Source organism: Saimiri boliviensis, chromosome 14 (assembly GCF_048565385.1).
Source record: "Saimiri boliviensis isolate mSaiBol1 chromosome 14, mSaiBol1.pri, whole genome shotgun sequence".
Taxonomy (NCBI): Eukaryota; Metazoa; Chordata; class Mammalia; order Primates; family Cebidae; genus Saimiri; species Saimiri boliviensis.
This window is the reverse complement of record NC_133462.1, coordinates 32,249,487-32,311,447: the sequence shown is the minus strand read 5'-3', so window position 1 is coordinate 32,311,447 and position 61,961 is coordinate 32,249,487. Positions and strand designations below refer to the sequence as shown.

The window sequence follows — 61,961 nt, the reverse complement described above, 5'->3', positions numbered from 1 at the left end:
TGTGGTCACAGCTACTCAGTTACTCAGAGGCTAAGGCGGGAGGATTGCTTGAGCCCAAAAGATGGAGGTTACCATGAGTCGAGACTGTGCCACTGCATTCCAGCCTGGTGACGGAGTGAGACTCTGTCTCAAAAAACAAACAAACAAACAAAAAGGCTGGGTGCAGCAGCTCACTCCTGTAATCCCAGCACTTTGGGAAGCTGAGGTGGGCAAGTCATTTGAGGTCAGGAGTTTGAGACCATCCTGGCCAACATGGTGAAACCCCATCTGTATTAAAAATACTAAAAAATGCCAACCATGGTGGCACGCCTCAGCTTCTGAACTAGCTGGGATTACAGGCACGTGCCACCATGCCCAGCCAATTTTTTGGTATTTTTAGTGGAGATGGGGGTTTCACCATGTTGGCCAGATTGGTGTCTTAATTTGGGTTCACTGGAACTAGACCCTGATGCAAGGATTTGAGTGCAAATCCTCTATTTGTTGGGTGACTGTAAGACAAGAATTCAACTGCCTGATGTTTCTTTGGGAGATGATCCCTGGAAACCCAAGTAGGACAGTGAAGAAGTGGGATGGGGAAGGGGATGCAGCAGCAGTCAAAGGGACCTTTATTAAAGAAGTTTCCACTGTGGGCAGCCCGGGTTCAGCCCTGCCTCGTGCCTCAGGGAGACAGAATAGAACGTGCGCCTTCCAGAGCATGGGAGTCATCCCGCCCAGAGCGAGGGAGCTGGGGTATTTATCCACCCAATACCCACCAGTCCTTACTGATAGCTGCCTCCAGGGGCATGATTTCTCCAGAATGTCCTGCCTGCACCACACAGGTCAGATCTGGAGAGAGAGGCAGGGGCTCTGATGGCGGTTCCAGCCCTCAGCAGGAGCACAGCCTGGTGCAGATAGCTAAAGCGACTCAGTGAGTGGCGTTCTCCCCTCTCCTTCCAGCACACCCACCCATATGTACACACAGTCACACACACACACAATTTACACACACTCGTGCGCACACTACAGCAAATGCACACAGTACAGCAAATGCACACACTGTTACCCAAATGCACCCGGTCACCAACGCGGTCACACATGTACACTCCAACGTGCGCGGACACAAAATTGAAAGAATAGAAAAACGGACGCCTTAGCGCCTGTTGTCTCCGAATTGTCCAGCAGAGGGAGCGTCCTTCACACCCAGGAGGAAGGAGGTCCCACAGCCGCCAGCGACAGAATCGGACTTGAGTGTTTCGATAATTACACTTGGCCGGGCGCGGTGGCTCACGTCTCTAATCCCAGCACTTTGGCAGGCTGAGGTAGGCGGATCACGAGGTCAGGAGTTCAAGACCAGTCTGGCCAACATGGTGAAACCCCCGTCTCCACTAAAAATTGGCTGGGCATGGTGGCGCGTGCCTGTAATCCCAGCTACTCCGGAGGCTGAGGCAAGAGAATTGCTTGAACTGGGACCGAGAGGCGGAGGTAGCAGTGAGCCGAGATCGCGCCGCCACTGCACTCCAGCCTGGGCTACAGAGTGAGACTTCGTCTCAAAAAAAAGAAAAAAAAAAAAAAGAGAATTACACTTGCAGGTGTAGCAGGGCTCCGGGGACCCAATGATCCTATTCCCCCCCTCCTCCTCCTCATTCATTCACTCGCGTTGCTGGACTATTCACATGGCAACGGAAAGCCGAGGTGCAGAGGTGCAGAGAGGGACAATCACGTGCCCAAGGGCCGCCCCTGCTAAGGGACAGAGCCCAGATTGAACCCACATATGTCAGACCGCAATGCTAACTTTGTTTGCTAGCGGATGGTGGGGTTACACTGAGAAGGGTCCAGGAGATGTTTGGCGAATAATGCGCTCTTGGAGACCCTCGATTGGGAGGGAGGTGTAGGAGAGGCAGCACCTGCAAGATCCAGGTGGCTCACGTAGTGTCTGGGACTGTTTGTTTCCCATTCAGCCCCGAAGTATCTCGAACAGGGGATTCCGGCCGACGACCCCAGCACAGGCCACCGAGGGGCGCCCCAGGACACACGCAGCTGCTCCTGCCTCTAATACAGCCGGCCCAGCTTTAGCTCATCTCCTCCACGCCCCTTACTCTAGCCCAACACCTGTCGACGCCCCCTTCTATGCAAAGTGGTTAGGGACCCAGACCAGGACTGGGAGCCTGAGGGCTCCGGCAGAAAAGGACTCAGGGCACCCGCTGAGGCCCCACCGAAAAATACCCTGAAGGATCTTGGGTGAGCCACTTCATTCGGGAGCTCAGTTTCTGCCTCTGTTAAATGGAATAATAAAAAGTGACCATTCAAGAAAGAGATGTTCAGAAAAAATAAATAAATAAATAAATAAAATGGAAAAAAAAAAGTGACCTCACAAGTCAGTGTGAGGATTAAATGGGACTATATGGGAAGAACACATAGAAAGCACTCAATAAAAAATAATTAATTTAAAAAATTTTTTAGGCAGTCTCACTGTTTCACCCAGGCTGGAGTGCAGTGACATGATCTCAGCTCACTGCAACCTCCACCTCCTGGGTTCAAGAGATCCTCCTGCCTCAGCTTCCCAAGTAGCTTGGACCAAAGACGCACGCCACCACATCTAGCTAGTTTTTTGTATGTTAAGTAGAGATGGAGTTTCACCATGTTGGCCAGGCTGGTCAGGAACTCCTGGCCTCAAGTGATTCGCCCACCTCAGCCTCCCAAAGTGCTGGGATTATAGGCGTGAGCCACCACGCCCGGCCTCATAATTGTTAGGGTAACTTTGGATATCACCCCCAGGGTTCAGTCCTTAAACCCTTATTCCATACACACACACACACACACACACACACACACACACACACACACACGAGATCTCACCCAATCTTAGGGTTTTGCTTTTTTTCTTTTCTTTTTGTTTTTCTTTTTCTTTTTTTAGGTTCTCCAGGACATGGTTTTTAATCAGCAGAACTGTTTGTCTTTCAAACTGGATAATTACTTGTTTTATTGAGCTAGGTATCCTGTGTCTTGCAGAATGTTTAGCAGAGTCCCAGCTCTCTGCCCTCTACACTCCGACAGTAACCACCACTTGTGACAACCAAGAATGTTTCCAAACCTCAACAAATGTCCTCTGGTAGGAAAAATCACCTCCATTTGAAATCACTTCACTAGTTTTTGGAAAAATATTTAAAAGATTTATACTAAGGCTTCCCAGATGTACATGCCCAACCCAAAACTCTCTCTTGAACTGGCAAACTATCTATCCAACTAACATGTCCATTTCCTCTGAACTGAAACTGACATCCTGACATTTCCCACAAAACCACTTACTCCACTCAGCATTCCCCATGTCAGCTGATGGCAGTTCCATTTTTCCAGATGTCCAAGCCCAAGCCTAGAGTCCCCACCTTCTTTCAAACCTCAATTTTGATCCACCACCAAACCTAACAGCACTGCCTTCATGAAAAATCACGCCTCCTTGGAATGTAATTGCTCTTGATCACCCCTAAAGACTCCAGCTTGGTTGAAGCCACCATCATCTCTCACCTGGATGAATGCAGTCACCCCCCAACTGATCTCCCTTGCCTCATCTTTGCAGACAAAGTCCTATGGTAGGCCTGGTGTGGTGACTCACACTGTAATCCCAGCACTTTGGGAGGCTGAGGCAGGAGGATCACTTGAGACCAGGAATTCAAGACCAGCCTGGGCAACATGGTAAGACCCTGTCTCTACAATGAATACAAAAATTAGCCGGTATAGTGGCACATGCCTGTGGTCCCAGCTACTCAGGAGGCTGAGGCAGAAGGATCGCTTGAGCCCAAAGAGGTCAAGGCTGCAGTGAGCTATGGTTGCACCCCTGCACACCAGCCTAGGCCACAATGCAAGACCCTGTCGCAAAAGAAAAAAGATCGTATAACAAATCTTTTCCCTCCTCTGCTAAGAACTCCCCATTTCTGTCACAATAAAAGTCCCAGAAAAAGGCCCTGTATGAATTTATTTATTTATTTACTTTATTTATTGTGTCTCCTCCCTAGCGGTCAACTCTAGGAACCTAGGGCTCAAACAGTGCCTGTCTCAAGCAAGAAATATTTGTTGAATTAATTTTTTTTTCTGAGATGGAATCTCACTTTGTCACCAAGGCTGGAGTGCAGTGGTGTGATCTTGGCTCACTGCAACCTCCACCTCCCAGATTCAAGCAATTCTCCTGCCTCAGCCTCCTGAGTAGCTGGGATTACAGGCACCTGCCACCACACCTGGCTAATTTTTGTATTTTTAATAGAGACAGGATTTCACCATGTTGGGCAGGCTGGTCTCAAACTCCTAACCTCAGGTGATCCACCCATCTTGGCTTCCCAAAGTGCTGGGATTACAGGCATGAGCCACCGCACCCAGCCTGTGGAATTAATATTATTATCGTCTCTAGTAACCTAGATGGAAATAGTCTACAGGCAAATGCTACCCAAAAGGAAGATGATACCACTATTATACCACCACTATATATAATGATGGTATATATAGTGTGCATATATACATAGAATAATAGCGGTATCATTTTCCCTTTGGGTAGCATTTTATGTACATAAAATTCCTGACATTGCCATTGCCCATATTATTTTTTTGAGATAGAGTCTTGCTCTGTTGCCCAGGCCGGAGTGTACTGGTGTGATCATAGCTCACTGTAACCTCAAACTCCTCACCTCAAGGGATCCTCCTGCCTCAGCCTCCTAAGCAGCTGGAACTACAGATGTGCACCACCATGCCTGGCTAATTTTTTAATTCTGTAGAAATGAAATCTCACTATGTTGCCCTGACTGGTATCTAACTCCTGGTATCAAACGATCCTCTAGCCTCAGCCTCCCAAAGTGCTGGGATTACAGGTATAAGCCACCACACCTGGCCCCCACCTTTTATATTCCCATATCGGGAACTACTCCACCATCCAGTTCCCTCAGCCAAATACCTGAACATCACCCTTACTGCCTCCCTCTTCTCAGCCCCCACTGCTTGATAGTCACCCCAATCCTGGCCCTTCATGTTGCCTGGACCTCAGCTTCCCTCTTTCCCAGAGTCCCAACCCGCAGTAGTCCCCCACATATCACCTCCCTGCCAGCCTTAGATCTGTCCATGTCCTGTTCTGATCCTGCTCACAAACTCTCCATGGCTCCCTATTACCCTCAGCATAAAGCCTGTGCATTTGGTCCCTTTCTTCATTCTGCCCCCACTTCCCAGATCCAACCACCTGGCCCCTGGTGAGTTTCTCAAACACATTCCGCTCTCCCTCAACTCAGGGCATTTTTAGATGTCCCTTCTGCCTGGAATACTCTTCCCTCCTCTTGTCACCCACTCAACTTCCACTTCAGCATCAGAGAAGTTCTCCCTGACCCACTCCCCATTCCTCTGCTATATTCATCCAGCACCCAGGTCCTCTCCTTTGGAGCACCTGTCCCAGGTTGTAAATAAACATTTACGTGTGGAATTATCTGTTCAACATCTGTCCCCCACCCCCTGAGAACGCTGTGGGAAATAGAAAAGTTCCTTTTTAAAGTTTCCTTTCTTGTTAAAGAATAAGTGTGCTAATAACTTTGTTAAGCCCTATTCTGTGTAGCTGTTAGACATGCCATGCTGACAGGCACGTAGTACATTCTATGTCCTTGTATTTTAACCAAAATATCTGTGCTGGACGTTCTCACAGGCATGTCCCAGCTCTCCATTGCTTTTACCTGTTTAGAAAAGTTTTAAGTTATTAGCCAATTGGGTTTCAGTTTAGATTGTGGGATCTGGCTCCAGCCAACGGAGATCAGACACATCAGTAAGGATGATGCCAAATGCGTAAGAAATAAATTTGTGTGTTTTCCTTTGTTCATTGTACTCTCAAGGCACGATGGCTAGCGGGGGTACCCTTCCTGCAGTCCAGGAAGTAAAAGTTGCATTGCATCCTTTGTCTCAGTGCCAATTTTTATTTGTGGCACCGAGCATCTATTTCCAACAAAGCAGAAATCGGGGCCTGCCTGTAGTTCTGAAGCAGTGCCGGCAAACAATTAATATGTGATCTGTTGATGAAACAAATGAACACACACACTGTCCCAAAAAATCTGAGTTTATGTCCTAGGACAAATGGCTTTTCAGCCTCCTATCCCGCAGCTTTGCTCAGTTGCAGAGTCCCTCATTCCCATGCTAGGGGCTCCACAGGTAAGGGTCTGTCTGAGCTTGAGGGTGGAGGGTGGAGGAAGTCTGCATCCTTTGCTTTTATTTGACAAAAACTGAACACTCAGCAAAGGGTCTTTGAGCAAGGGAGGAAGGAAGGGGCTTGCAAGGGTCTGAGTTTACAAAACAACAAAAGCAAGCAGCCCTGAGCCCAAGATGCAGCCTCATGCCTGAGCCGTTTGCCCATATGAGCTGAGAGTCTCGGGTAAGTGATGTCCGGGTTCAAAGCTCTGACCTCAGGCTCCAGCTTTCAAGTCCTCAACTTAGAAAACAGCCAGGGGTTCAGCCAGCAGAGGGTGGACCCTGAGTCAGAGTTGGGTCTTAGGTCCTTCGAAGGCTCAGTGGGCAAGGCTTGGAGACCTGGATCTGCTGGGGCGTGGCCTGAGGACTACAAGCCCTGGATCCTGGGGGAGGATCCCGAAGGGCGGGGCCTGATCCTGAAGGGCGGGGCCTGCGCCCGAGGAGGCAGGGCTGAGCCTGGTCCCTCAAACAGGACCTATGAGAGAAGTCAGGGGGCGGGACCTAAGTCTCAGGGGGCGGGATTAGACCCCGTAAGGGGCGGAGTCTTGCCTTGAGGGGCATGGTCAGCACCACCCGGCTGCTCAACAGCTGTGCCTGGTCATCCAGGAGTCGAATCTGGACTTCAAGGAGAGTGGCCTATGCCCTCGGAATCTTTGGGGCGTGGCCAGGTCCTTCGGGGGCGGGGCCTGGACCCCAGGGATCCGCTCAGGCCCGCGGAGGCAGCGGCTCCACCTTGAGCCAGATGCCATTCTCCGTACGCAGGATGAGCTCCGGCTTCCGCCGCACCTTGCGTGTTCGGTCCACGCTCAGGCGGAAACGTAGCAGTGTTAGTGCCACGACCACACGCATCTCCGCCATGGCGAAGCTCTGTCCAATGCAGTTCCTGGAGGAAGAGGGGACAGGGCTCAGGCCCAGCTTCTGTGTGAGCACAGGTCCCTGGGCGTTGCATGCCTCCTCTCGAAAATGAAGAAAGCATCCTGGGCTGGGTGAGGGTTAAAGTGAGACCCCACGAATCGCGCAATGAATGGGACCTTGGGTTTGAATCCTGGTGCAGCCTCTTACTAGCTGTGTGTCCCGGATGCATGGCGCCCCCTCTGAGTCTCAGTTCCTTCATATGTAAAAACGGGGACGAAGGTGTCATAGAGCCAATGGGAGCGTGGGAGCCCAGAACTCAGGGCCTGGCACACCGTCGGTGCTCAATACCCAGGATGCTATTGCAGAGTCTGATTTGAGGACATCCTGGAGCATTGGGGAGAGGGTGTTGGGTTTTCAGAAAGGACACCTGGGTGCCATCTGGTCTCTGCTCTTGAGAGGCTCATTCCTGATCTTTCCCTGCCTCTGTTCCTCCACAGCTGGCTTGGACTGAGGGAAACAGAGGGGTTACCTGGGTCCTGCAGAGAAGGGCACATAGGCCAGTGGAGAGCGCTGCTGTGGGTTGTCCGGGTCAAAGCGGTAAGGGTTGTACACCTAGGCAGGAACAGCCTGGAGATGAGTCTGAGGGCTGCCCCAGCCTGGCCCCCTTCCCCGAGCCTCTGGGGGTCAGTACAGATGGATGGAGAGCACCTCAAGGCCACCTCTTCCATTCCACCTTGCACTCACCGCAATGCAGCCACACCTGCCTGCTTCTGTTGTTCACACACACCAGTGAGATTCCACCTCAGGGCCTTTACACCTGCTGTTTCCTCTGCCTAGAACATGCTTCTCCCTGCTCCTTCATCCCCTAGGGTCTCAGCTCAAACTTCTCGGCAAGGCCTTTCATAACTACTTGAGCTAAAGTACCCCCTCCACCAGCTTTTATTTGTTTGTTTGTTTGTTTGTCTGTGTTTGTGTGTTAGAGACAGGGTCTCAGGCTGGAGTGCAGAGGTATGATCATAGCTCATTGCAGGCTGGGTGCGGTGGCTCACTCTTGTAATCCCAGCACTTTGGGAGGCCAAGGCAGATGGATCACATGAGGTCAGGAGTTTGAGACCAGCCTGGCCAATATGGTGAAACCCTGTCTCTACTAAAAGTATCAAAACATTAGCTGGGCGTGTTGGTGGGCACCTGTAATCCCAGCTACTTGGGAGACTGAGGCAAGAGAATCGCTTGAATCTGGGGAGGTAGAGGTTGCAGTGAGCCAAGCTGGCACCACTGCACTCCAGCATGGGTGACAGAGCAAGACTCCATCTCAGAAAAAGAAAAAAATAGCTCATTGCAGCCTTGAACTGTTGAGCTCAAGTGATCCTCCTGTCTCAGCCTCTCGAGTGGCTGACACTACAGGTGTGCATCACCATGGCTGGCTAACTTTTTTATTTTGTAGAAATGGGGTCTCACTGTGTTGCCCAGGTTGGGCTGGGCTGGAACTTCTGGCCTCAAATAAGCCTTCCATCTTCGTCTCCCAAAGCACTGGGATTACAGGCACAAGCCACCATCCTGGGCCAACTTTTTCCTTTTTGGTAGAGATGGGGCTCTCGCTATGTTGCCCAGGCTGGTCTCAAACTCCTGGGCCCAAGTGATCCTTCTGCCTCGGCCTCCCAAAGTGCTGGGATTATAAGTGTGACCCACTGCACTTGTAAACTGGAACCAGTCCGTTTTTTTTCCTTTTGTGCATGTATCAATACCCCAAATCTTACTTATTTGTTTATTGTCTTCCCCCAAACTTCACTGTGAGCTCTGTGAGGGCAAAGACAGTATCATCCTCTATTGTCAGAGCCCAGCACACCTTCTGGCACACAGTAGGTGCTCAATAAATATTTTTTCCCTAATGAATTAACAAGTGGGTGAAGAGATGGCTAAATGGCAGGGGGGAGGGGAACGTGCACTCAGACCCTGCAACCGGCTCTGTTGTCTGGCTCCCTGGGACACAGGGTAGGGGAGTACCGGAGGGCAGGGAGGGTTGGGGCAGGCACTCACTCACCTTGGAATCAGGCCACACTGTGGGGTTGTGGTGGGTCCCATAGATGCTGACCAAGCAGATGATTCCTGTGGGGAAAGATGGGATCAGTGAGCCAAAGGGGAGGAGGGTCTCCTCCAAAAACATCACCCTCCTTGGGTCTCCCTGGATCCATGATGTGTCCAGGAACCATCTGCCACCACCTTCTGTCCATTCTTCTCTAGAAAATTCTGCTGTTCCATCCACTCTTCCTGCCTTTCCCTAAGAGGACTCTATCATCTTCTTTCTTGCTGCCACGCTGGCCACATAGGGATCTTTCTCAGTCACAGATCTGACATTGCTCCTCTTCAGCTCAAACACCTACCTTGGCTCCCTGCTGCCCCCAGGATTCAGTTCAAGTGCCATCACCTGGCAGTCCAGGCCTTTCACGATCTGCATCCTGAGGCTCTACTCCATAAACATGCTCACTCTTTCACTTCCACACTCCAAGCCTCACCTCCTACATTCCCTCCTCCAGGCAGCCCTCCCTGCATTCATCTCCATATTTGAGCTATTCCAGCCCTTATCTCTCCCTTTAACCCAGTCCTGATTCCACATCCCTAGGGATGTCTGTGCCCTGCTGTATCTCTCCAAGAATGGGCAATACTGAAAACCTGAGCCAGGATCTCCAGAATCAACCAAGACAGGGCTTGGTCTCCAGGGAGTAACTGACAACTGAATGAAACTGACGCTCCCCAACTGCACCCTCACAGACCCATCCCTGCAACACTGCTTCCTTCTTTGCCACCTGGACTCACACAGCTCTATTCCCTGCACACACCACTGGGTTTCCCCAGCATCCCAGAAGCAACAGGCACACAGAAAGCTGCCCCATCTGCAGGGATGGTGCACCCGGGGCAGGCATGGCCAGGCCCCCATGGACAACAGAGCAGCTACATCACTGGAGGCAATGCACCAGCAGCAGGGGAAACACAGCGGGCACCTTTGGGTATGATGCGCCCATCTGGGAGCTTGATGTCCTCCGTGCAGCGGCGAGAGACAAGAGTGACAGGTGGGTACTGGCGCAGGCTCTCCTTAATGCACATAGTTGTGAAGGGCAGCTGAGTTAGATCATCCCTGGGGAGAATGGAGATATTATTAGAGGCCGAGCCACCATGACACTACCTCCCCACCCCCCAACACACACACACACACACACACACACACACACACACACACATGCACACACAAACATACTCAGAGGCAGCTGGGCAGGACACCAGTCCAGGATTTTAGACTTGCTCCAACTTCTGCCATTTGCAATTGTTTCATGCACAGGTGGGTATTACTAAGACTTAGGATGCAAAGTATCTGAGCACCCATCACTCAGAACAGCACTAGCACTGGGCCCTCTACTGGGCTCGACATTAACCCTTTAATTAATGAATTATTTGGAGGTCAAGGGTGACCTAGACGAGGTGCCAGGACAGCCAGGGTGACTCAGGGAAATAGTAATATGCCAGTTTATATCATCCATTTCTGTACTTAAACAACTAATGCAGGATGGGTACGGTGGCTCTCACCTATGATCCCAGCACTTGGGGAGGCCAAGGTGGATGGATCGCTGGAGGTTAGGAGTTTGAGACCAGCCTGGCCAACATGGCGAAACCCCATATTTACTTAAAAACACAAAAATTAGTTGGGCATGGTAGTGGGCACCTATAGCCTCAGCTACTCAGGAGGCCAAGGCAAGAGAACTGCTTGAACCCGGGAGACAGAGGTGGCAGCAAGATGAGATCACACCATTAACTCCAGCCTGGGCTACAGATCAAGACTCTTATCTTAAAAAAAAGAAAAAGGGCGGGGCGAGGTGGCTCACACCTATAATCCTAGCACTTTGGGGGCCAAGACGGGTGGATCATGAGGTCAAGAGATTGAGGCCATCCTGGCTAACACAGTGAAACCCTATCTGTACTAAAAATAAAAAAAAAAATTAGTTAGACGTGGTGGCATGGCCTGTTGTTCCAGCTACTTAGGAGGCTGAGGCAGGAGAATTGCTTGAACCCAGGAGGCAGAAGTTGCAGTGAGCCGAGATCACACCACTGCACTCTAGCCTGGGCAACACAGCAAGACTCTGTCTCAAAAAAAAAAAAACAAAACAAAAAAAAAACAAAAAAAACTGGTTCAGGCCAGGCATGGTGGCTCACACATCCCAGAACTTTGGGAGGCTGAAGCAGGTGGATGGCTTGAGCCCAGGAGGTCATGACCAGCCTGGGCAAGAAAGAGAGACCCCCATCTCTACCAAACGTTAAAAAAATTAGCTGGGCATGATGGCACACACCTGTGGCCCCAGCTACTCAGGAGCCCAGGAGGCTGAGGCTATAGTGAGCTATGGTCATGCCACTGTACTCCTGCCTGGGCCACAGAGTGAGATCCTATCACCCCCCCCCCAAAAAAAAATTGTATTATCTCCTTATAATATTATTTACTTAATATATTTTCCTTTGGACTTTAGGGCCCAAAATTGGGCTAATGATAACTCTTGGTTCATGTTCTAGATTCATTTATTTAAATCAACAGGTTTCCTTTCTTTTTTGACAGTCTTGCTCTTTCACCCAGGCTGGAGTGCAGTGGTGTGATCTTGGCTCACTGCAACCTTCACCTCCCAGGTTCAAGTAATTCTCATGCCTCAGCCTCTCAAGCAGCTAGAATTACAGGTGCATGCCAATACATCAGCTAACTTTTGTGTCTGTAGTAGAGACGGGATTTCACCATGTTTCCCAGGTTGGTCTCGAACTTCTGGCCTCAAGTGATCCACCCACCTCAGCTTCTTAAAGTTCTGGGATTACAGGTGTGAGCCACCATGCCCGGCCCAGGTTCTCTTTCAAAGAAACTTTATGGCTGGGCACAGTGGCTGACACCTATAATCCCAGCACTTTGGGAGGCCAAAGAACAAGGATCGCTTGAGCTCAGGGCTTTGAGACCAGCCTGGGCAACATAGCCAGTCCCCATCTGTACGAAAAATTTTTAAAATTTGCCAGTTGTGGTGGCACACACCTATAGTCCCACCTACTCAGGAGGCTGAAGCAGGAGGATTGCTTGAGCCCAGGAGTTTGAGGCTGCAGTGAGCTGTGACTGTGCCACTGCACTCCAGCCTGTTTCTTCAGATAAAAGAAACTCCATGTTTCTATAAAGGGCTAACAGCATCCCTGGCATAAAAATATTCACCCATACAAACACCACTGTGAAAACAGGAGTGTTTTATTAAACTGTGGCTATACAAGAACTCCTGCCCAACTCTCCAAACCTGAGACATCTCTTCCATCCATTTGTTTAAAAGGAAGATTAGCAAAGCGTTCAGGATACAGTAGCACCTCACTAAGCATGTCTTCCTGAGGTCATAATGCAAAAGGTTGAAATAGAACCAAAAGGAACCTCCTCACTGTGTGAGCTGATGCTGTTTAACACTGTTTTCTTTTTTTTCTTTTATTTATTTGTTTATTTATTTATTTATTTATTTATTTATTGAGACAGGGTCTCACTCTGTCACCCAGGCTGGAGTGCAGTGGCATAATCTTGACTCACCACAGCCTCCGCCTCCTGGGTTCAAGTGATCCTCCCACCTCAGCCTCTCAAGTAGCTGAGACTACAGGCACACGCCACCTGGCCCGGCTAATTTTTGTATTTTTTGTAGAGACAGGGTTTTGCCATGTTGCCCAGGCTGGCCCCAAACACTTGAGTTTAAGGAATGTGCCCACCTCAGCCTCCCAAAGTGCTGGGATTACAGGCGTGAGCCACCACGCCCAGCCCAATGCTGGGTTTTCTTTTCATCACCCAGAATCAGCTCTAAATAGCATGCATTTGATAGAGTGAATCATAGTTTCTGATTCTCCACTTCCTCCCTGAATTAGAATTATATACCTGTACCCTTTGTCATGTGATTCTGCAGTGCCTTATGCTCAGCTAAGCGGAGTATACTTCATACTGGGCTTGGTCACGTGACTTAATTTAGCCAATGCAATGCTCTAATGCAAGCAGAGCTTTTATTTTTTATTTATTTTTCTTTTTTGAGACGGAGTTTCACTCATGTTGCCCAGGCTGGAGTGCCGTGGCGCAATCTCGGCTCACCGCAACCTCCACCTCCTGGGTTCAAGTGATTCTCCTGCCTCAGCCTCCCAAGCAGCTGCGATTACAGGCATACGCCACCATGCCCAGCTAATTTCATATTTTGAGTAAAGACAGGGTTTCTCTATGTTGGTCAGGCTGATCTCGAACTCCCGACCTCAGGTAATCTGCCCGCCTTGGCCTCCCAAAGTGCTGGGATTACAGGCGTGAGCCATCACGCCCGGCTTTTTTATTTTTATTTTTTATTTTTTTAAATCTTTATTTATTTATTTAGAGACAGAGTTTCACTCTTGTAGCCCAGGCTGGAGTGCAGTGGCGCAATCTCAGCTCACTGCAACCTCCACCTCCCAGGTTCAAGTCTCCTGCCTCAGCCTCCTGAGAAGGGGGGATTACAGGTTCCTGCCACCATTCCTAGCTAATTTTTGTGTTTTTAGTAGAGATGAGATTTCACCATGTTGGCCAGACTGGTCTCAAACTCCTGACCTCAGATGATCTGCCCACCTCAGCCTCCCAAAGTGCTGGGATTTTAGGCGTGAGCCACCCCAGCCAGCCCAAACCGAGCTTTTAAATTTTGTGGCTTTTTGTGCTTCTGAAATCTGCCTTGAGAAGAACATGACCCAGGGTAGTAGCCTCTGGTCCAAGGAGACCAGAGAGGAAGTATATGAAGCATATCTGAACCCAGCTCTTAGTTTGAAAGCAACTTCCACTCTACCCAGCCAAGTCCAGCAGCAACTAATGAGCAGAAAAGAGCAAGAAATGTGTGCAGGCAAAAGCAAGAAATAAATGCTTGCTATAAACCACTAAGTTTGGGGGCTGTTTGTTATGCAGCATTATTGCAACAATTGCTGACCAAGACACTTTGAGAACTTCTGCATTATGAGGCAGGCATAGGCACTATCACCACCCCCATTTTATCGTTGAAGAAATTGCTATTCAAGAAGCTAAAGCTTCTCTGAGTTCACACAATCAATAAGTGGGAGAGCAGAGGTTTACACTTAAGGCTCTGGCCTCAACCTGCCCCCTTCATTCCCCTGACCCCACACTTACCACTCCAGCTCCTCCAGCTCCCGGCCTTTCATGACTTCCTGAATCTCTTCCCGGCATTTCTCCTGGTATTCTGGATACTTTGCCAAATTGAACAGCACCCAGGAGAGCCCACTGGATGTTGTGTCGTGACCTGCAGGCAGATAAGGGTATCTGAATGGAGGCTGCCTGAAAAAAGCAGAGATGGTATCTACAGACAATGATGCCCATTCCTGCCTGCCTCCAGTCTCACCCCACATCCTCACCCTCAAACATGAAGGTGTCTGCCTCAGCTCGGATATCCTCGTCCGACAGTTCCTTTCCATCTTCATCCTGGAATGGGCAGTAGAGGATGCTCAGACCACTTCATCCCACTCTCTGCCTCCTAGGGGCTCCTCAAAACTCAGATATCTCCCCCACATATTATTTTTCAAGATAGAGTCTCACTCCATCACCCATGCTGGAGTGCAATGGCTCAGTTTCAGCTCACTGCGGCCTCCGCCTCTCAGGTTCAAGCAATTCTCATGCCTCAGCCTCCCAAATGGCTGGAATTACAGGTGCACACTGCCATGCCCAGCTAATTTTTGTATTTTTAGTAGAGATGGGGCTTCACCATGTTGGTCAGTCTGGTCTCAAACTCCTGGCCTCAAGTGATCCAGCTGCCTCAACCTCCCAGAATGCTGGGATTCAGGCATGAGTTACGATGCCTGGTAGGATCGCTTGAGCCTAGGAGTTCAAGACTAGCCTGGACAATATAATAAGACCCCATTTCTACAAAAAAATAATTAGCCAGTCTTGGTGATGCAAGCCTGTAGTCCCAGCTGCTGGTGAACCTGAGGCAGGAGGATTGAGCCCAGGAGGTCAAGGCTACAGTGAATCATGACTGCATCACTGTACTCCAGCCTGGGTGACAGAGCAAGACCCTGGGTGAGAGCTGTTGCTGAGGCTATGAAGAAATAGGAATGCTTTTACACTGTTGGTGGGAATGTAAATTAGTTCAACCATTGTGGAAGACAGTATAGCAATTCCCCAAAAACCTAGAACCAGAAATACCATTTGACCCAGCAATCCCATTACTGAGTATATACCTGAAGAAATATGTCATTCTATTATAAAGATACATCCACGCATATGTTCATTACAGCACTACTCACAATAACAAAGACATGGAATCAACTCAAATGCCCATCAATGAAAAGACCAGATAAAGAAAATGTGGTACATATACACCATGGAATATTATGCAGCCATAAAAAGGAGTAAGATTATGTCCTTTGCAGGGACCTAAATGGAGCTGGAAGCCATCATCCTTAGCAATCTAAGGCAGGAACAGAAAACCAAACACCAGATGTTTCCACTTATAAGTGGGAGCTGAACAATGAAAACAGATGGACGCAGGAGCAAAACAACACATATTTGGGGCCTGTCAGGGCGGGGGACGGAGAGCATCAGGATGAACAGCAAATGCATGCTGGGCTTAATACGTAGGTGATGGGTTGACAGGTGCAGCAAACCACCATGGCACATGTTTGCCTGTGTAACAAAACAAACCTGCACGTCCTACGCATGTATCCTGGAACTTAAAATTAAATTAAATTAAAAAATATATATTTTTTGCTGCCAGGCTGGAGTGCAGTGGTGCGATCTTGGCTCACTACAACCTCCGCTTCCTGGGTTCACACGATTCTCCTGCCTCAGCCTCTAGAGTAGCTAGGATTATAGGTGCATGCCACCATGCCTGGCTAATTTTTTTTTTTCTATTTTTAGTAGAGATGGTGTTTCAGCATGTTGGCTAGGCTGGTCTCAAACTCCTGAACTCAGGTGATCCACCTGCCTCAGCCTCCCAAAGTGCTGGGATTATGGGCGTGAGCTATAGCACCCAGCCTATCCTGGAACTTTAATTTAATTTAAATTAAATTTTTTAAAAACAATAAAAAAGAAAAGAAAGATGGAAAGTCAGCAGTGAGGAGAAGGGAGTTCATATTTCTGGGGCAGCCTCTAACACCAAGCATCCCACTGGATGCCTGACAACAACCTTGTGATCAGGTTTTGTGATCACCATGGTATAAATGGGGAAACTGAGGCTAAGCTCAAACATCCTCTAAGGAACAGAGCCAGAACTGGAATCCGGGACTATTTGAATCTAGAACCCAAAAGGTCCACAGACACATCAATGAGTGACCACACACCTCTGCAAGCGTCCCATCTCTTCAAGGTCATGTGTTTCATCTTTGCGATTGTTATGAGCTGAATAGTGCCCTGCCCCCCACCCCTAGAATTCATAAGTCCTAACTTCTGATACCTCAGGCTATGACCATGTTTGGAGAGAGTCTTTGTAAAAGTAATCAAGGCAAAATGAACTCATTAGGGTGGGGCCCTAATCCAACGTGACTGGTGTCCTTATACAAATTGATGAAGACAGAGACAGACACAGAGGGAAGATGATCCACAGACACAGGGAGAAGACAGCTTTCTGCAAGCCAGAGAGCAAGGCCTGGAACAGATTCATACTTCATGGCCCTTAGAAGAAACCAGCCCTGCAGATACCTTGATCTTGGACTTCTAGCTTCCAGAACTGTGAGAGAATAAATTGCTGACGTTTAGGCCATTTAGTTTGCAGTACTTTGTAATAGCAGCCCAAGAAAACTCACCCAGTGAGTCTTACTTGTTCTGACCCCATCTCAGACCCATGTGAATTTTGTTTTGGTTTGCGTGTGTGTTGTTTTGTTTTGTTTTGAAGTAGAGTCTCACTCTGTTGCCCAAGCTGGAATGCAGTGGAACCATCATAACTCACTGCAGCCTCCAACTCCTGGACTCAAACCACACTCCTGCTTCAGCCTCCCAAGTAGCTGGGACTACAGGCATGCAGCGCCACACCCAACTTATTTACTTTTTGTAGAGACAGGGTCTCCCTGTGTTGCCCAGGCTGACCTCCAACTTCAGGCCTCAAGTGATCCTCTTGCCTTGGCCTCTCAAAGTGCTAGGATTACACATGTGGGCCACCATGCCATATAGAGTTTTCACATTTATCATTGTACATGCAATTCCCGGGGAGGCCATCCTAGGCAGGACTCCACCCTCCAGGTCCCAGCCTCACCCTGGCCAGGAGCAGCACATCAATGAAATCCAAAGTCTTCCCCTGCTTGGCCTTAAGCCAGACCTCGGCCCCCTGCTGATGCAGTGCCCGCCGCCTTTCCTGGATGACTTCAGTGGTGAAGTGGTGAACCATGTCACAGGCCTGCCGGAACCTCCGGCCATCCGCTGTTCGGTAGTAAATGAAGTCAAGGTAGTGGTGCAAGCGATACTGGCGCCGGACGGCCAGAGCACTCAACTCGATGATAGCAGAGATATAGTCACTCATCTTCCTGCCAGGGAGAAGGGGAGCCATGAGCGCAGCTCCTTCCTTTAGCACAGCATCGCCAGACCCATGGCTTGGCTAAAATAAGCCTCCTCTCCCCAGTGAGTAGACAACAAAGAGAAGCCCTGTATTAACTCTATTTTTCATTTTATTTATTTTTTTAAGATAAGGTCTTCCTCTGTCACCTAGGCTGGAGCACAGTGGCACAATCATAGCTCACTGCAGCCTCGAACTCATGAGCTTGAGTGATCCTCCAGCCTCAGCCTTCCAAAGTGCTTGGTTGTAGGCCTGAGCCACCACACCTGGTCCCAGGTATATTTTTAAACAGGCCCAAAGAGGGATAAGGACTTTACATAGGCATAGTAATTGTAGCATCCCTAAAACTAAATGGCTACACTCCTCAGCATGGGAGAAAATATTTGAAAATTATATATCTGATAAGGGATTGATACCTAAAATAAATAAAGAATTCTTAAAACTTATTTTTAAATGGCCAATGGATCTGAATAGGCATTTCTCAAAAGAAGACAGAAATGACCAACAAGCACGTGAAAAGATACTTAACAGAGTTGGCCACCAGAGACATGCAAATCAAAACCACAGCGAGATACTACTTCCCCCGACTAAGCAGACTAGAATCAAAACTTATAAATATAACAAGTGTTGGGCTTCACTCCAGCCTGGGCAACAGAGCAAGACCCTATCTCTAAAAAGCAAACAAACAACAACAAAAAGCAAGTGTTAGTGAGACTATGGAGAAATTGGAACTCTCACACATCACTGGTTGGGAGAGCAAAATGGTACAAACACTTTGTACTATGTTGAAACCCACTGAAATAAAGTTTAGCAGTTCCTCAAAAGGTTTAAAATGGAATTACCATATGACCCAGCAATTCTGCTCCTAGGTATATAGTCAAGATAATTAAAAATATATTTTCACACAAAACCTTGTGCATCAATGTTAATAGCAGATTATTCATAATAGTCAAAAAGAGGAAACAGTGTCCATCAATGGATGACTGGATAAACAAAATGTGGTATTATATGGTAAATGGAATATTATTCACCAATGAAAAGAAATAATTGATACATGCTACAATATGGATGAGCCTTTAAAACATTATGCTGGGTGAAACAAGCCAGGCACAAAAGTCTGTATGATTCCATCTGTGTGAAATATCTATAACCGGCAAATCTATAGAGACAGAAAGTAGATTAGTGATTACCTAGACCTGAAGGAGAAAGGGAAGGGGAAGGATTGCTAAAGTGTATAAAGTTTCTTGGGATGGGGGAGGGTTGATGAAAATATTGTAAAATCTACTGTAGTAATTGTTGCACAACTCTGAATATACTAAAAGCAATTCAAGTGTATTTTTTAAATGAGTAAATTGTGTAGTATGAGAATTGTATCTCAATAAAGCTATTATTTTTTTAAAAAACTAAAGGGTGAAGCCAGCTTGCAGGGAGCTGTACTTATTCCTGAAGTGCATTTGTTTTCATGCACCTATTGCAGCCTGTCATTTTCTTGTTTATTTGCTTGTTCATGGTTACTGCCTGTCTTCCCACTAAAACGGGAGTTCTAGAAAAGCAACATCTTGTCTTTCTTGTTGACTATGGTGTTCCCAGCACCTAGTTCAGGGCTGGCACATAGTAGGTACTCAGTGAATATTTCTTGGATGAATTAATTATTTAATTTTTAAGGCCATCTTGATTTAATTACTATCTTTGCCTTATCCAACTGGAACATGCCTTTATAATGTCTAAAGTAACAAAGACACTAGTTTGTTATTGAGGACCAACTATGTGTTGCAAGCTTTGCATTAATTATCTCCCTCATCCCTTATGTCCCCACTTAGACTATAAACTTCACAGAACTGTGACTGTTTGTTGTTCACCACCCTGTCCTCAACAGCAATAGCACGGTGCCAAAGCACATAGTAGGTACACAATGAATATTTGATGGATGAATGAATAAACCAGGGCATTGGTTATTTGATTCATTTACTCAACAAATATTCTCTGAGTATCGACTATGTGCCAGGGCAGTGCTGCATCATTTTATCCTTAAAGCATCTCTCAGAGAGTAAGAGATGGTCATCTTTGTTTTACAAACAAGGAAACTGAGCCTCAGCATGTGGGAGGGACACTGTCCAAAGACCACACACTCTTCATAGTGGAATGAAAAAATACTAACATTTACTAAGCACCTACTATGTACCAAGTCATTGACCCACATTATCTCATTTAATTCTCACACAATGACTTTGGGGAAGGAAGTATTATGTCCATTTTTTTTTTTTTTTTTTTTTTTTTTTGAGACGGAGTTTCGCTCTTGTTACCCAGGCTGGAGTGTAATGGCGCAATCTCGGCTCACCACAACCTCCGCCTCCTGGGTTCAGGCAATTCTCCTGCCTCAGCCTCCTGAGTAGCTGGGATCACAGGCACACGCCGCCATGCCCAGCTAATTTTTTGTATTTTTAGTAGAGACGGGGTTTCACCATGTTGATGAGGATGGTCTTGATCTCTTGACCTTGTGATCCACCCGCCTCGGCCTCCCAAAGTGCTGGGATTACAGGCGTGAGACACCGCGCCCGGCCATTTTTTTGATTAAAAAAAAAAAATAGTGAAGCTCAGAGAGCTGGTTACTTTCCTGGAACCACATGGCCCATCAGTAGCAGGGCTCCCATGGGCCAGAGTGGTCTAACACCTGGGAGTTCCCTTTCTCCTGCCATCTAGAGCAGTTGGCTCCATCTTACCAAGAAGAATCACACTCACTCTTGGCAGTTGCTGTTGTAGCTAAAGACACATTTCTGAAGACTGTCCAGGGTCATGAGGCTGACATGCTCAAACATATCAAGGGAGACCACTGGGCCCTCTGCCAGACGCCGCCATTTAGCCTGCAAGAGAGATATATGGTGAATACGCATGGAAACCACAGATGGGCAGGCAGCCTGACAAGGATCCGCTGCATTTTCACCACCAGCTCATTTTACAGATAAAGTAAGTGAGGCCTCCTGATGTCACATGCCTTGCCCAAGCATGAGTTGGAGCCTGGACCAGCCTCACTCCCAAGACACCCTCTTCCCACAAAGCCTTAGGACTCACATGCATAGTGTCAGTGCACTGGTTGAAGATCTTCATGTAAGGCTTCAAGATGTCAAAGTGGAAGGCTGGTGTCAGCAGGCGGCGGTGCCGGCTCCACTTGTCACCTCTGCTGAGCAGCAGCCCATCCCCTGGGCCCAGAAGACTGAGGTTAGGGGCTTCTCCTGTTACTCTGAAACCCTCCAAGGAACCCCATGCTCTTCCCTCTCTTCTCTGAAGCCCCAGCCTCAGCCTACCCACTTGGGACTCACCTAGCCAAGGTTTTAGGAAGCCATAGAAGAGGTCATCCTTGGGGGCAATGGCAGCTGTGGAGGGCAAAGGGGCAATAATGACTTAAAACAGAGTTTCTGTTTGTTTGTTTTGTTGTCTTTGAGATAGAGTCTGCTCTGTCACCCAGGATGGAGTGCAGTGGTGCGATCTTCACTCACTGCAACCTCCGCCTCCCAGGTTCAAGCGATTCTCCTGCCTCAGTAATCCTGAGTAGTTGGGATTACAGGTGCCCACCATCATACCCAGCTAATTTTTTTGTATTTTCAGTAAAAATGGGGCTTCACCATTTTGGCCAGGCTGGTCTTGAACTCCTAACCTCAAGTGATCCGCCTGCCTTGGCCTCCCAAAGTGCTAGGATTACAAGCATGAGCCACCATGCCAGGCCTCCAAACCGAGTTCTAACCTTGACCTTGCTTATGACTTCCTTAGGCCTCCTCACTGGGCTCTGACCTCCCACAGCATTCCTCCAGTCCATCCTCCACACCTATCTAAGAAAGTGCCTCATAAAACACTGATCTGAACATGAGCCTCTCCTGCTCAAATGCCTCCCAGGCCTCCCCATTGCCCTTGTAAAAAGTTCAGGCTCAGCCTAGCACTGAAACCCTATTCCATCTGGCCCTTCCATGCCTCTCCCAACTCATCCTTCAACATATACCAGATAACCCTATTCTCACACATGCTGTGGATCACCCCTGAACCTTTGGCCAGGCTGAGTTGTCTATCCAGAATGGCCTTCTTTACCTGAGCCTTTCCCTAACCCACCCCCTTTTTTTCTCCAGCTCAGGCCATATGAATCACACCTCCTGTGCTCCCAGCCTCCCACCTCACCCTCTCCAGTGTGTCTCTCATGCTGGCACCAGGAGAATCTCATCTGACTATCAGATCTGACTATGCCCCTTCCTGCTCACCACCCATCACCCTCACATATCAGCCCATTTTCAAGGCCCTGAATGATTTACCATTGTTCAGCTCTCTCTCAAGACACCTCTGTCTTCCACCCACCATTCAACATCACAGAACTAACACAACAGAACTTTTTTTTTTGAGATGGGGTCTTGCTCTGTCACCCACACTGGGGTGTGTGGCACAATCAGAGCTCACTGCTGTCACCAATTCTTGGACTCAAGTGATCTTCCCACCTCAGCCTCCCGAGTAGCTGGGACTACAGGCATACACCACCACACCTGGCTAAGTTTTTAATGTTTTGTATAGACAGGGTCTCGCTATGTTGCCTAGGCTGGTCTTAAACTCCTGAGTTCAAGTGATCCTCCAAGTTCAGCCTCCCAAAGTGCTGAGATTACAGGCTTGAGCCACCATGCACAGCCACACCGCAGAACTTTTCTCAACTCCTCAAAAAAGGTGTGTGCTTTCTCGCTGTAAGACTTTCTACCAGTTGCTGCCTCGGCCCCAAACACTCTTCCCTCATCCTGTGGTCTCAACTTGAATGCTTCTCCCCACCCCTGACCCAGCAGTCACTCTGGATTGTATCCACCCAGTTACAAGCCCGTTAATAGGAGGGTTCATGATGGTCACTGATGTATTGATACAAAATAAATTTTTATTAAAGGAATAAATAAGTCAATTAAAAGATAGATGAATGAAATAATAAATGGGTGGATGGATGAGTAGATGGACAGATGAGTACATGGATGGATGGATGAATAGCAGATGGATAGATGATGGGTGGGAGGGTGGATGAATGGATGGATGGATGGTGGATGGGTGGATGGTGGATAGATGAGTGGATGGATGAATAATGAATGGATAGATGGTAGGTGGGTATATGGATAGATGAATGAATGGATGATGGATGGATGAATGAGTTGATGGGCAGATGGTGGATGGATGAGCAGGTAGATGAATGAATGAGTGGATAAATGGATGAGTGGATTGGTGGATGGATAGATGAATGAATGGATGAATGGATGGATGGATGGGTGAGTTGATGGGTAGATGGTGGATGGTTGAGCGGGTGGATGAATGAATGAGTGGATAAATGGATGAGTGAATGGATGGATGGGTGGATAGATGAATGGATGGATGAATGGATAGATGGATGGATGGATGGATAGATGAATTGATGGGTGGATGGTGGATGGATGAGCAGGTGGATCAATGAATGAATGGATAAATGGATGAGTGAATGGATGGATGGGTGGATAGGTGAATGGATGGATGAACAGATAGATGGATGGATGGATAGATGAGTTGATGGGTGGATGGTGGATGGATGAGCAGGTGGATCAATGAATGAGTGGATAAATGGATGAGCTGATGGGTGAATGGTGGATGGATGAGCAGGTGGATGAATGAATGAGTAGATAAATGGATGTGTGGATGGATGGATGGATACTTCTATGTACTGAACAGATATGGGGCTGAATTGGCAGAGGCCCAGGAAGAAAGTACCTGAAATTCGAGTAATATCACTGTTACCTGAATGTGACTCAGCCACCTACACACACACACTCCCTGGGAATTTGCCAATTGCATGCACAGTCATCTGTCCACTCATCCCCCTATTCAACACACCTCTTCTGCTGCCTTTCTGTGCCCAACCCACACTGGGTGATGCTGGGGACCCACTGATGGCTCAGATCTATGCCCTCCCTAGAAGAGCTCCTGAGTGGGGCAGGAAAGGAGAGCAGAGGCATGCCATGCAATTACCAAGAAGGTAAAAGTGTTCTAGGTGCTAAGGAAGGCTCAGGAAAAGGGCTGTTGGAAGTCAGGGCAGGCTTCCTGGAGGAGGCAGCATTGAAGAGGAAAGTGAGAGTCTAGTCCCTCCTTTCTTCTCTGGGCTCTGGACTCCAAGATAGGCTCCACAGTAGTCTTTCTGACACCCAGATCTGGTCAACAGCTGCCTTGTTCAAATACCTCCCATGGCTCCCTATCACTCCCAGGATAAAGTAAAAGTTCATTCACTTTGCAGTCCAGTTCCTGCTTAACTGACAGTCTCATTTCCTATTCCTCCCAACACATCACCTTCAATCCAGCCACCCTAGGTCACCTGAATTCCCCTGGAATTTTCACATTTCCACATCAATGCACTGGTAGGACCTTCCATCTGGGACTCCTTGTCTGGCAAACTCCTAGGCATCCTTCACGGCCCCACTTCACTGACACCTCCTCCAGGAAGCCTTCTCCAAACTCCCTTCTCAGCTGAACCATTGCTCTCTCATCCTCAGGTTCCTTCTCCACTCCAACCCTGACCTCTCAATGCCAGGAAAGTCTGTGTCCACGTTCCTCATCAGTTTCGCCCTCCAGCGAAAAGAAGATGGTAGGCCAGGTGCCATGATTCACACCTGCAGTCCCAGCACTTTGGGAGGCTGAAGCAGGAGGGTCACTTGAGCCCAGAAGTTCAAGACCAGCCTGGGCAACACAGTGAGACTGTCTCTAAAAAAATGTTTTTTAAAAAGAAAAAAAGACGGGGAGATGGTCATGCCTACCATGGATAAGACGGTGTATGAAATGCCCCCACATGATTCCAGCAAGGAGAAACTCATGCTCAGAAAGATTCATATCACTGTGTTTGAGACCTGGGGTTCTGGGCCAGCCAGGTCTGGGTTCAAATCCCAGCACTGCCACTAACTAGATATGTAAGCCTGGACATATTCACTGCCAAAGATGAAAATAGAACAATCTTTCCTCATGGCATCCCTATAAGACCCAACAAACTCCTGTGTTTCTGGCTCATAGTAGGTGCTCATTAAATACGTGTATATGTAAATGAATAATTGACCAACTGTTGGCTATTTTTATTACTATGATTAAAATGATTATTTATTGGCATCAAGAACTTGTGAGATAAATAGCTGAGTTTCCTGTTCATAGAAAATTAATGCACGCCTGCTGTGGTAAACAGCAAGGTGGTTTCTTAAAAAGTTAAGTACAGAATTATCATATGACTTGTCAATTCTATTCCTAGGTATCTACCAAGAGAGAAACGAAAACATATGTCCATCCCAAATCTTGAACACATATGTCCATAGTAGCATGATTCACAGCAGCCAAAACGTAGGTACAACCCGGTGTCCATCAACAGATGAATGGGTCAACAACAAAAAAAATCCATGCAATGAAAGGAAGTCCTCCCTAATGACCAACTGGACAACACAGCAAGAACTCATCTCTACAAAAATAAACATAAAAATCAGCTGGGCATGGTGGTGCATGCCTGCAGTTCCAGCTGCTCAAGAGACTGAGGCAGGAGGAGGATCGCGTGAGCCCAAGACTTCAAGGCTGCAATGAGTTATGACTATGCCACTGCACTCCAGCCTCTAGCGACAGGGTGAAACCCTGTGTCAAAGAAAGAAAGAAACTGATTCATGCTACAACGTGAATGAACTTCAACAACACAACATTATACTGAGTAAAAAAAAAAAAAGACACAAAAGGTCACACTTTATATGATTCCCTTTCTATGAGGTACTCAGAATAAAAATCCATAGAGACAGAGAGCAGATTCAAGGTTACCAGGGGACGGGAGGAGGAGGGAAATGGGAAATGATTACTCAATGGGTACAGAGTTTTTTTATGGGATGATTAAAAATTTTGAAACTGGAGAATGCTGGTGGTTACCAATATGGTGAATACACTAAATACCACTGATTGTTCACTTGTAAATGGTTGATTGCATGTTACATGAATTTCACCTCCGATTATGTGAAAGCAAGTTATAATTACATGCCCATATATCATGATGTTCTCTATAAAGCATGTTTACCTACCTTCTCTCATTAAAATTTCCTAGTCCAAAGGCCTATAAGATGATGGGGAAACTGAGGCTCCAACAGGAGCTGGGCCCACCTCTGGGTTCAAGGGCTGTGCACCTCCAAGCTCGGAGCAGCAAGCTACTCCCAGGTGTGGCCCCACGAGTTCCTGGTCAGGGGTGGAGTCTGTGACTGGAGCTTGATCTGTGTCATTCCAGGCAGGAACACCCACCCTCTCCATCCTGGAGTTCCCTATCTGGCTTCTCTGGTGGAGGACACAGAACATCCCCTGCCTCACCCGAAGGAGGGGAGGGCAAGAGGCTTAAGCTTCTACTACTTGCCAGCCCCTACTGGGGCGCGACTCCTTCGTCTGTTTGGAGTCTCAGAACCAGGCAGGATGGTGCTCAGGAAACTGACGGTCTGAGGGGGAGGAGGAGGGATGAGGAAGGAGAAAGGAGAAAAAGAGAGGCCAGGCCTCCTAGCTCATGCCTGTAATCCCAGCACTTTGAGAGGCTGAGGTGGGAGGATCGCTTGAGGTCAGGAGTTCAAGACCAGCCTGGCCAATGTGGTGAAACTCTGTCTCTACTAAAAAATCATCATCATCATCATCATACAAAAATTAGCCAGGTGTGGTGGCGCACACCCATAGTCCCAGCCACTCGGCAGGCTATGGCAGGAGAATCACTTGAACCTGAGAGGCAGAGGTTGCAGTGAGCTGAGATCACCCCACTGCACTACAGCCTGGGTGACAGAGCGAGACTCTATCTCAAAAAAAGAAAAGAAAAAGAGGAAGGAGGACAGGGGAAGAGGAGGAGTAAAGAGAGAAATAGAAGGAGGAGGAGGAGAGGGAGGAAAAGGAAGGGAAGGAGGAAAAGAGAAAGAAAAAGGTATGTTTAAAAGGCAGAAGGGAAACCCTTATTAGTACCTAGCCACATTATTTTTTAACTTAAAAAAATTTTTTTAGACACAGAATCTCATTAAAAATTTTTTTAGACACAGAATCTCACTCTGTTGCCCATGCTGAATGCAATGGCATAATCATAGCTCACTGCAGACTCAACCTCTTGGGCTCAAGCAATCCTCCCACCTCAGCCTCCTGAGTACTGGGACTACAGGCACGCACCACCACACCTGGCTAATTTTTTAAATTTTTTGTAGAGACAGGGTCTTGCTCTGTCGCTCAGGCTGGTCTTGAACTCCTAGACTCAAGTGATCCTCCTGCCGTAGCCTCTCAAAGTGCTGAGATTTCAGGAATGAGACACTTCACATGGCCTCTTATCCACATTATATTATTCAGCCTTCACAATGGCACTCATTTTACAGATCAAAAACTGAGATCCAGAGAGGCTACGTAAATGGCTGAGGTCTCACTGTAAGCATGTGCCAAAGCCAGACTCTGAAGCCAACCCACCTCAGTCCTGGCCCAGGGCTTTTCCCACAAGTTGGGACTCATCCCTCGGAAAAGCCACTTGTCCCTTCCAAGGTCTAGGTTTTCCCCTTATTCCATGGGGACCATCATCCCTTCACAAATGTGTTAATCGGGGGACAAAGAGGCATTGAGAAGGAATAGTTGGGGAAGTAGAGGGTGGCAGCTTCTTTCACAGCTCCTGGGTGGCAGTCCTGGAGACAGTGCCCACATGCGTACTTGTAGAGATGAAGCTGGGTCCAGAGATCCTAAAATTCCTGGAACCTGCCCCTCCCACTTTTTGTTTTTTAGAGACAAAGTTGCTCTGTCACCCAGGCTGGAGTGCAGTTCATAGCTGGGTGCAATCACAGCTCACTGCAGCCTCCAACTGCTGGGCTCAAGCAATCTTCCCACCTCAGCCTCCTCAGTAGCTGGAACTACAGGCATGCACCACCACACCCGGCTAATATTTTTTAAATGTTTTTGTACAGATGGGGTCTTGCTAGATTACCCAGGCTGGTCTTAAACTCCTGGGCTCAAGTGACCCTCCCATCTCAGCCACCCAAGTAGCTGGGACTACAGGTGCACATCACGGCCACTGGGTAATTTTTTTTTTTTTGAGAGATAGGGTCTTACTATGTTGCCCAGGCTAGTCTCAAACTCCTGGCCTCAAGCAACCCTCCTGCTTTGGCCTCCCAAAGTGCCGAGATTACAGGTGTGAGCCACCATGCCTGACCTACTGGAGCTCATTCATCAAATGTCCCCTGATGCCTCCGGAGGTGCCCAGATAATATGGCTTGGCTGTGTCCCCACCCAAATCTCATCTTGTAGTTCCCATAATCCCCATGTGTCATGGGAGGGACCCAGTGGGAGGTAATTGAATCGTGGGAGCAGTTACCCCCATGCTGCTGTTCCCATGATAGTGAATGAGTTCTCACGAGATCTGATGAATTTATAAGGGGCTTTCCCGCCTTTTGTTGGCACTTCTCCTTCCTGCTGCCATGTGAAGAAGGATGTGTTTGCTTCCCCTTCAACCATGATTGTAAGTTTCCTGAGGCCTCCCCAGCCCTGTGGAACTCTGAGTCAATTAAACCTCTTTCCTTTGTAAATTACCCAGTCTAGGGCAGACATTTATAGCAGCGTGAGAACAAACAAATACACCAGGTACACAAGGCATCACACTGAGAATCCAGAGCCCTGCTCATGAGGAAGACAGAGCTGGACACAGACATACCAGGCCCAAAGGATTAGGACTGAGAATGGGTCTGTCTGGGAAGTCAGAGAAGGATTCCTGGAGGAGGCAGCCATTGGAGCTGGGTGTTGAAGGCTGAGCAAGAGCTTGCCAAGCACACTTGAGAGTTTCACATCCTGGGATAGGTGTGGACTGCTCAAGGAAGAAGCAGTTCTTCCACATCTCCCTCCCTTCCAGTCAGAGTCAGCCCGAGTGATGACAGCAGGCTGCAGGCTGAGTCACCAAGAGTTATGGCCACAATGAGAGTGTAAGAATCAAATGATGGGAGTGCCATGGCCAAAAATTGGGCAACACTTACTTAACCAACCCATAGGGAACAACTGCCTATCAAAACATGCTTGGCTCTGACTGCCAGATGGATGGACATTTCCTCAAAGTTCCTGGAACTCAGTCATTGTCACATCTTTGCCCATACTGTCCTCACAATCTGGCCTGCCATTCTTGCTTTGGCAAACTCTTATTCATCCCTCAAAGCCCTATTCAAACGACCCTTCCTCTGGATATCCCACCTGCCTAGAATCTCAAGTAGGCTCTGGGAGTTGAGGACTCACCCATTGCTCTGAGGCCCAGCCCACCTACCTGAGGCTCCCAAAAGGGGCTTGATGTAATCAGGATGCACCAGAACCAACAGTGGCAGGACAGGTCCCATCCACACCAAGAGTACATGGTGCATGCTGTCCAGTACCTTCTTCTCATGTTGAAGGCCTGCCTCATTTGGAAGGTACTGCAAGAGATAAGGGAGGAGCAATGAGGAGGTGCCCAGCCCCAGCTTCCCCTGGCACCTTCCTCCTGCCGTCTCCTCTAGTCACAAAACAAGCCCAGTGGTGCTACATGATGATTTCAGGCAGTTGGCTGCACCTCCCTGGGCCTCCATTTTCTCATTGGAAAAATGGGGAAGAACCAACTCTCCCTCTGAGGCCAGTAGAAAGGATTCACAAAATAGCAAAGCAAGAGCCCCAGCATGGGCCTGACACATAGCTGATGTTCAATAACTAAACATAATGGCTGGGCATCAGGTCTCACACCTGTAATCCCAGCACTTTGGGAGGCCGAGGCCAGTGGATTGCCTGAGGTCAGGAGTTCGAGACCAGCCTGGCCAACATGGTGAAACCCCATCTCTACTAAAAATACAAAAATTAGCTGGGCATGGTGGCAGGTGCCTGTAATCCCAGCTACTCAGGAGGCTGAGACAGGAAAATCGCTTGAACACTGGAGGGAGGCGGAGGTTGCAGTGAGCAGAGATTGTGCCATTGCACTCCAGCCTGGGTGACAAGAGCAAGAACCTCTCTCTTAAAAAATAAAAATAAGAGGCCGGGCATGGTGGCTTATGCCTGTAATCCAAGCACTTTGGAGGCCAAGGTGGGCGGGTCACCTGAGGTCGGGAATTCAAGACCAGCCTGACCAACATGGTGAAACCCCGTCTTTAAAAAATAAATAAATAAATAAATAAAAATAAAAATAAGGCTGGGCGAGGTAGCTCACATCTATAATCCCAGCACTTTGGGAAGCCAAGGTGGGCGAATCACAATGTCAGGAGATCAAGACCATCCTGGCTAACACAGTGAAATCCCGTCTCTACTAAAAAATACAAAAAATTAGCCAGGCGTGGTGGCAGGTGCCTTAGTCCCAGCTACTCAGGAGGCTGAGGCAGGAGAATCACTTGAACCCGGGAGGCGGAGGTTGCAGTGAGCCAAAATCATGCCACTGCACTCCAGCCCGGGTGACAGAGTGAGACTCCATCACAAAAAAATAAATAAGTAAAAAATAAAAATAGTAATGATAAACACAAAGATGGTCATGGCTGACATTTATCAAGTACTTGCTATGTGAGTAATAAGATGTTATTATTGTTGTTATCTTCACCACATATAGGTGTCTGTACTGTGTTGGTCCCTACGGTGGAGACTTTTCATGTACTGGCACATTTGCTTGGCACAAGAACCCTAGGAGACCGTTGCTATTATTTTCCTCATTTTATTTTTGCTCAGCAAGGTCGAATGGCTTTTCTGAAGTTACAAGTTAAGTTGGTGACTGTCCTGGCTTAGGCTCCCCCAGAATGAAGTCCTGAAACAAGGGTTCTAGGGCTGGTAGTTTATTTGGGGGATAATCCCCAAAAATGTGGGTAGTGAAATGGGAAAAGAAGACAGCCAGTAAAGGATGAGGTGTCAAGGAAGTTACCCCCAAGGGCAACCAGAGCTTGGTCCCAATGGGGAGCTGGGAGGACAGAGTAGCACATTGCATCTCAGAGTCATCCCACCTGAGGGCGAGGGAGCTGGGGTATTTATGCACCAATACCCATCACTCATTGGCTGAGGGTCACTCCTGGGGGCATTAACTCCCAAGTTCACAGAACCAACAGGACAGGCCCTGGGACTCTAGGCACGCACCACCACACCTGGCTAATTTTAAAATTTTTTGTAAGACTGGGTCTTCCTATGTTGCCCAAGCTGGCCTCAAACTCCCAAGCTCAAGCAGTTCTCCTGCCTTGGCCTCCCAACGTGCTGGGATTGACTGCAACGGTGTGGGCCACTGTGCCCAGCCTTTATTTCATTTGCAGAGTGAGCTCCAGCCACCAGAGAAAGCCCCTAAAATGCAGGAGCTGGCAGCTGGACGTCAGGCCACTGCATCCAAAAATGGGTTAAGAGGAATATGGGCAAGCTCCGGCATCATCTGCAAAGCTAGTGCAGGAACCCAGGCCACCGAGCTGTAAAACAGCACTTCCTCAACCTGCTGTATGAGGCAGGAAAGCTTCAGGCTCAACGTCAGACAAATCCAAGTTCAAACCCTTCAGCGGCTGTGTGACCTTGGGCAAGCCACTTAACCTCTCTGTGCTCTAATCTATAAAAGTGTGAATCCACGAAATAGGACAGAGCCATCCTCATTTCACAGGCTGTGAAAGTTAGAGGAGAGCTCAGATACAAAGCAGGCTAACCCAGTGCCTAGCCAGTAATAAGGCTCAGCAATTGCCAAATGAGTAAACCAACAAATAACTCCTTTCTAGCTGCTGTGTCTCCTTCTCTGTCAGGCTCAGCCCTGATTGTGTCCACACCCAAGACTCAATTGCAGCCTCACCCAGCCCCTGTGGGCCTAGGAGCTGGGCTGGATGTACAGCATCAAGGCTGGGTTTAGAGCTGGCCCTGGCCACCTCCTTCAGGCACTAGAGCCTGGTCACACCCTCTAGGACAACCATCAAATCCAGAGAGGGCTTTCTAGAGTAAGGGCACTGGACATGGGGCATGAAGAATGAGTAGAAGTTTATCTAGCAGAGGAGCCTATCTGGACAGAGGGTGAAGTTTGGGCAAAGGCCTTGGAGGTGAGAGCTTTGTTACAGGAGTGGGAAGTGATTTTATGGAGCTAGGAAGGGATGGTGAAGTAAGTGAGGGGGACAGAGGTTGGAGTCAAAAGAGCCTTCAACGCCAGCCTTTCTCTGAATGGCAATAGGGAGCCATGGAGGGTGTGTGAGCAGGGTCAGGGATGTGGTTGGATGCAAGAATCCCTCTGGAGCCAGGATGGGAGATGCACTGAGATGAAATTGAAGGTAGGAACCCAAGGAGGAGGCTGAACCATAGACCAGCAGTAGAGGATAAGGCCCGAGTAGTTGTAGGGGATGGAAGAAACGAAGGAGAAAAGTCCAAAAGGAAAAGTCCAGCCTATTTCATCCAGAAAGTAGAGGCATCAGAGAGTAGAACTAAAAAAAAGGAGGCTGGGCGCGGTGGCTCACTTGAGATCAGGAGTTTGAGACCAGCCTGGCTAACATGGTGAAACCCCGTCTCTATTAAAAATACAAAAACTAGCCAGGCATTGGAGCATACACTTGCAGGCTTGCAGTCACAGCTACTTGGGAGGCTGAGGCAGGACGATCCCATGAGCCCAGGAGGTAGAGGCTGCAGTGAGCCATGATTGAACCACCAAACTCCAGACTAGGTGACAGAGAAAGACCCTGTCTCTAAAAAAGAAAAAAAAAGAAAGAAAGGAAAGAAAAGTCCAGCCTATCTCATCCAGAAACTACAGAAACTAGAGGCATCAGAGGGTAGAACTAAAAGCAGGGAGGCTGGAGCTCGACAGCCTGGGTTTGAACCCCAGCTCTGCCACTTACAAGCTGTGTGACCTAGGGTCAGCTACTTAACCTCTCTGTGCCTCAGTAATCTTCCAAGCAAAATGGGGATAGTCATGGGACCTACTTCCTAGGATTGTCCAGAGGATGGAAGGAGTTAATATCTGCCTGGAAAAATAAATGGCACATATCTGCAAAATTAAAAAGGACTCGAGAGGCTAAGGCCAAAGAATCACTCGAGCTTAGGAGTTCGAGGCCAGCCTAGGCAACAGACTGAGACCCTGTCTCAAAAAAAAAAAAAAAAAAAAAAAAATCCATGCAGTAAAAGGGTAAGAGTCCTGACCTGGGACCACAGCATTCGAGGGAGAAGAGTGGAACCACATTGGGAATAGGACATGTTCTCCCCCCCACCTCCATCCCTACCCTGGGATTCCAAACTCCAAAGGTAAATGTACCTGTTGCTACAGCGATAGCTATCAAATTATAGAGTTCTTTTTTTTTTTTTTTTTTTTTCTTAGAGAGACAGGATTTCACTAGGTCACCCAGGCTAGAATGCAGTGGCGCAATCATAGCTCACTGCAGCCTCAAACTCTCAGGCTCAAGCGATCCTCCTGCCTCAGCCTCCCAAGTAGCTGGGACTACAGGTGTGTACTACTGCACTCAGCTAATTTTTGTCATTTTTCTTATAGAGATGGGATCTCACTGTGTTCCCCAGGCTAGTCTCGAACTCCTAAGCTCAAGCAATCCTCCTACTTCAGCCTCCAAAGTAGCTGAGACTACAGGTGTGTGCCACCATACCCATCTAATTTTAGGATTTTTTTGTAAAGAGTGGGTCTCACTATGTTTCCCGGCTGGTCTCAAACTCCTGGCCTCAAGCAATCCTCCCACTTCAGCCTCCCAAAATAATTCCTATTTATTTATTTATTTATTTTTATGCTCCAGATGCACTGAATAATTCATCTTTAAAGTTAGCTCTGCCTCCTCCCAGCTGTGTGACCTTGGGGAAACTACTTGCCCTCTCTGAGCCTCAGCCTCATACACCATCATATAAATCTGCTTCTAGCTCCAACCAGATTCTTGGGAGGCTGTGGGAAGCCAGCAGGCCCACCACCCTTACCTATTACCCCACATCTGCCCAGCCCAGCCCAGTCCTGCCCGACCACACCTACCATGCCTAGGTGGCCCAGCAGCCAGTTACGCCGCGGGGGCTGGGGGAAGCAGCGCAGCCGGCGGCAGGTGATGTAGAAGCTCTGGCAGAGCCTCAGGAGCCGCAGCAGCAGGCGGAACAGGAAGAAGAGCAGGAAGAGGAGGAGGGCGGAGACCGCGTATACGCGGAACGCCGTCTTCTCCAGCCCCAGGTGGTGCAGCAGGTGGTCGGTGAGGGGCAGCATCCTGGAGACACACAGGGTGGGTGGTCAGTGCAACATACAAGACGATGACCCATTGGGGTCAGGTACAGTGTGCCTAGGGCACAGCAGATTCCCAGCACACGTGAGTCCCAGACACCAAGGATACCTCTTCACCCCCCAGCCCTGACCTCCAGCCAGCTGGACAGATAGATACACCTGGGGCCCTGCTCGTATGCCCTCAGCCTTGCCTTTGGCAAGGTCACTCTCTTGACTTCTCTACCATAGGGCATTCTCTACTCATGCATAACCGGTCAGGCTGGGAAACCTAGATCCTACTCCCAAAGGAGCAGCTCTCAACCAATGACTGATGCTCATTGGTGGATAAATACCTCAGTTCCCTCACCCCTTGGGTGCAGTGACCCTGAGATATGGCTTCCACTCTCACTCCAGGCTTCCCCAGTGAAATTAAACTCCAGCTGCCCGCATGCCCGCAATAGAAACTCGCCACCTCCTTTCCCCTTTTTTTTTTTTTTTTTTTAGTTAAGATGAGATTCCCATAACGCAAAATTAATCATTTTAAAGGGAATAATTCAGTGGCATTGAGTACATTTACATATCATGCAACTACTACCTCCATCTAATTTCAGGACTTTCTTTCTTACTTTCTTTCTTTTTTTCTTTCTCTCCTTTTTTTTTTTTTTGAAGGTCTCCTTTGTCATGCAGGCTAGAGTGAAGTGGCACAATCATGGCTCACTGCAGCCTCAACCTCCCCAGCTCAAGTAATCCTCTCACCTCAGTCTCCCAAGTAGCTGGAACTACAGGTGCATGCCACCAAACCCAGCTGATTTTTTTTGTTGTTCTTTTGTTCTTTTTTTTTTTTTTTTTTTTTTTTTTTTTTGTAGAGGCAGAGTTTTGCCATGTTGCCCAGGCCAGTCTCGAACTCCTGGGCTCAAGCGATCTTCCTGCCTTGGCCTCCCAAAGTTCTGGGATTACAGGCATGAGCTACCTCGCCCAGCTAGTTTCAGAACATTTTCATTATCCCCCCCAAAAAACCCATCCCTGTTAGTAGCTACTTTGCAATCTCCCTCCCTGGAGCCCCTGGCACCACTCATCTGCTTTCTGTCTCTATGGATTTAAGTATTCTGGATAGTTCCTATAAATCTATCAAATTCTATGTGGCCTTTTGTGTCTGGCTTCCTTCACTCAGCATCCTGTTTTCGAGGTTTATCTACATTGTAGCATCAACCAGAGCTTAATTCCCTGTACTGCTGAGTAATCTTCCTTCCTTCCTTCCTTCCTTCCTTCCTTCCTTCCTTCCTTCCTTCCTTCCTTCCTTTCTTCCTTCCTTCCTTCCTTCCTTCCTTCCCTCCCTCCCTCCCTCCCTCCTTCCTTCCTTCCTTCTTCTTCTTTGAGACAGGGTCTGGTTCCATCACTCAGGCTGGTGTGCAGTGGTGTGATCATGGCTCACTCCAGCCTTGACCTCCCAGCCTCATGTGATCCTCCTGCCTCAGCCTCCCAAGTAGCTGGGACTAAGCTGCATGCCACCACACCCAGCCTCACATTTTCTTTATCCATTCAACTGTGGATGGACATTTGGGCTGTTTCCACTTTTTGGCTATTATGAAATATGCTACTCTGAACATGCATGCACATTTATTTGTCTGAGTACCTGTTTTCAATTCTTTGGGGTTCACTTTCTTCTTCCTTGCTGGTATTTTCTGTGATCACTTCCCCCAAAAAGTTACTTGCACTCAGATCCTTGCTTTAGGGCCAGCTCCTAAGGAACCAAGACAAAGTGGGTGGGTAACCATAACATGAATAACAGTAACCAGGCAGGAAGGGCTTCCCATGTGCCGAGCACCACCATGCTCCAGGCGGTGCCAGCCTCATCTCAGGGAATTTGATATGGTGGGGATCTGTGTCATCACCCAAACTTTATGTTGAACTGTAATCCCCAGTGTTGGAGATGGGGTCTGGTGAAAGGTGTTTGGATCACGGAGGTGGTATCTCATGAATTGTTTAGTACTATCCTCTTGGCGCTTGTTTTCCAGATAGTGAGTGAATTCTCAAGGGATCTTGTTGTGGGTTTTTTGGTTTTTGTCTGGAGACAGGGTCTTGCTCTTGTTGCCTAAGCTGAAGCACAGTGGCATGATCTTGGCTGACTGCAGCCTCTGCCTCCTGGGTTCAAGCGATTCTCCTACCTCAGCCTCCCGAGTAGCTAAGATTACAGGCACATGCCGCCACATCTAGCTAATTTTTTTTTTTAGTGTATATTTTGGTAGAGATGGGGTTTCACCATGTTACCCAGGCTGGTCTTGAACTCCTGACCTCAAGTGATCTGCCCTCCTCAACCTCCCAAAGTGCTGGGATTACAGGCACGAACCACCATGCCCAGCCTGAGATCCCGTTGTTTAAAAGTGTGTAGCACTGGCTGGGCATGGTGGCTCAAGCCTGTAATATTAGCACTTTGGGAGGTTGAGGTGGGCAGATCACATGAGGTCAGGAGTTCAAGACCAGCCTGGGCAACATGGTGAAACCCTGTCTCTAGTAAAATACAAAAAATTAGCCAGGCATGGATGTGGGTACCTGTAGTCCCAGCTACTCGGGAGGCTGAAGCAGGAGAATCACTGAACCCAGGAGGCAGAGGTTGCAGTGATCCAAGATTGCGCCATTGCACTCCAACCTGGATGACAGAGCAAGACTCTGTCTCCAAAAAGAAAAGAAAAGAAAAAAAAAGTATTTAACACCTCCCACATCCCTCTCTTACTCCTGCACCAGCCAAGTGATGCAGCTACTCCCATTCTGCCTTCTGTAATGATTGTAAGTTTCCTGAAGCCTCCCGAGAAGCTGAGCAGATGCCAGCATCATGCTTCCTGTCCAGCCTGCAGAACCAAGAGCCAGTAACATCTCTTTCCTTTATAAATTATCCAGTCTCAGGCATTTCTTTATAGCAATGTGAGAATGGACTAACAGAATCGTACACCAGTCCTCAGAGGTAGGTTCTATCATTCTCTCCATTTTCCAGATGAGGAAGCTAAACCCCAGCTCAATTTCTCAAACTCAAAGGAGACAGAAGCTGGCAGGGATTCCCGCAGGGCCCCGCCAAGGGCAACCCTTAATCACCTTCACTTAGGGGGACCAAGGATCTCAGATCACCCCAAGGAGATTCCTGAAAGTGACTGGGGCCTGCTCTCTTCTCTCCTTTCCAGCCAGTACCAATGGCTGAGGTTCTTCCCTCTGTACGCCTATCTCCTCAGGCACCACAGCTAAAGGTGTGTACTCCAGGTGCTCCCCTGAGCTCTCAACCCCACCCACCCCTCCCAGCAGTGCCCTCTACTAAGGGTTCAGACTAGTGTAGCTCTTCTTCTCCTTCTCCTTCTCCTTCTCTTTCTTCTTTCTTCTTTTCTTCTTCTTCCTTTTCTTCTTCTTCTTCTCCTTCTCTTTCTTCTTTCTTTTTCTTCTTTTCTTCTTCTTTCTTCTTTTCTTCTTCTTCTTCTTCTGCTGCTGCTGCTGCTTCTGCTGCTGCTGCTGCTTCTTCTTCTTCTTCTTCTTCTTCTTCTTCTTCTTCTTCTTCTTCTTCTTCTTCTTCTTCTTCTTCTTCTTCCTTCTTTCTTCTTCCTTCTTCCTTCTTTCTTCTTTCTTCTTTCTTCTTTTTTTGAGACAAAGTCTCACTCTATCACCCAGGCTGGACAGCAATGGGGTGATCTTGGCTCACTGCAACCTCTGCCTCCCAGGTTCAAGCGATTCTCCTGCCTCAGCCTCCTGAATAGCTGGAATTATAGGCACCCACCACCACTCGCAGCTAATGTTTTGTATTTTTAGTAGAGACCGGCTTTCACCAAGTTGGTCAGGCTGGTCTTGAACTCCTGACCTCAAGTGATCCACCCTCCTCAGCCTCCCTAAGGGCTGGGATTACAGGCATGAGCCACCATGCCAGGCTTCACTTTGCTCTTCTGCCAGCCGATGCCAAACCACATTTTCCATACAGAAGTGAAATTTCTTGGCCAGGTGCAGTGGTTCACACCTGTAGTCTCAACATTTTGGGAAGCCGAGGTAAGCAGATCACTTGAGGTCAGGAGTTTGAGACCAGCCTGGAAAACATGACAAAACCCTGTCTCTACTAAAAATACAAAAATTAGCCGGGCATGGTGGCACGTGCCTGTAATCCCAGCTACTCAGGAGGCTGAGGCAGGAGAATCGCTGGAACCTGGGAGGTAGAGGTTGCAGTGAGCTGAAGTCATGCCACTGCACTCCAGCCTGGGTGATGGAGTAAGATTCCATCTCAAAACAAAATAAAAATAATAAAAATAAAGAAGTGAAATTTCTTTTTGAGACAGAGTGTCACTCTATCACCCAGGCTAAATAGTGACCCTGAAGAACACTATCACAGCTCAGTGCAGCCTCAACCTCCCAGGCTGAAGCGATTTTCCCACCTCAGCCTCCCAAGTAGCTGGGACTAACAGGTGTGCACCACCATGCCCAGATAAGTTTTTCTATTTTTTGTAGAGACAGAGTCTCATGATGTTGCCCAGACTGGTCTCAAATTCCTAGGCTCAAGCAATCTGCCTCCCAAAGTGCTGAGATTGACAGGCATGAGCCACCTCACCTGGTTTCAGAAGTGAAATTTTTATTAGTTACCACATCCTGGGAAAACAGCTAGGTGGGTCATCCTCAGATTTGGTGATCCCACTTGGGATGGATATTATGACATAAAATATAGACTATATGACCAATCTTAAGACTGCTACAATCAAAACAAAAACAGAAAATAAGTATGAATGAGGAAGTGAACAAATTGGAACTGTTTTGCACTGTTGGTGGGAATGTAAAATGGTAAAGCTAATGTGGAAAACCATATGGGTTTTTTTGTTTGTTTGTTTTTTGAGACGGAGTTTTGCTCTTGTTGCCCAGGCTGCAGTGCAATGGTGCAGTCTCAGCTCACTGCAACCTCCGCCTTCCAGGTTCAAGCGATTCTCGTGCCTCAGCCTCCCAAGTAGCTAGGACTACAGGCACATGCCACCACACCCGGCTAATCTTTGTACTTTTGGTAGAGACACGGTTTTACCATGTTGGCCAGGCTGGTCTCAAACTCCTGACCTCAGGTGATCCACCCACCTCGACCTCCCAAAGTGCTGGCATTACAGGTATGAGCCACTGCAGTCACTGGTGGTTTCTTTTATGATTAAACAAGCTAGACATGGTGATGCACAGCTGTGGTCCCAGCTACTTGGGAGGCTGAGGTGGGAAGATTGCTTGAGCCCAGGTGTTTGAGTTTGCAGTGAGCTATGATTATGCCGCTGCACTCCAGCTTGGGTGACAGGGAAATCCTGTCTCTTAAAAAAATTAAATTTAAAATTAAACATAGAATTACCCTATTAATCCATCCTTTCTACTTATGGGTATACACCCCAAAGAATTGAAACCAGCATCTCTAAGAGATATTTGCCCACTCATGTTCAGAGGAGGAGTGATAATCACTAAAACGTGAGCCACTGGGTACAGTGGCTTATGCATGTAATCCCAGCACTTTGGGAGGCTGAGGGGGGCAGATGACCTGAGGTCAGGAGTTTGAGATCAGCCTGGCCAACATGGCGAAACCCCGTCTTTACTAAAAATACAATACAAATATTACATTTGTATACAATATGATATTTGTATTTGTATACAATTGAATTTGTGTACAAATATTGTACAAATATATCAGCCAGGTGTGGTGGCGGGCACCTGTAATCACAGCTACTGGGGAGGCTGAGGCCCAGGAATCACTTGAACCCAGGAGGCAGAGGTTGCAGTGAGCCAAGATTGAGCCACTGCCCTCCAGTCTGGACAATAGAGCAAGACTCTGTCTCAAAAAAAAAAAAAAAGGTGGAAGTAAACCAAGTGTTTATCAACAAATGAATGAATAAACAAAATAGGATCCATCCATATAATGGAATATTATTCAGCCTTCAAAACGAAGGAAATTCTGTGATCTTGACTCACTACAACTTTCACCTCCTGGTTTCAAATGATTCTCCTGCCTTAGCTTCCTGAATAGCTGGAATTACAGGCACAAGCCACCATGCCTGGCTAATTTTTGTATTCTTAATAGAGACAGAGTTTCACCATGTTGGTCAGGCTGGTCTCAAACTCGTGACCTCGTGATCTGCCCACTTCGGCCTCCCAAAGTGCTAGGATTCCAGGCTTGAGCCACCTCATCTGGCCAAAAGGAAAGAGATTCTGACAAATGCTGCAACAGGGGTGAACCTTGAGGGCATCCTGCTCAGTGAAATAAGCCGATCACAAAAGGACGTATACTGTATGATTCCACTTGTATGAGGTCCCTGAAGTAGTCAAATTCATACAAACATAAAGTCAAATAGGGGTTTCCAGGTGTGGTGGGGAAGGAGAATGGGGAATTAGTGTTTTATGGGGATGGAGTTTCAGTTTGGGAGGATGAGAAAATTCTAGAGACAGATGGTAGGGACGGCTGCACAACACTGTGAATTTGCTTCATGCCACTGAACTGTACATTTAAAAATGGCTAAGATGGCCAGGTTCAGAGGCTCATGTCTGTAATCCCAGCACTTTGGGAGGCTGAGGCAGATGGATCACCTCAGGTCAGGAGTTCGAGATCAGCCTGGCCAATATGGTGAAACCCAGTTTCTACTAAAAATACAAAAATTAGCTGGGTGTGGTGGCATGCTGAGGCAGGAGAATGGCTTGAACTAGGGAGGTAGAGGTTGCAGTGAGCTGAGATGGCGCCACTGCACCCCAGCCTGAGTGACAGAGTGAGATTCTATCTCAAAAAAAAAAAAAAAAGAAAGAGAAAAAAATGGTTAGATGGTAAATTTTATGTTATATGTATTTCACCACATTTAAAATTTTTAAAAATACAAAACCAGGCACTGTGTCAGCACCTGTAATTTCATCCACTAGGGAGGCTGAGGCAAGAGGATCACTTGAGCCCAGGAGTTCGAGGCTGTAGTGCTCTATGTTCACACCTATGAACAGACCCTGCGCTCCAGCCTGGTCAACACAGCAAGATCCCATCTTTGAAAAAAATACAGACTGCCTGGTGTAGGTGATATTTCCTTTGGAAAGCCCAGAGTAGGAGTAGGGGTGAGGAGGAAGCAACTTCCCAAAGGGAAGTACAAGGAGCTCCAAGTCACAAGTCCCAGGCAGAAGCTCCAAACTCGAGATGCTCATGGGCAACTGGGCTGCTTCTCACATGGGCAACTCCAGGTGACAAGCTCCGTAGGAAGCAACTGTGAGTATTTATTTCCCTTTTTTTCTTTTGAGATAGGGTCTCGCTCTGTTGCTCAGGCTGGAGTACAGGGACACGATCATAACCCACTGCAGCCTTGAACTCCTGGGTTCAGGGGATTCTTCCACCTCAGCCTCCTGAGTAGCTAGAACTACAGGCGTGCACTGCCACACCCAGCTAGCTTTTAAAATTTTTGGTAGACATGGTGTCTTACTGTATTGCCCAGCCTGGTTTTGAACTCCTGATGTTAAGCATTCCTCCCATTTCAACCTCTCAAAGTGCTGGGATTAGAGGAGTGACCCATGGCACCGGGCAGTGGTATTTATTTCCATGCCAACTTGATGGGTAATGATTATCCCTAGCAATGCTGGGGAAGCCAGCGAGTGATAACTACTATTAATTAGAAACTTTAAGTACTCTTTTTTTTTCTTTTTTCTGGGTGTGGGGGCAGGGGTGGCAGATAGAGTCTTGCTCTGTAGCCCAGGCTGGAGTGCAATGGTGTGATCTCCGCTCACTGCAACCTCCACCTCCGGGGTTCAAGCAATTCTCCTGCCTCAGCCTCCAGAGTAGCTGGAGTTACAGGCACCCACCACCACGCCTGGCTAATTTTTGTATTTTTAGTAGAGACTGGGTTTCACCATGTTGGCCAGGCTGGTCTTGAACTCCTGACCTCAGATGGTCCACCTGCCTCAGCCTCCCAAAGTGCTGGGATTACAGGCGTGAGCCACAACACCCAGCCCTACTTCCTAATCTTTAGAACCTGTGAATGTGACTTCATATGCCAGAGTCTTTAAGATGCGAATAAGTTGAGGATTTTTGTTGCTGAGGCAAGGTCTTGCTCTATCAGTCAGGCTGGAGTACAGTGACACAAAAACGCAGCTCACTGCAGCCTCGGCCTCCTGGGCTCAAGCAATCCTCCCGCCTCGGCCTCCTGAGTAGCTGGGACTACAGGCACATGCCATCGCTCCAACTAATTTTTTTAATTTTTGTTGAGATGGGGTGGGTGTCACTATGTTGCCCAGGCTGGCCTCGAACTGCTGGCCTCAAGTGACCCTCCTGCCTCAGGCTCCCAAAATGCTGGGATTACAGGCATGAGCAACTGCATTTGGCCAAGTTAAGAATCTTAAGCTGGGGAGATGATCCTACGTTCTCCAGGTGGAACTTAAATGTAACCGAAGTTCCCTAATAAGAAGGAAGCAAGCTGCATGTGGTGGCTCACGCCTGTAATCCCAGCACTTTGGGAGGCCGAGGTGGGCAATCACTTGAGGTCAGGAGTTCAAGACCAACTTGGCCAACATGGCGAAAACCCATCTCTACTAAATATACAAAAATTAGCCGGGTGTGGTGGCAGGTGCCTGTAGTCTTAGCTACTTAGGAGGCTGAGGGGAGATAATCACTTAAACCTGGAAGGCGGAGGTTGCAGTGAGCCAAGATCACACCACTACACTGCAGCCTGGGTGACAAAATGAGACCTTGTCTCAAAAAAAAAAAGAAGCAGAGGGAGATTTGACAGGCAGAAGAGGAGAAGGCCACATGAGGATAGAGACAGAGACTCAAGTGATGTGTCCATGAGCCAAGGAACCACCAGAAGCTGAAAGAGGCAAGGAAGAGACCCTCCCACAGAGCCTTCAGAAAGAGTACAGCCAATACTTGGATTTCAGACTTCTGGCCTCTAGCACTGTGAGTGAATAAATGTGTGTTGTCTTCAGCCACCGAGTTTGTGGTCATTTTGTTACAGCAGCCACAGGAAACTCATATACAGGTTAAGGGATTGGAGAACAATCCTTTTAGACAAGGTGGCCCAGGAGGGCTTCTTGGAGGAGGTGTCTCAGAGCAGAGACTTAAGTGAGGAACTTGAAAGAAAGGGGGCCAGTCATGGTGGCTCCCCTGTGTCATTCCAGCACTTTGGGAGGCCAAGGCGAGAGGATGGCTTGAGGCCAGGAGTTCCAGGCCAGCCTGGGCAACATAGTGAGACCCCCATCTCTAGCAAAAAAATTAAAAATTAGCCAGGCATAGTGGCATGTGCCTTCTAGTCCCAGGTGGGAAGACTGCTTGAGCCCAGGTCAAGGCTGCAGTTAGCCATGATCACACCATTGCACCCCTGCCTGGGTGAGACTGTGAGACCCTGTCTCTCTCTCTCTTTTTTTTTTTTTTTTTTTAGAGACGGGGTCTTGCTATGTTGTCCAGGCTGGAGTGCGGTGGCTATTCACAGGTGCGATCCCACTACTGATCAGCATGAGAGTTCTGACCTACTCTGTTTCTAACCTGGGCCGGTTCACCCCTCCTTAGGCAACCTGGTGGTCCCCTGCTCCCGAGAAGTCACCATATTGATGCCAAACTTAGTAGACACCCGATTACCACAGAGCACTACAGCACAGAACTCCTGGACTCAAGAGGTCCTCCAGCCTCAGCCTCCTGCGTAACTGGGACTATAGGCACATATCACTGTGCCCGGTGAGACCCTGTCTATTAAAAAAAAAGGAAAGTGACTTTCTTACTAAATGCATGAATGTATTTGTGCATGCACACACACACACACACACACACAGAGAGAGAGAGAGAGAGAGAGAGAGAGAGAGATACACCATAAACATCTGGTTTCTATTTCTGCCTCCTTACTGTCTGGCTATGAGGCCTGGTCCTCAGTTTCCCCATTTGTACCTGGGGGTGACTATAAACAGATGATCTCTGGGTACACACCAGTATGACCTTTTCTGCCTGCAGCCCAGTCAGGGGAGTGGAGTGGGTATTACCATCCTGGCAAGCCCAAAAGTGCTGAGAGGGAGTCAACATATTCAGCCAACAGGGGTCACATGCATCATCACATCCACCCCCAGGAGCCACCTGGATACAGTTTAGCTCCCATCCCAGCCACCACAATCCCCTTTCTAAGGGCCTGCGACTCCCATGCTCTAACACCCTCCCTGACTCCCTACTCCCCTCAGCCTGGCATCCAAAGCCCTTCAGGAACTCGCCCCTGCCCATCCTCCACTTCAGCCTCAAAAAGTCCCCTCCTCTGGCTGGGCACTGTGGCTCATGCCTGTAATACCAGTACTTTGGGAGGCCGAGGCAGGTGGATCTCTTGAGGCCAAGAGTTCAAGACCAACATGGCCAGCATGGCGAAATCCCATCTCTAGCAAAAATACAAACATTAGCCAGGCACGGTGGTGAGTGCCTGTAGTCCCAGCTACTCTGGAGGCTGAGGCAGGAGAGTCACTTGAGCCTGGGAGGTGGAGGTTGCAGTGAGCTGCAGAGATTGTGCCATTGCACTCCAGCCTGGGCAACAGAGTGAAACTCTGTCCAAAAAAAAAAAAAAAAAATCCCCTTCTCAGTGTGGTTTGAGCCCTTCTTTCTTTATCTTTTCTTTCTTTCTTTCTTTTTTTGAGACAGTTTTGCTCTTGTTGCCCAGGCTGGAGTGCAATGGCATGATCTCAGCTTGCTGCAACCTCCGCCTCCCAGGTTCAAGTGATTCTCCCTCCTCAGCCTCCTGAGTAGCTCGGATTATGGGTGCCCACCACCATGCCTGGCTAATTTTGATTTTTCAGTAGAGACAGGGTTTCTCCACGTTGGTCAGGCCGGTCTCAAACTCCTGACCTCAGGTGATCTGTCTACCTCAGCCTCCCAAAGTTCTGGGACTACAGGTGTGAGCCACCGCGCCCGGCCTTGAGCCCTTCTTTCTGCACCCAGTTTGTAAATGTTGGGGCTCCTTAAAGCCGCATCATCTCCCCTTTCCTCTGTGCCCACATCCTGAGGATCCCTCCCCTCCTGTGGTCTCAGCAATCCTATCTCAAATGCGATTCCCCTGTCTCAATGTCCAGCACTGCTAGGTCCAGCCAGCTCCTGAACATCTCCCTGGGAGCGTCTCCTAGACTCTCAGATTCACCTCACCCTCTTCCTCCCCCTTTCAGCCACATCCAGTCTGTTGCCAGGTCCTGCTAGTGGTCCACCCTAAACATCTTCCGAACCCATTCATCCTGCTCCATCCCTGTCATCCCAACCCACATCAGGCCAGCACTGCAGTGGCCCCTTCCCACTGATTCCTAGAGTTCCACCCTTTCTCCCTGCAAGAAGTCCATTCTGCACACACAGCCAGCGGGATCTTCCTCAAATTAAATCAGACCACTAACTTCCCCTGCTCAAAATTCTCCCATGGCTCCCCTCTTTGCTCTAAATGAAATTTAGACTCTTTTGTTGTCATGGTTTTTCTTTTAGAGACAGGGTCTTGCTGTGTCACCCAGGCAGAAATGCAGTGGTGCAATTATAGCGCACTGCAGCCACAAACTCCTGAGCTCAAGAGATCCTCCCACCTCAGCTTCCCCAGTATCTGAGACTACAGGAAGGTACCACCATGCCCGGCTAATTTTAGATTTTGGGTAGAGATGGGATCTGACTATATTGTCCAGGCTGGTCTTGAACTCCGGGCCTCAGGCAATCCTCTCACCTCAGCTATCCAAAGTGCTGAGATTCCAGGCATGAGCCACCTCATCTGGCTAAATTTAGACTTTTTAGCATGGACCACAACAACCTGCATGGCCCATCCCGGTTGGTGCCTCTAGCCCTGTCCCCCATCACTTGCTCACCTTGGGACACTCCAGCCCACTCCTGCCACAGGCCAAGCTAGTTCCTGTCTCAGAGCCTTCGCACATTCTGTTCCCTCCATCCACATGCCTTTCCCCAGGTCTGCAGACACCAGCTCCTCATCCTCCAACCCCAGCGCTGCCTTGATGGTCCACTCTTTTGCACCACAATCAGCCACCTCCCCTCGATTACTCTCCAAAGAATCACCCAGCACCTGCTATATGTGATGATTTCCACCATCATTCACTCCATCTTCCCAGTAACCCTTAAAGAGAGCTGGAAGATTTCCTTTTTTTTTTGAGACGGAGTCTTGCTCTGTCACCCAGACTGAAGTGCTATGGCACTATCTCGGCTCACTGCAACCTCCGCCTCCTGGGTTCAAGCAATTCTCCTGCCTCAGCCTCCAACCTGGGCAACAGAGCTAGACTCTGTCTCAAAAATATATATATTCTTTAAAAAGGCTAAAGAAAGGTCTATACTTATGGCTCTTGAGGACTTAGCTTTCACAACACTATAGGATATAATCTCCATGTAGTCCTTATAAACCCGCAGACTGATTTTCCAGAATGCTTGATACTGTTAATTACATCTCCATGAGGTCTGTTTTTCTATACAGCTGTGTTGCTTTTGATGCTCTGTTTCTGTACACAGAAGTGCGTGCACTGAGGCTCTGTGTGTGGTCCGTATGGAAAGCCTGGTAGCCCTGCGAGTTAAGTACTGCTTCCATTCATCATTTATACTGGAATTTTTCTCCCCATGGAATGTAAGGAAAACTTAGTGTTTGTCACTAACAAATGGTAATAATAAAAAAAAAGAGAGAGAGAAAGTTTGAGGACCCATGAGAAATGGTGGCAGCCTCTGGAAAGGACCTGAAAGAACTCAGGGCAGGGGTGGAAGGGAAAATTCAGTTTACTGTCGACTCTTCTAGGTCTTTTGATTCCTATACCATGAGCACATGCCACCCATTCAAAAAATTAATCAATTATAAAAATTCATTAGTTGGTTGGGTACAGTGGCTCAAGCCTATGATCCCAGAATTTTGGGAGGCTGAGGCGGGTGGATCACGAAGTCAAGAGATCGAGACCATCCTAGCCAACGTGGTAAAATCCTGTCTACTAAAAATACAAAAATGAGCCAGGCATGGTGGCAGCCACCTGTAGTCCCAGCTACTTCGGAGGCTGTGGCGGAGGCAGCAATGAGCCAAAATCACACCACTACACAAGAGCATGAGCCACAGAGTAAGAATCTGTCTCAAAACAAAACAAAACAAAACAAAACAAAACAAAACAAAAAAACTAATTTAATTTAATTTAATGTACACTTTTGACTCAAACAGGCCTGGGTTCAAATCTCAGCTCTCCTATTTCCTAGGTTAGCAGCCTTGGGTGAACTCAGACCCTGCCATCAGCCTCCCTTTGCCAATCTGTGAAATGGGTTGATAATAACAGGACCTGCCCCCTAAGGTTGTTTGGGACAGCTTGGTGAAATAGGCACATAAGCATGGAAAGACCTTGTCACTTAGCACACAAAATGTTAGCCATGATGACTCCTCCTGTTATTACTAGTTGATAGAAGCGAGAGCAATTCAAAGGTGGCACCCTCAGAATGCTGTGGGTGGCTGGCATGCCCGCTCCCTCTCTATACCAGCCCCAATCTCATCCAGCAGGCCTGCGTTGGCAGAGGCGGCCCCGCCTTGCTGGGGCCTGCATGCTCTGGCGGTGGCAAAGCCAGTGACTGGCCCACGCCCAGGGAGCGCTGGTTTGTCAGGTTGGCCTGGCCATGCACCAGCTGAGGACTCGTTATACAAGGTGTGTGGGCTCCCAAGAAGAAATACAGGGCAGGGACCAGGGCCGACGCCAGGTACCAGATACATGCCTCTTCTTGAACTGCAGGGGCTGGGGCGGCCAGGAGCCTGGCAGAAGAGCACCCCAATGCTGGCCCTATCACCCCACATTCCAGCTCTCCTTTTCACTCCAAGCCTACAGTCAAGGCAGCCTGCCCCTGTCCCAACTGATTCATGGTACCACCTTGACTTCCTTCACATCGTAGGGCTGGCTTACCCCAGAGACTCACATATTCCCCCAAAGTACCAGAGCCCAGAAGGCCTGAGCTGAGAGGGGCCTTCTAGCTTGTTTTTTTTTTTTTTTTTTTTTTTTTTTAGACGGGGTCCTGCTCTATCACCCAGGAGGCTGGAGTGCAGTAGTGTGATCCAGGCTCACTGCAACCTCCCTTTCCTGGGCTTAAGTGATCCTCCCACCTCAGCCTCCTAAGTAGCTGGGACTACAGGCACCTGCCACCATGCTCAGCTAATTTTTTGAATTTTTTATAAAAAAAATTAATATAGGGTCAGCCAGGTGCGGTGGCTCACATCTGTAATCCCAACACTTTGGGAGGCTGACGCAAGGCAATCACCTGAGATCAGGAGTTCGAGACCAGTCTGACCAACATGGACAAACCCTGTCTCTACCAAAAATACAAAAATAGCCAGGCATGGTGGCACATGCCTATAATCCCAGCTACTTAGGAGGCTGAGGCAAGAGAATCGCTTTAACCTGGGAGGCGGAGGTTTTGGTGAGCAGAGATCATGCCATCGCACCCCAGCCTGGGCAAAAATAGCGAAATTCCATCTAAAAAAAAAACTTAATATAGGGTCTCCCTTTATTGCTCAGACTGGTCTCAAACTCCTGGGCTCAAACCATCCTCCAGCCTCAGCCTCCCAAAGTGCTAGGATTACAGGCGTGAATCACCATGCCCAGCCTGGCTTCTAGGTCTTTTGGAGTCTCCACTCAGCCAAATTTCTGAAGTTCTGAGAAAGCTTCTGAGTCATTTATGACTAATGAGGGCAGAGCCAAGTTGGCAAATGGGGTAAAGGAGATACTCCCATTGCAGCTTTGATCATATTTGAACCTTTTGCTAACAATTTCCTTGGCCCAAAGGGAATCCTTGCAGAAAAAGATATTTCAAAACCACTAGTAATCTAGACCATTGCAGGGCTATCATTGTCTGCCCACCATCCCAAATGTGGCCACATCTGGACATGAGCCTTGGAAAAGATATAAAGCTCTGCCTCTTCGTTGTGTGACCCCGGGTAAGTGTCTGCACCTCTCTAAGCCTTGATTTCTTCATCCATTAAGACAGAAGCCCTATTTACCCTCCTCACAGGGCTGCAATGACAATGCAACATTTACAAAGTGTTCACTTCCAGGCACACAGTAAGCCTTTGACCAATGATACCTGTCATTGCTGTTGGTGCTGCCATCATGTTTATTATTGTGACCTGGCCATCTGAAGTTTGGAGAATCAGGTCCAAGGTTTGTCAACAAAGAGAGAAGGGCCAGGCGTAGTGACTCATGCCTGTAATCCCAGCACTTTGGGAGGCTGAGGCAGGTGGATTGCTTGAGTCCAGGAGTTCGAGACCAGCCTGGGCAACATGGTGAAACCCTATCTCTACTAAAAATACAAAAAAAAAAATAGCCAGGTGTGATGATGCATGTTGATAGTCCTAGATACTCAGGAAGCTGAGGTAGGAGGATCGCTTGAGCCCAGGAGGTCAATGCTGCAGTGAGCTATGATTATGCCACTGCACTCCTGCCTGGGTGACAGAGTGAGACCCTGTCTTGACAACAAAAAAGAAGAAAGAAGAAAGAAGGAGGTGGAAGAGGAGGAAGAGGAGGAAGCAGAAGAGGGGGAGAAGAGGAGGACGAGGAAAGGAAAGAAAGAAAAAAGAAAAAGGAGAGGTGGGTCCCATTCCCTGAATGCCTCCCCAGTCATCCAAGCCCCTCTGTGGACACCAACCCGGGTCATCACCAGACACCAGCCCAGAGTTAATGTTACTGTTCAGAAACCCAAGCTGGGCTATTTGGTGATGCCGGGGCCACTGGACAGTGGCCGGTGACTTTGGGGTCAAACAGGGCTTGTTTGTTCAAATCCCAGCTCTCCCACTGGGCACTGGGTGTCCAGGGGCACAGGCTTCTTTCTCTGGGCCTCATTTCCTTGCCTGTAAAATGAAGGTGGTAGAGGGGATCCAGGGAGGTTCCTCCTCTTTGGGGTTTAGAGTTACTCAGGGAGGAGTTTGATGCTCCCAGTCCTAGCTGGGCACCGCTCCAGGACCCAGAAGTAGGGGGTAGGGCAAGAGGTACAGGGAAGGAGGAATTTCGGGTACACAGCCAGCCCTGTCCATCTCCTTTTGCCTATGGGGTGGTGACAGACACAAAATGAGTGCATGCATGAGGGGTGAGCAGGCAGATGAAACAGATGAGATGCCCTGAGCCTGGGCCCCTCCAGCCCGAAACTCCCCAGGTGGCTAGCCTCAGCCACCTTCATACCCAGGCTGGTCCAGGCCCCTGGGAGATCAGAAAGCACCATCCTTCCAGCATCTACCAGATGGACATCACCTGGGACCAACCGCAGGATGTCACTCAACCCTCAGAGCCAACTCTCAGGGCCAGAAGAACATCGTCTTTTCATAGAGGGGCTCTGAGTCTGGCATGGATGGGCAGAGGGTCCCTGATGGCAGCTGGACCGAAAGCCTAATCTATAGGTTGAATGTACAGCATCCCCTTCAAGACAGTGTGCAGTGGTGAAATCCTTAAGTAAATCCCCATTCAGCCCCAAAGAGGCGTCCCAGGGCAGGGCTTGAACCCATCTGGGATGCCCTGACCACGAAAGGGGTCTTCTGGAGGCTCCCTCCCGATCACAGACACCCAAAGGATGCGCCTAGGGACTCCAAAGCGCGCGCGCATACACACACACACACACACACACACACACACACACACACAGGCACAAATGCAGCAACGTCAGGGACACACCCACGTGCCCCTCTCCCTGCAACTGTGCCGGGCAAGCAGCCCCGTCCTGGGTCCTGAGGGAGTCCCCACGGCCGGCTGCGCCCCTCCTGCCTCCACGAGCGCAGTCCTTCGCCCTCGCCCCAACGGTACTGAGCCCAGCGAGCCTCGGGTTACAGCGCAGCGCCGCGGCGGCGCTCAGGTTACAGCCTCCACCTCGCGCGCACTCACCAGTTGGTCTCAGCCTCCCGTCCTGGATCCGGATCTGCTGGCGCCACTACCTGGGATCTGACCTCACCGTCGCGAGGCCCAGCCCTTTAACCCCGCCCGACTGCGCCAAGGGGTTCCGCCCCCCGACACCCCGCCCCGGGCCCCCGGAGGGCTCTTGGCGGGGACGCCAGGGCTGCCCCCAGAAAACGAGGGAACAAGAAATAGGCGTGTGAAGGAGTGGAGAGAGACGGAGAGAGAGACTGAGACTGAGACGGAGAGATGGAGAGAGACAGACTGAAGTCCCAAACCATCAGGGACTGCTCTGGACCACACTCCTCCCACACCAGCATCCCTCATGGCCCCTACTCCCGGGTTTGCTCCCAAGCTTGGAAAGCAATCCCTAAACCATCACCCCACTAACCCCCACAGAAGCCTCCTCTGGAGCCCTCAGGAATTCTCTGGCTCCCCCAGCCCTTGGGAACCAGCCCTTCCCCTCTGTCTGGATCCTGAACCTAACCTGTCGTCCCCCGCCTCCACAACACACACACCCCTGGAGGCTCTGCAGCCTCCAGCAGCCTGTTCCACCAGGAAGACCTCCAGCCTCAACAAATAACACCAGACTGGTTCTGCTCCCCCTGCCCCACTCCTCCCCACCCACTGCCCGACACCTTGAGCATCTGGCCAGGATGTTGTCCTTGGCAAGCCCATCTGTTCCAGATGTGTCCAGTCAGCTCCGCCTCTGGATGTGTCTGTCCTCCTGGGTTGGTGGGTGGATGTGTGGCTGACCTGAGCGAGTGGGCAGACAGATGAGAAGACAAGAATCTCCACTTGCCCCAGCAGCTGGTAAACTCAGAAGCCTTCCTTATCCCTCTTTTTTCCGATAATACTCTCTCACCTGGTGCTGGGCCCCTGGGAAGAGGGCGTGGGAGGAGCGAGGCATGTTTCCAGGTGAAGAAGAGGAGACACACGTAACTGAAGTTTTGCTGCTTGGAGGAAGCAGACGTGAGGTCACGGAAGGCGACGTGAAGGATGTGTCATTTGAGCTGGGGCTGCAGGGAGAGGTTGGATTTCAACAGGTACGAGAGAGTGGGTAGGGCTCCAGCACAGAGAAACTGGAAGGTATGACATGGCAGGTGGCTTTCCCTGGCCTTGTGGTGTGACAGGTGTGGAGGCTGGAGGGAGGCAGGAGTTGACTGTGAAAGTCAGCTTAAGTGGCTGGGTCTTGGTGTGGTGGGCAATGGGGAGCCATGAATGGTGGCCTGAGTAGGGGATGTGCCCCCTGTTAATTGATTGGTCCCACTCTGTCATCCAGGCTGGGGTGACTCCTGGGCTCAAGCCATCCTCCTGCTTCAGCCTCCTGAGTAGTTGGGGCTACAGACACATGTCACCACACCCAGCCAATTTTTTTTCTATTTTTTTAGAGAGGGGGTCTCACTATGTTGCCCAGGCTGGTCTCAAACTCCTGGGCTCAAGCCATTCTCCCAGCTCATAGAGCTTTTTTTTAAAAAAAAAAATTATTTATGTCTTTAATTTTTATTTACTTCTGAGGAAGAGCTTATTTTTATTAATTTTTATTCATAACATATCATTAAAGCCTATTGTTTTAGAAATATGAATTTTGTTTTGCCAAGAATTCTGGCTAAGGCGGAGCTTACTGGAAGCACTTTGGAAAATGCTGAGATTCACACAGAGTGAAGTTTGAGAGGGACCCCTCCAGTGGCTGAAGGGGACAGAGACAATGGGTGGGGGAAGCTGAGACCCAGGAAAGGGTTAGGGATGGGGTCCCAGAGATTATCAGGGTTCTAGAGAAGAGAGAAGGAGAATAAGGTATCCGCCCAGCTTCTCTGCTCTCAGAGAGCTGCAGACCAGGAGGAAGGAGTAAGCCAAAGGGCCTGGAGGGGCTAAGAGTGGGCTTCGTGGATGTGAGGCCTTGAGCAAGTCACGTAACTGTTCTGAGCCTCCATCCCCCTGTGGATGAAGTTCAGGAGAAGCCCATGTGATGAGGTGATGTTCAGCCCCACTCTTGGCACAGAGCACAGGCTGGACAAACATCAGAGTTTGCAGTTTGATTGGGGCCGTCCTGGTAGAGAAGAGTTTTCTGCCGGGGAATATTTAGCAATATCAAGAGGTCACACTGCTGGGTGGGGGGTGGGGGTAGGGGCGGGGAAGATTGGGGGGCGGTGCAGCTGGCATCTAGTGGGTGAAGGCCAGAGACGCTATTCAACATCCTGCAATGCACAGAACACCCCACCCCTGAAGAATGGTCCAGACTCAAATGTTGACAGTGCTAAGATTGGGAAACTGTGGGTCACCTTCAGTCTAAAAGGTCCATGGGGCAACATTCAGGGAGACAGCCAGGAGGCAGCTGGGCTCAGCGTGAGGGTACCTCCTGAGAAGTGCATCTGTGAGTCACCTGCCTTGAGAAGATGGTGAATGGTAGGGGAGTAGGTCAGTGAGATCACTCCGGAGGGAGGTGGGCGGAGAAGAGGAGGGGAGGGCAAAAGTGCTGCCTTGTTTGTTTTTGGCCAAGCTTCTCTCTGTCACTCTGTGGTCCCAGCTGGAGTTAAGTGGCGCGATCTCAGCTCACTGTAACTTCTGCCTCCCGGGTTCAAGCGATTCTCTTGCCTCAGCCTCCCTAGTAGCTGGGACTACAGGCACGCACCACCACCCCTAGCTAATTTTTGTATTTTTAGTAGAGAAGGGGTTTCACCATGTTGGCCAGGCTGGTCTCAAACTCCTGACCTTGTGATCCACCTGCCTCGGCCTCCCAAAGTGTTGGGATTACAGGCGTGAGGCACTGCACCCAGCCTTTTTTTATTTTTTAAGACAGAGTCTCACTGTGTCATTCTGTTGCCCAGGCTGAAGTGCAGTGGCATGATTTCAGCTCACTGTAACCTCCACTCCACAGCTTCAAGTGATTCTCCTGCCTCAACCTCCCAAGTAGCTGGGACTACAGGCGTACAATACCATGCCCAGCTAATTTTTGTATTTTTACTAGAGATGGGGTTTCACCATGTTGGCCAGGCTGGTCTCAAATTTCTGACCTCAGGTGATCCACCCACCTTGACCTCCCAAAGTGCTGGGATTACAGGTATGAGCCGCCACCCTAGCCTTTTTTTTTTTTTTTTTTTTTTAATGAGATGGAATTCTGCTCTGTTACCCAGGCTGGAGTACAGCAGCATGATCTTGGCTCACTGCAACCTTCAGCTCCCAGGTTCAAGCAATTCTCCTGCCTCAGCCTCCTTAGTAGCTGGGCTTACAGGATCACACCACCACACCGGGCTAACTTTTGTCTTTTTAGTAGAGACAGGGTTTCGCCATGTTGGCCAGGCTGGTCTCGAACTCCTGACCTCAGAGATCACAGCTACATTTAGAGAGAGGACAGGCAGCGGCACGGAGTTGGAGCTGGAGCTGGAGTTTGCAGAAGAGCAGTAACAGGCACCATCACTTGCACCTAGATGTCAAGGAACCCAGGGTCTAGAGCTGTGTGGTTCCCACGCCACCGGCACCCTCAGCCTGACACAGCCAAGGTCTCAGTGGGGTGAGGTTAAAGTGGGAGGGGAGGAAGTGGAGACCGTGGCTGGACAGGGGAAATGGTAGGAGAAAGCTGTCTGGGAATGGACAGGTCAGGTCATGGCAGGGGGCCAAAGATAAGAAGAGGGATCTCGCCGCACTCTGCTGATGGCGACGTAAAATGGTTCAGTCGCGGTGGAAAACAGTTTCGGAATTTCTCAAAAAGTTAATCAGAATTACCATGTGACCCAGATATTCCACTCCTAGGTATATACCCACAATAACTGAAAACAAGTACCTGCCAGGTACAGCGGCTTACAGCTAGGATCTCAGCACTTTGGGAGGCTAAGGTAAGAGAGCATCACTTGAGCCCAGGAGTTCCAGACTAGCCTGGGCAACAACATGGCAAGACTTCGTCTCTACAAAATATAGAAAATTAGCTGGCTGTGGTGGTGCGTACCTGTAGTCCCAGATACTTGTGAGGCTGTGGTGGGAAGATAGCTTAAGCCTGATAGGCTGAGATTACAGTGAGCTGAGATTGCACCACCGCACGCCATCCTGGCTACAGAATAAGATCCTGTCTCAAAAAAAGAGAGAGAGAGAGAGAGAGAAGGAAAGAAAGAAGAAAGGGAGGGAGGGAGGGAGGAAGGGAAAGGAAAGGAAGGAAGAACAGGTACTCACATATGTAATTGTAGAGGAGTACTCAGGATAGCACTATTTATGATAGCCAAACGTGGGAAAAACCCAAATTCTACCAACAGATGAATGGATAAACAAATTGTGGTCCATCCATGCAACAGAATATTACACAGTCATAAAAAAAGACATAAAGGCCAGTCACAATATCTCATGCCTGTAATCCCAGCACTTTGGGAGGCTGAGGCAGGTAGATCACCTAAGGGTCAGGAGGTCAAGCCAGCCTGGTCAACATGGTGAAACCCCATCTCTATTAAAATACAAAAAATTAGCCAGGTATGGTGGTGGGCAACTGTAGTCCCAGCTACTCTGGAGGCTGAGGCAGGGGAATGGCTTGAACCCGGGAGGCAGAGGCTGCAGTCAGCCGAGATCGCGCCACCGAACTCCAGCCTAGGCAACAGAGTGAGACTCCATCTGAAAAAAATAAAAATAAAAATAAAGTCCTGATCCATGCTGCAATGTAGATGAGTCTCGTAAACATTGTGCTGAGTGAAAGAAATCAGACGCAATAGGTCCCACAGTGTTATTATTCCATTTATAGGAAATATTCAGACTAAGTAAATTCACGGAGACAGAAGGTAGAGTAGCGGTTGCCAAGGGAACTGGGGAAGGAGGATGGAGAGAGAATCCCATACCCAGGGGGAGTGGTTATAGGACCTCCTTTTGGGGTGACAAAAATGTTTTGGGGCTAGATAAAGGTAATGGTTGCCTAACACTATGAATGCACTAAAATGTCACTGAATTGTACACTTCATAGGGTTATTTTTATGTTACGTGAATTTCACGTCAATTTTTTTTTTTGAGACAGTCTCTCCTCTGTCACCAAGGATGGAGTCCAGTGGCATGATCTCAGCTCACTGCAACCTCCAACTCCTGGGTTCAACAATTCTCATCCCTCAGCCTCCCAAGTGGCTGGGATTACAGGCCTGTGACACCTGCCCAGCTAATTTTTTAGTATTTTTAGTAGAGACAGGGTTTCACCATGTTGACCAGCCTGGTCTCGAACTGGCCTCAAGTGATCTGCCCGCCTCAGCCTCCCAAAGTGCTGGGATTACAGGCATGAGCCACCACGCCTGGCCTCTATTTGTAATTTTGTACCTTTTTGACAATTTTACATATATATATATATATATATGTAGAAAGAGAGAGAGAGTGTCGGTGGATCCCCTGAGGTTGGGAGTTGGAGACCAGCCTGACCAACATGGAGAAACCCTGTCTCTACTAAAAATACAAAATTAGCCGGGCATGGTGGCACATGCCTGTAATCCCAGCTACTTGGGAGGCTGAGGCAGGAGAATTTTTTGAACCCAGGAGGCGGAGGTTGCAGTAAGCAGAGATAGCACCACTGCACTCCAGCCCAGGAACAAAAGTCTCAAAAAAAAAAAAAAAAAAAAAAAAAAGAAAGAAAGAAAGGAAAGAAAGAAAGCAATTCAAAGGTGAGAGGCAAGCTGGGTGTTAAATGGCCCCTTCTAACATGTGCTGGCCACTTTCCTTCTCCCCATCCACACACAAGCCACTTGGGACCATTTTTGCCAAACCCATCGAGATCATCTCTCCAACTTTAAACTCTATGCACGTGCTCTTCCCTCTGCTTGGAATTATCTTCCTCTCACCCACCCAACTAACTCCTACTTACCGGCCATTTTTTCTGAGGGCTTCCCCAGTCACTGGGCTCCATTCAAGCCTGTACTCAATGCAGCCACAGCCCCTGTGTATCCTCGGTCCCAGCAAAATAGCTCTTGGAATGATTCTTTTTCTTTTTCTTTTTTGAAGAAGTCTTGCTCTGTCACCAGGCTGGAGTGCAATAGCGCCATCTCAGCTCACTGCAACTTCTGCTTCCTGGGTTCAAGCGGTTCTCCTGCCTCAGCCTTCCGAGTAGCTGGGACTATAGGCACCTGCCCTGCTAATTTTTGTATTTTCAGTAGGGACAGGGTTTCACCATGTTGGCCAGGCTGGTCTCAAACTCCTGACCTCAAGGCCCACCTCAGCCTCCCAAAGTACTGGGATTACAGGAGTGAGCCACTGCGCCTGGTCTATTTTGTCTGTTTATTTGTTTTGTTTTGTTTTTTGTTTTGGGTCAGACTTTTGCTTTTACTACCCAGGCTGGAGTGCAATGTGCAACCTCGGCTCACTGCAACCCCCATCACCCTAGTTCAAGCCATTCTCCTGCCTCAGCCTCTCAAGTAGCTGGGATTACAGGCATGCATGACCATGCCCGGCTAATTTTGTATTTTTAGTAGAGACAGGGTTTCCTCCATGTTGGTCAGGCTGGTTTGGTCAGGCTGGTTTCGAACTCCTGACCTCAGGTGATCCGCCCACCTTAGCCTCCCAAAGTGCTGGTATTACAGGCATGAGCCACCTCATCTGGCTCTTAGAATGATTTGTTTAGCCCTGGATAGGGCTGTAAGTTCCAAGCAGGTAGAAGGGGTCTTTCTCATTCTCTATCTTGTCCCCAGCCCCAGCTGTCACACAGCACATATTTATTCAACAAATGCCAAGTTTGCACATGGTGCCAGGCATTGCTCTGCAGTGAATAAACAGAAACGCATAAATTAAAAGCACATATTCTATGTGATATGTGCTGTGGAAGAAAACCCAGCAAGGTAAGGAGATGGGAAGCCCTTTCTGAGGAGGTGATATTTGAATGGAGATCTTAAGGGAGGGGAGGAAAAGCATTCCAAGCAGCGGGCACAACCTGTTTAAAGGCCCTGAGGCAGGACCATGCCTTTAAAGAACAGCCAAGAGGCCAGTGAAGCTGGAGCAGAGTAAGTGAGGGGGATACTGGGAGGAGATGAAGGCAGGGAAGTGACAGGGCAGGTTGTCTAGGTCCTGGGTGGAGGTGGTGGGGGGGTCACTGGGAGGATTTAGGTTATGACTCTGAAGAAGGTGGGAGCCACAGAGGGTCCTCTAAGAGGTTTTAACAGGTGGCAATATCATGAATAGAGTAAAGGGGGAGCAAGAGCTTCCTCACTACCCCGCCCTGAAGGAACTGAGAGTTGTGAAAAGTAGTGGAATTTGTGATTTGTTTAATTAAAGGTGGAGCTAATGGGATTTGCTGACAGACTGGATGTAACTCCAAGGTTTTCCGCCTGGGCATCATTTAGGCTGGAGGTTCTGTTTTATTTTTGAGATAGGGTCTCACTGTCATCTAGGCTGGGGGGCAGTGGTGCAGTCATAGTCCACTGCAGCCTCAACCTCCTGGGCTCAAGCGATCCTCTGGTCTCAGCCTCCCAAGTACCCAAAACTACAGGCGTTCACCACCATGCCCAGCTACTTTTATTTTTTTTGAAGAGATGGGCGTCCTACTATGTTGAGTCCCTGAGCTCAAGCCTCAGCATCCCAAACTGTTGGGGTTACAGGTGTGAGCCACCTTGCCTGGCCTAGGCTGGAGTTTTTAATGGAATGAGTAGAAGAGAAGGAGGAGGGTGAAGGACAAGAGATTAAAACAGTCAAACAGGAAGAGTGGGGGTGGAGGGAGGGAAGGAAGAGAAGCTCCAGTGGAGGAGGAAGGCAATAGCAGTAAAATCCCAGTGGGTGTGAGAAGATGCCTTTGGGCAGGTAGAGGGAGGAGAGGTCCTTGTCCTCAGAAACTAGAGAGATGGAGACTGTGGTGCCATAGGAAGGGGGAGGACTGGGGAGAAGGGGTTCTGCTGGGGAGGGGGAGGGGGTAAGAAGGACCTCTCCTTCACCCCTGGGAATTACCCAGGCACTGGTAACACCTCTCCCTTCTGGGCCATAAATCCTAGTGGTCACTCTGGCAGAGGCGTGATGGGAAGTGGAGAACAAGATTCTTTCTCAGCAGGTATGGCTGGGGAGGTGTCCTCTCTGGCCTTTGCCTGGAGTGACCCAGCTCCCTCCCCTCCTCCACACACACCTGCCTCCATTTCCCCACAGTCCTCGGAGATTAATCTCCACCTCCTTCTGCAAGGGCCCACAGACACGGGATTTGTGAAGGAGAGGAGAAATGACATTGTTAACACCCACGGGAAAACTTCATGCCGAGTTCCCCCTAGCCAATCAGATTCCACCCTCCCACACCTCAGCCACTTAAATCCTCTTATATCCCTCAGTCAATCAAACCTCAATCTCCTGTTTCTCATCCGATTGGACTGTGCCCTCTGCCCTCTCCATCAATAAAATGCTACTCTCCAACCGCTCAGCCAATCAGACTCTGCCTTAGTCTATTAAACTACTCTCTTAACTCTCAGCCAATCAGACTTCCATATTCTACTTTCCAGCCAATCAAACTTTGCTTATCTGCCCACCTTACCTACTGCTTCCATTTTTCAGTTCCTCAGCCAATCAGATTCTGCCCTCCCCTTTTCCCCAGCTCCCCCAGCCTATCAAAAGCAACCTTGTCCCTCTGTGAATAAGAATTCCCCTTCAGGAGAAGCAGGCAGTATCCAGACCTGGCTCTGACACTTACCAGCCCTGTGGCCTCAGGTACACGGCTTAGCGTCTCTGTGCTTCATTTTTCTCAACTGTAAAATGGGAGTGCTCCTCCTTCTTCTCTCTTAAGGTTGTCCTAAGGCCCCAGCAGGGTATGAACATCGTCTGTCCTTAAGAAAATGTTGTGTAAATGTCCCTTATTCTCACACCTTTCCTCCTTCTCCCAATCCCCGAAAGCTGTTCCCTCTGCTGGAATGCTCTTGCCTATGGGACCAACTCCTATTCATTCTTCAAAGCCCCTGCAGCACCCCCTCTTCCAGAAATCTTTCTATGCCCCCATCCCAGGCTGTACTTTACCTCATATCTAGGTTGTTTCAGCTAGCCCAGTCCTGACCACAGGGGGCTGAGAGTAACTGGCTGCTATTGCCCCCAGTCTGGGAACCTCAGATTCCAGGGCTTGGGCCTTTTGGGGACCCAGAATCTCCCAGTATGTGACTGGGCACAATAGAGGTAGGTGCCTTTCCAATCTTTGCTGACAAACTGGGTCAGTGGGAAAAATGTATTTTAATCCTGATCAGCTTCAGTGGAATCCAACATTGGCCTTTGGTGGGGAGAGGTGTTAGATCCCTTAAGATCATATACAAAACCAGAAGTTCATTTTCCAGCAGAGACTGGGAGCTATAGCTTATACCAGTTTTAACATTTTTTTAAAAATTTTGTGGATACACAGTATTTCATCAGATTTTGAAAAGAAAATGAGTTAAGAACTTGGCGGGGAGGGGGTGATGTTGTTTTTACTTTAAGAGACGGGGTCTCACTATATTGCCCAGGCTGGTCTTGAACTCCTGGCTGCAAGTGATCTTCCTGCCTCAACTTCCCAATGGCTGAAATTATGGGCCTGAGCTACTGCACCCAATGAGAACTTTGTTTTACTAATTGGAGTCCCAAAAAGAAATGGTTACTTGCCCAAGTTCACACAGCCTGGTGAGGACAGAGTTGGACTTGACCTCTTTTTTATTTTTCCTTAACAGGTTTGAACTCTTGTGGTCCATCTAAGGAGTGTCCCTAGATTCCGATGCCAAGCATGGAAAAAGGTCTTCATCCTCACAAGCCGATTTAGGAGGAAAGAAAATTTACATTTATAATAATAAACCCACGGCCAGGCGCAGTGGCTCATGCCTGTAATCCCAGCATTTTGGGAGGTCGAGGCAGGCGGATTATCTGAGGTCAGGAGTTCAAGACCAGCCTGGCCAACATGGTGAAACCCCCATCTCTACTAAAAAATACAAAAATTAGCCAGGCATGGTGGTGGGCACCTGTAATCCCAGCTACTTGGGAGGCTGAGGCAGGGAGGATTGCTTGAACCTGGGAGGCGGAGGTTGCAGTGAGCCAATATTGCACCACCGCACTCCAGCCTGGGTGATAGAGCAAGACTCCAACTCAAATAATAATAATAATAATAAGCCCAGCCATCAGCCAGTTGAGTCGACGGATGTTTCCTGAACGCTGTGTGCCAGGCACCAATTGCAGCCCTTGGGATGCCACTCTGAGCAGGACAGGTCCCTGTCCTCACACAGTTTCCATCCAACTGGGGGAGGCCGAAATAAACAAGCAGATGAGTAAGAGTGCACCAGATAGGGATCTGCATAAATAGGATGAGGTCACAGGGAGGGACTGGAAACCTGGTCTAGAAAAGGTAGTCAGGGAAAGCATCTAAGAAGGAAGTGATATTTGAGTGATCCTTGAATGACAGGAAGAGGGGAATATGAGCATTCCAACAAAGTGAGCAGTAAGTGCAGAGGCCCTGGACCTCAGGGCAGGGGGTGGCGCGGGGGAGACCTAGGAGGGGAGCTCAGAGGGATCAGTAGAAGCCAGAGAATGAATTCTCTTCTGGGATTCCCCTATGTGCCAGGGAGAATGAGAGGGAAAGAGAAAGGGTGCCCCAGAGGAGGGGGACCAGCAGCAGCCAATGGCTGGAGGCAGGGAAGTGCCGGGCACTCTGCCGCATTTGAAGCTCCGGAAAGAGGCCCTGCCTACTGCTGTGCTGTTATCCACAGAAGAGCAGAGTGCAGGAGTGAGTGGGTTGGAGCAAAGGTGGCACCATCATCTCCACCAGGGAACCAGTTGCTGTTGTTTGTGATCACAGGCCACCGCAGGCTGATTTGGCAAGGATTATGCATTGGCAAAGGTCAGATCCCCCAGCTAATGTTTGTGTTTTTAGTAGAGATGGGGTTTCGCCATGTTGGCCAGATCCCTAAAACAGCAAAGCAGTGCAGCAGCAGGCTCCCTCCCAGGAGAACCTGGCTTTCGGAATCTCTTCTCCCTGGCTTCCGAAGGGTTAAGAAGCTTCAGGAAATGTCTCGAAAATGCTTGCAGGCTGGATCCAGGCTGGATCCTTCACCTCTCGGAGCCTCTGTTAGCCACTCTATTTGTTTATTTATTTATTTTTATTTTTGAGACAGGGTCTCGCTCTGTCCCTCAGGCTGGAGTGCAGTGGTGCAATCATACCTCATTGCGGCCTCGAACTCCCAGGTTCAACAATCCTCCCACCTGAGCTTCCCAAGTAACTGGGACTAGAGGTGTGCACCACCACCTCTGGCTAATTTTTTTTTATTTTTTGTAGAGACAGGATTTTCCTGTGTTGCTCAGGCTGGTCTAGAACTACTGAAGTCAAGTGATCCTCCCTCCTCAGCCTCTCAAAGTGCTGGAATTGCAGACATCGGCCACAGTGCCTGCAGTTGACCACTTTTTTATTGTTTGATATAGCTGAAAATCAAACATTTAATACAGGCTCCAGCCTCTGCCTATGTGATTAATTTAATTCTCCACAATAAGGCTGTAAGGTAGGGGCTTGGATTATGATT

The 61,961-nt window shown here is 48.8% G+C and overlaps 1 protein-coding gene across 1 annotated transcript; it reads right to left on the bottom strand.

The window, feature by feature from the left end:
* Positions 1-6,031: 6,031 nt before the first annotated feature.
* On the bottom strand, positions 6,032-50,582 carry CYP4F22 (cytochrome P450 family 4 subfamily F member 22). Its single transcript, XM_003944829.4, has 14 exons — positions 50,521-50,582; positions 35,348-35,455; positions 33,499-33,721; positions 28,855-28,999; positions 20,891-20,944; positions 20,643-20,770; positions 20,313-20,434; positions 17,277-17,544; positions 14,446-14,512; positions 14,204-14,333; positions 10,035-10,168; positions 9,077-9,141; positions 7,565-7,647; positions 6,032-7,063 (listed from the first exon to the last, which is right to left on the bottom strand). The coding sequence occupies exons 3-14, from the start codon at positions 33,718-33,720 to the stop codon at positions 6,886-6,888; spliced, it is 1,596 nt and encodes a 531-aa protein (XP_003944878.1). The 5' UTR covers position 33,721; positions 35,348-35,455; positions 50,521-50,582; the 3' UTR covers positions 6,032-6,885.
* Positions 50,583-61,961: the final 11,379 nt, after the last annotated feature.

Bases quoted from the DNA above. Each gene is read 5' to 3' on its own strand.
- CYP4F22 (XM_003944829.4), bottom strand. From the start codon at position 33,720: ATGCTGCCCCTCACCGACCACCTGCTGCACCACCTGGGGCTGGAGAAG. The intron at 20,435-20,642 runs GTGAGTCCTAAG...TCTCTCTTGCAG, and splicing joins AGTGCACTGACACTATGCAT to GCTAAATGGCGGCGTCTGGC. The intron at 7,648-9,076 runs GTGAGTGAGTGC...GTTCCTGCCTAG, and splicing joins CAGTGTGGCCTGATTCCAAG to GTGTACAACCCTTACCGCTT.